Consider the following 72,089-nt stretch of genomic DNA (forward strand, 5'->3'; position numbering starts at 1 on the left):
TAATATCACATGGTGAAAATCCCCCAGAGATCTCCATCTCAACACCAACACCCAGCTTCATTCAACAAACAGCAAGCTACAGTGCTGGACACCCTACGCCAAACAACTAGCAAGACAGGAACACAACCCCACCCATTTGCAGAGGCTGCCTAAAATCATAATAAGGCCATAGACACCCCAAAACACACCACCAGACGTGGACCTGCCCACAAGAAAGACAAGATCCAGCCTCATCCACAAGAACACAGGCACTAGTTCCCTCCACCAGGAAGCCTACACAACCCACTGAACCAAATTTAACCACTGGGGACAGACACCAAAAACAAGCGGAAATACGAACCTGCAGCCTGCAAAAAGGAGACCCCAAACACAGTAAGTTAAGCAAAATGAGAAGACAGAAAAACACACAGCAGATGAAGGAGCAAGATAAAAAACCACCAGACCTACCAAATGAAAAGGAAATAGGCAGTCTACATGAAAAAGAATTCAGAATAATGATAGTAAAGAGAATCCAAATTCTTGGAAATAGAATGGAGAAAATACAAGAAACGTTTAACAAGGACCTAGAAGAACTAAAGAGCAAACAAACAATGATGAACAACACAATAAATGAAACTAAAAATACTCTAGAAGGTATCAATAGCAGAATAACTGAGAGAGAAGAACGGAAAAGTGACATGGAAGATAAAATAGTAGAAATAACTACTGCAGAGCAGAATAAAGAAAAAAGAATGAAAAGAACTGAGGACAGTCTCAGAGACCTCTGGGACAACATGAAACACACCAACATTCAAATTATAGGGTTCCCAGAGAAGAAGAGAAAAAGAAAGGGACTGAGAAAATATTTGAAGAGATTATAGTTGAAAACTTCCCTAATATGGGAAAGGAAATAGTTAATCAATTCCAGGAAACACAGAGAGTCCCATACAGGATAACTCCAAGGAGAAACACGCCAAGACACATATTAATCAAACTATCAAAAATTAAATACAAAGAAAACGTATTAAAACCAGCAAGGGAAAAACAACAAATAACACACAAGGGAATCCCCATAAGGTTAACAGCTGATCTCTCAACAGAAACTCTGCAAGCCAGAAGGGATTGGCAAGACATATTTAAAGTGATGAAGGAGAACAACCTACGACCAAGGTTACTCTACCCAGCAAGGATCTCATTCAGATTTGATGGAGAAATTAAAACCTTTACAGACAAGCAAAAGTTGAGCAAGTGCAGCACCACCAAACCAGCTTTACAACAAATGCTAAAGGAACTTCTCTAGGCAGGAAACACAAGAGAAGGAAAAGACCTATAATAACAAACCCAAAACAATTAAGATAATGGGAATAGGAACATACATATCGATAATTACCTTAAATGTAAATGGATTAAATGCTCCCACCAAAAGACACAGACTGGCTGAATGGATACAGAAACAAGACCCATATATATGCTTCTACAAGAGACCCACTTCAGACCTAGGGACACGTGAAGACTGAAAGTGAGGGGATGGAAAAAGATATTCCATGCAAATGGAAATCAGAAGAAAGCTGGAGTAGCAATTCTCATTTCAGACAAAATAGACTTTGAAATAAAGCCTATTACAGGAGACAAAGAAGAACACTACATAATGATCAAGGGATCAATCAAAGAAGAAGATATAACAATTGTGAATATTTATAAACCCAACATAGTAGCACCTCAATACATAAGGCAAATACTAACAGCCATAAAGGGGAAATTGACAGTAACATATTCATAGTAGGGGACTTAACACCCCACTTTCACCAATGGACAGGTCATCAAAAATGAAAATAAATAAGGAAACAGAAGCTTTAAATGATACATTAAACAAGATGGACTTAATTGATATTTATAGGACATTCCATCCAAAAACAACAGAATACACATTTTTCTCAAGTGCTCATGGAACATTCTCCAGGATAGATCATATCTTGGGACACAAGTCAAGCCTTGGTAAATTTAAGAAAATTGAAATTGTATCAACTATCTTTTCTGACCACAACACTTTGAGACTAGATATCAATTACAGGAAAAGATCTGTAAAAAATACAAAGACATGGACACTAAACAATACACTACTTAATAATGAAGTGATCACTGAAGAAGTCAAAGAGGAAATCAAAAAATACCTAGAAACAAATGACAGTGGAGACACGACGACCCAAAACCTATGAGATGCAGCAAAAGCAGTTCTAAAAGGGAAGTTTATAGCAATACAATCCTACCTTAAGAAACAGGAAACATCTCGTATAAACAACCTAACCTTGCGCCTAAAGCAATTAGAGAAAGAAGAACAAAATAAAATCAAAGTTAGCAGAAAGAAAGAAATCATAAAGATCAGATCAGAAATAAATGAAAAAGAAATGAAGGAAACGATAGTAAAGATCAGTAAAACTAAAAGCTGGTTCTTTGAGAAGATAAACAAAATTGATAAACCATTAGCCAGACTCATCAAGAAAAAAAGGGAGAAGACTCAAATCAATAGAATTAGAAATGAAAAAGGAGAAGTAACAACTGACACTGCAGAAATACAAAAATCATGAGACATTACTACAAGAAACTCTATGCAATAAATTGGACAACCTGGAAGAAATGTACAAATTCTTAGAAATGCACAACCTGCCAAGACTGAATCAGGAAGAAAAAGAAATATGAACAGACCAATCACAAGCACTGAAATTGAAACTGTGATTGAAAATCTTCCAACACACAAAAGCTCAGGACCAGTTTCCTTCACAGGCGAATTCTATCAAACATTTAGAGAAGAGCTAACACCTATCCTTCTCAAACTTTTCCAAAATATAGCAGAGGGAGGAACACTCCCAAATTCATTCTACGAGGCCACCATCACCCTGATACCAAAACCAGACAAGGATGTCACAAAGAAAGAAAACTAGAGACCAATATCACTGATGAACATAGATGCAAAAATCCTCAACAAAATACTATCAAACAGAATGCAACAGCACATTAAAAGGATCATACACCATGATCAAATGGGGTTTATTCCAGGAATGCAAGCATTCTTCAATATACACAAGTCAATCAATGTGATAAGCCATATTAACAAATCGAAGGAGAAAAAACCTATCATCATCTCAATAGATGCAGAGAAAGCTTTCGACAAAATTCAACACCCATTTATGATAAAAACCCTGCAGAAAGTAGGCATAGATGGAACTTTCCTCAACATAATAAAGGTCATATGTGAGAAACCCACAGCCAACATTATCCACAATGGTGAAAAACTGAAAGCATTTCCACTAAGATCAGGAACAAGACAAGGTTGCCCACTCTCACCGCTCTTATTCAACATAGTTTTGGAAGTGTTAACTACAGCAATCAGAGAAGAAAAGGAAATAAAAGGAATCCAAGTCAGAAAAGAAGAAGTAAAGCTGTCACTGTTTGCAGATGACATGATACTATACATAGAGAATCCTAAAGATGCTACCAGAAATATACTAGAGCTAATCAATGAATTTGGTAAAGTAGGATACAAAATTAATGCACAGAAATCTCTGGCATTCCTATACACTAATGATGAAAAATTTGAAAGTGAATTTAAGAAAATACTCCCTTTTACCATTGCAACAAAAAGAATAAAATACCTAGGAAAAAACCTACCTAAGGAGACAAAAGACCTGATGCAGAAAATTATGACACTGATGAAAGAAATTAAAGATGATACAAATAGATGGAGAGATATACCATGTTCTTGGATTGGAAGAATCAACATTGTGAAAGTGACTATACTTCCCAAAGCAATCTACAGATTCAGTGCTATCCCTATCCAATTATCAATTCCATTTTTCACAGAACTAGAACAAAAACTTTCACAATTTGTATGGAAGCACAAAAGACCCTGAATAGCCAAAGCAACCTTGAGAATGAAAAACGGAGCTGGAGGAATCAGGTTCCCTGACTTCAGACTATACTACAAACCTACAGTAATCAAGACAGTATGGTACTGGCACAAAAACAGAAAGATAGATCAATGGAACGGGATAGAAAGCCCAGAGATAAACCCATGCACATATGGTCATCTTATCTTTGAAAAGGGAGGCAAGAATATAGTGGAGAAAGGACAGCCTCTTCAATAAGTGGTGCTGGGAAAACTGGACAGGTACATTTCAAAGTATGAGATTAGATCACTCCCTAACACCATACACAAAAATAAGCTCAAAATGGATTAAAGACTTAAATGTAAGGCCAGAAACTATCAAACTCTTAGAGGAAAACATAGGCAGAACACTCTATGACATAAATCACAGCAAGTTCCTTTTTGATCCACCTCCTAGAGAAATGGAAACAAAAACAAAAATAAACAAATGGGACCTAATGAAACTTCAAAGTTTTTGCACAGCAAAGGAAACCATAAACAAGACCAAAAGACAACCCTCAGCATGGGAGAAAATATTTGCCAATGAAGCAACTGACAAAGGATTAATTTCCAAAATTTACAAGAAGCTCATGCAGCTCAATATCAAAAAAACAAACAACCCAATCCAAAATGGGCAGAAGACCTAAATAGACATTTTTCCAAAGAAGATATACAGTTTGCCAACAAACACATGAAAGAATGCTCAACATCATTAATCATTAGAGAAATGCAAATCAAAACTCCAATGAGATATCATCTCACACCGGTCAGAATGGCCATCTTCAAAAAATCTAGAAACAATAAATGCTGGAGAGGGTGTGGAGAAAATGGAATGCTCTTGTGCTGCTGGTGGGAATGTGAATTGGTACAGCCACTATGGAGAACAGTATGGAGGTTCCTTAAAAAACTACAAATAGAACTACCATATGACCCAGCAATCCTACTACTGGGCATATACCCTGAGAAAAACCATAATTCAAAAAGAGTCATGTACCAAAATGTTCATTGCAACTCTATTTACAGTGGCCTGGATATGGAAACAACCTAAGTGTCCATCATCAGATGAATGATTAAAGAAGATGTGGCACGTATATACAATGGAATGTTACTCAGCCATAAAAAGAAATGAAATTGAGGTATTTGTAGCGAGGTGGATGGACCTAGAGTCTGTCATGCAGAGTGAAGTGAGTCAGAAGGAGAAGGACAGGTGCCGTATGCTAACACATATATATGGAATTTAAGAAAAAAATATGTCATGGGGAGCCTGGGGTAAGACAGGAATGAAGACACAGACCTACTAGAGAATGGACTTGAGGATATGGGGAGGGAGAAGTGTGAGCTGTGACAAAGCGGGAGAGAGGCATGGACATATACACACTACCAAACGTGAGGTAGATAGCTAGTGGGAAGCAGCTGCATAGCACAGGGAGATCAGCTCGGTGCTTTATGACCGCCTGGAGGGGTGGGATAAGGAGGGTGCGAGGGAGGGAGACGCAAGAGGGAAGAGATATGGGAACATATGTATATGTATAACCGATTCACTTTGTTATAAAGCAGAAGCTAACACACCATTGTCAAGCAATTATACTCCAATAAAGATGTAAAAAACAAACAAACAAGTGGGACCTAATGAAACTTCAAAGCTTTTGCACAGAAAAGGAAACCATAAACAAGACCAAAAGACAACCCTCAGAATGGGAGAAAATATTTGCAAATGAAGCAACTGAGAAAGGATTAATCTCCAAAATTTACAAGCAGCTCATGCAGCTCAATAACAGAAAAACAAACAACCCAATCCAAAAATGGGCAGAAGACCTAAATAGACATTTTTCCAAAGAAGATATACGGTTTGCCAACAAACACATGAAAGAATGCTCAACATCATTAATCATTAGAGAAATGCAAATGAAAACTCCAATGAGATATCATCTCACACGGGTCAGAATGGCCATCTCAAAAAATCTAGAAACAATAAATGCTGGAAAGGGTGTGGAGAAAGTGGAATGCTCTTGCACTGCTGGTGGGAATGTGAATTGGTACAGCCACTATGGAGAACAGTATGGAGGTTCCTTAAAAAACTAAAAATAGAGCTACCATATGACCCAGCAATCCCACTACTGGGCATATACCCTGAGAAAAACCATAATTCAAGAAGGGTCATGTACCAAAATGTTCATTGCAGCACTATTTGCAATAGGTAGGACATGGAAACAACCTAAGTGTCCATCATTGGATTAATGGATAAAGAAGATGTGGCACATATATACAATGGAACATTACTCAGCCATAAAAAGAAATGAAACTGAGTTATTTGTAGTGAGTTGGATGGACCTAGAGTGTGTCATACAGAGTAAAGTAAGTCAGAAAGAGAAAAACAATACTGTATGCTAACACATATATATGGAACCTAAAAAAAAATGTTTCTGATGAACCTAGGGGCGGGACTGGAATAAAGATGCAGACGTAGAGAATGGACTTGAGAACACGGGGAGGGGGACTTGTAAGCTGACGTGAAGTGAGAGAGTAGCATTGACATACATACACTACCAAATGTAAAACCGATAGCTAGTGGGAATCTGCTCCATAGAACAGGGAGATCAGCTCGGTGCTTTGCGGCAACCTAGAGGAGTGGGATAAGGAGTGTAGGAGGGAGGCGCAAGAGGGAGTGTATATGGGGATATATGTAAACATATATGTAAAAAACAAAAAACAAACATATTCACTTTGTTATACAGCAGAAACTAACACAACAATATAGAGAAATTATATTCCAATAAAGATATTAAAAAAAAAGAAAGAAGAGTGATTGGAATTATGTGAGCCAACAAGATTCTCAAAGTCTGTCTACAGTGGGAACTTATCCTCAGCATTAATGACAAAGGTTAAAAAAGAGTGTTGCCAGAGCTTTGGCGATCTAGAGCCCTGGGTGATGAGGCATGCACAAGAGCTGTAATTGTAGGGAGATGAGCCAGTTGACGAAGTGTGGCAACAAAACAGGAAGGGAGCAAGGAAAGAGATGCTTTGACCTCTTTTTCTTCCCATCCTTCAGTCTTCCACTGATGACTCTCATAGGCCAGAAGAGAAGGGGCCCCAGGTGACAGACTTTGTAGAGGTCAGCCCTGCAAGCTACCGAGTAAAGAAAAGGAGAGAATGCATCTGAGGGGACAAATGAAGAAAGACCTACATGCGCCACTTATATCAAATACCACATTTTTCTCAACTCTCTAATCTGTTCCATTTGGATTTGTCTTTTTTGCACCAATACCACTCTGTGTTTTTTTTTTTTTTTCAGTACGCGGGCCTCTCACTGTTGGGGCCTCTCCCGTTGTGGAGCACAGGCTCCGGACGCGCAGGCTCAGCGGCCATGGCTCATGGGCCTAGCCACTCCGTGGCATGTGGGATCTTCCCGGACTGGGGCACGAACCCGTGTCCCCTGCATCAGCAGGCGGACTCTCAACCACCGCACTACCAGGGAAGCCCCTCTGTTTTTTGGTTTTTTTTTAACTGGCTTTATTATATATGTTAATATCTGGTACAGTGAATTTAAAACCTTTCTCTTTATTGTTTTATAATTATCTTAGTTATTAGTAAATGTTAATTCTTCCACACAATTTTGAGATTAAACTACCCTATTGCTCCTAATATTCTGCTAGCATTGTATGAGAATTTTATGGTCTATAGAGTAATATGAAGGCAAATTTTATCTTTAAAATGTTAATATTTTTCTCCTCCATGAACATGATATTGTTATCCAGTTGCTTAAGTTTAGAAAAATCTTCTTAAAATTCCAAATAGATCTCACATTTTTTTTTTTTTCGGTACGTGGGCCTCTCACTGCTGTGGCCTCTCCCGTTGTGGAGCACAGGCTCCGGATGCGCAGGCTCAGCGGCCATGGCTCACGGGCCCAGCTGCTCCACGACATGTGGGATCCTCCCGGACCGGGGCACGAACCCGTGTCCCCTGCATCGGCAGGCAGACTCTCAACCACTGCGCCACCAGGGAAGCCCCCTCACACATTTTTTAAGTTAACTTAATCTGGAGAAAAGGAGTACTATTTTTTCAAATTTATTTGTATTTTTCTATTTTCTTATTACTTTCCATGTAAATTATGTCATCCACATTTGTTCATTTTTCTCCTTCCTTTCTCATACTTGTGCTACACTGACAGCTTTATTTTCTTATTGTGTTAGATACAAAACCTTTAATTATTTAGATTTAAAGAGAAAAATTACAAAGATTTTTTTCTCATTAAAATGTTTATGGAGATTTTTATTGATAGCCTTTATCAAGATAAGGAAGATCCTTCCTATTTCCATTTTCAAAGACTATAATCACAATATTCCTTGATATAATATTCTTAAGGCATTACAGTGTAATTTCTCCTTCACAGATAGTTTAAATTGATCCAGATTATATGATACATAACAAACACTGTTTCATTCTTTACTTTCAAGGAGAGGCAAGTCAAGTTGAAACCTATTCTTGCTTGGAAATTGTTGATTCCTGATGGTAAAAATGAGTTTGAACAAGCAGTCCTACACACTGGGTGAAGTTGCCACCTTCACATTTCTCTTGTGAGGGGAAATCATATTAGGCTTGAAAAATAAGCAGTTGCTCGCAGGCATCCACTGGGGTTCTTACAGAAGGTCCTGCTGGTTGTGCTATGTGATGATAGCCCATCTGCTAGTGGTTTCTGTGGCAGTAGGAGCCCAGCTGATCCGTGCATAGATCTGCAAGGCATTTGGATGAGGTTCTTTCTGAAGGGCCTGGAGTCCTTCTTAGACCCGTGCTCTGTTCTCTGGGAACAAGTAAATGGGAAAATTTGAGATGCATTTATTCGTTCCATCTTTCATTACTCCTTTGCTTTGAGCTGCATAGAATGCTATCCAATGCTCTTGACCTTAGGTTCTTTTTATTCTGTCTGTGTTTTGTTTTGTTTTGTTTGTCTTTTTGGGGGGAGGAAGGGTGGTTTTTGCTCCTTTTTCACTTCTTTCCTTATAGAGCAGTTAGCTTTAGAAGTTAAGAAAAGTAATACGTAATATGTATGGTAGGCCTCTATTACTTTAAAGAGTAGACTTCCTTCAACATTCCTTTTGATTGATGATAATAGTAAAAAATATTGCCTATGTTCAAGATATCCCTAAAATAGAGTAAACTAATTGTTCCATTTCTAGATAGAGCAGAAGCCAAGATTATGCCTTAAGTAACTAAAATAACTCTGAGAATTTAAACAAAAATTTAATGAGTGGATTCATTTTATATATACATATGTGTATATATGTTTGTGTATACATATTAATATGTTTCATTACTTTATAAATCATGAATATAAATCTCCCACACATATAAGATATAATTTCAGTGATTTTTAGCCCATATGTGTATGTTTAAGGGTGGGTGATATACATTCAAATTACTGTATCTGGCAGGAACCTAGGTCTTTAAACAATTTTGGGAAGCTGGCTTACCAAAATTCTTGAGATGCTTGCCTTTGGCCTTTCATCTTGTTTAAGAAAACTTTAAAGATAAATATTGAATTAGTATAAATATTATGTATAATATATTTGTATTATAAAGAATAACAATAAACTGAACAACCATGTAACTGCAACCCATTTAAGAAAAAAAGACATGTAAATTAAACGAGGTAAAAGAAGACCAAAGTTGGTTTCCAAGGCTGGTGGGACAGCTTCATAAAGTTAAGGAACCAAGCTTCTACTTTACTTGCTGCTCCATCTTCAGCCTCTTCCACTTCAAGGTCCGAGTTCTATCTGAGGTATAGCCATAGGATGGCCTTCAGTCTGGCTCTAAGGAGGAAGGGAAGATGTGCCTCCTGAATTTAGGGATTGAAGAAAATTCTTTACAGTTCTGTTTATATCGCATTTACCAGAAGTCAGTCCTATAGTCTCACCTGGCTGCAAGGAATCTGAAAATTGTAATCTTTGAGTTGTCCAAGTTACTCCATAAACACTGGATGTTCTTTTGAAGTAAGGAAGAAAGACAGAATTGTCTCTGTTAAGAGACAACTAGCAATTTGTATGGCAAGGAGTAATTAATATATTTTAGATATTGAGCCTTTTGAGCTCTTGTTGTTGTAAATGTCTTCTTCTTTATCAGGGCTTATCATTTTACTTTATAATGTCTTTAGATATAAACACTATTAAATTTAATGGAGTTGAATTTAACATTTGCCATTGACATTTTATTCATAGGAATAAAAGGAATTTGTTCATATTTCAAGTTCATGAAAAGTTTGCTGTTATAAAATGGTCTAACATTTGCATAGCTTTGGCTTTCACAAAGGATTAATCTTTGTTAATTTGATCCATTCGGGACACATTTGTGTGTGGTGTGAAGTGGAGATTCTAAGGCTCTGCTTTTCCTGTGAAGTTGTTTCAGTACCATTCACAGAACAGTAATTCTTTCTTCATTGATTTGCAATCCTAGTCCTATCATGAATCAGGTTTCCATATGTTTGGGTATGATATTGGGATCTCCATTTTGTTGATTTATCTATTTGTCTATATCAACACTAACTTCACAATTCTTTCAATTAGAGTAGCTTTATAATTAAGTCTTGATATCATTTAATTTAGGTTTTCTTACATTATTTTTCTTCTTCAGAAGAATCTTTGCTCTTTTTGGCCCATTACTGTTCTATGTATGTTTTAGTCATCCTTTTAAGATTCATAATATAAAACAAAACAAAACAACAAAAAAATAAAGTCAAAATTTTGACTGAAAGAGCATTGACTCTATAGAATATTTTGAATAGACTTGACTTTTTAATTAAAAAAAAATTAAGTATATTCAGAAAATATGATATTTGTATTAAAAACTCAAAAGAACATATGGCTAAATTATTATGAATTATAAGCAATTTAAACAAATTGATTAATAAAATGTCAGTTATTAACATTATGTTTGTGAAATTGTTTGCTGGATGTTGATATTATTTGGGCTTGTATTTTTTTTGTTGTTGTTTGTTTGTTTTTTAAATAAAAGTTTTATTGGAGAAAAATAGAACCACCACGCACACAGGGAAAAGAGCACAAAAATTCAACTGATACAGAACTGAGAGTCACAATTATCCAATGTTGTTTGTGATTACTTTTCAATTTCTTAAACAGCTCCCCTCAATTTGTTTAATAGTCTCACCAATTTTTTCAGCTGAAATAGCATCAAGTTTTCAAAAACTTAAGAGCCTCAGGGAAGGGACCAGCTTTCAAGATAACAAAGGTGACACCAAGAGTCTCCTAATAGTACCAGTTCTACCTAAAAATTCCTTAAGAGTAATTATCGAGTCTGGTGGAACAGTCTACGTATCTCACAGACCATCAGGGATGAGTTAGAACATTGACTTAGATGGTCCAGTATGGAGAGAGGGCAAACAAAATGGCTGCATTTCCTTGTCAGATAAGTTCATGTAAGGAAACCAGGGAGGCGCTAAGAAAATACAGGCAATGGCTGCTCAAAAATAGTTAGGAAGGCATTCTAAATACCACATATTGTTGGACAATAGTGTGTAAGTTGATGCAATTATAAAGAAAACAGGCAACTTCTTAAAAAAATAGCTGGTTACAGTTCTTTGATAACTCAAGAAAACAATCAACAGCAAACACAAGAGCCAAAAGTCTCAGTTGAGGGTTAGGACCGAGGTATTCTTCCTAATGGTTCCAAATAGTCAAGGAATTACACTGTTGCAAAAAGCATTAAAGCAGTTCTGATTTTTTAAAAAATTAAAACAGGGCTTCCCTGGTGGCGCAGTGGTTGGGAGTCCGCCTGCCGATGCAGGGGATACGGGTTCATGCCCTGATCCGTGCATGCGCGGAGCGCCTGGGCCCGTGAGCCATGGCCGTCGGGCCTGCGCGTCCGGAGCCTGTGCTCCGCAACGGGAGAGGCCACAGCAGTGAGAGTGAGAGGCCCGCGTACCGCAAAAAATAAAAAATTAAAACAAAATTTCTGCTTCTCCTCCAAGATCAATTCCCTTCAAAGCTTCATGGAAAAACAAACAAGGAAGCAAAACAAAACCCAAAACCCAAAAACAAAAGACCACTGATGGTAAAAGAGAAAACTTCTACTCACATTATCAATTTGAAAAACAGTACTTTTGCTATTTTCTATGTATGAACAATCCCAGGACATTCCCCTGAAAAGTAGGTGTCCAGTGGCTATGAGAACTCTTTATCTTCAAGCAAGTTTGAAAGGAATAATATCAGCATAATACAGAATTTGAAATTCCCAACTAGAGGGTGTGTGGGGGAAATGAGGAAGGACCTAGTTCTATCTAGGGCTTTAGGAAGTTAAAATAAGGATGATAGGAAATGCTTATATGCCAACAAAAAGGAGAGTTGAGGTGCTTCCAAAAAAAATCTTTGGTAGGGAAAATAGGAATGCTAAATCCCAGGAAGCCTGTAAGAATCTACAATTGGTCCAAGTTAAAGACAAAACTGTCCAAACAACATTAACGTCTAAAGGAAGTTGAAAACTAGTTTATGAATTTTTGCTCTTGTAAAAAGTTACAAAACACGTGGGTTTTGTTCTCTTTTGTGATGTTCATATTATATTCATTTTTAATATGAAGAAAGAGTTGGATTTTTCTCTCCTACCATGTTCTTCTAGTACAACTAACCAGCAATTTTCTATTTCAGCTATTTTTATAAGTATCTGTTAATCAGCACAGTAAACTCAGGGCTGAATCATATACACACATCCCATGGGAACATTTTAGGTTGTGTATATACAAGACCACGTAAGCAACTGTCCCTCTGCTTGAAAACTTGTTTCCAAATAAAGTTTTTAAAAACATCCCTTTCAGTGTAACAGACATTACTTAGTAAAATATCAATAGCTATGACAACTTGTTTCTCTCTTCAAGGGAAATCACAAAACAGGTGAACAACCAAGTCCAGGGTGGTTTTTCTATTTATAAATACATCCAGTACTCTGTACAGTAAATAAAGTTTGCATGCAGTTTAAGTATCTTTAAATGACATTTTAAGCAAATAAACCTTTTGCTTCATAATTAATGGTACATAAGAACATCCCTCCTCTTTTTTTAAATAGCCATAGGGACCTCTTCCCCAGTTCCAAATAGTAATCATGAAGACCAGGTACTTTCTTAAGAGTTTTCTGCACATCATACTAAATAACATGCAAAGAGTTCAACAACATTCTTCTTAAAGGTAAGTATTACTCTTTAAATGGGCATGTTAACCACTGAAAAGTCACTCAACTATTTCCATTACACTGCTTCATTTGGTCATTGGTAGTATAAAAGAAGTCAAATAACAACAGGTTACTTTATCCACTGGCTACTGCTTATGACACCAAATGCTCCAAGGCCAACATTTTATGCAACATAATTGTACTGGTTTGGATTTTCTTTATCTCTTTCCATGTAGTCCCAGTCAATTAAGGATTCTATTCTCTTCTTAAGATCAGCAGGCTTTACTGGAAATTTCAACTGGTTGTACACTTCTGAAACAAGAAGATTGTGGCTGTCTTTCTTATCTTCATAATTTGAACAATTGAAGCATCAATTTGATACTGTCTGTCTTGAAATACTCTTTCTGTAGTGCTTGCTTGTTCCTCAACCGTTTCTTTCATCTGAATTTGATTGATCTTTATCCTGAAATGTTTGTGCTTGAAATCATCATTACAAATGAACTTGTCACCATCTCCTATAGCTTTACCCTTTGGATTTTTCATCAGAACTCTAGGTTTGCCACAGGCCAATGACTGCAGTGTTCTCCTTAACTCTCCAGCCTCTATTCCCGTAGCCTGCTTGATCTCTTCTAAACTTAACTCCTCTCCCTCATTAAACATTAGCAGCACCAGTGTTTGAAAAAGAGAGAACTGGAGTTCCTTTTTACCCTCTTTAAATCCTGCCTTTAGCACACAGTGTCCTAGGGTTGACGGCCACTGAAGTTTCCCGCCACTATGTTTGCCTAGGTGAAAGGTCTTGAAAATCTCCTGAAATTTTACCATCTCTGGTGGTAAATGAACTTCCATAGGCACATACGTTGGCCAATAACCCACCGTCAGGATATTCACAGTTAATTCGATATTCCCAGGTACATTCTGGTTCTGCATGTACTGTTTGAATTGAATCACGATGTCTTTAGAAAGTTCCATGTCTTTAAACGTTCCTTCAAGTTTGCTGGTGAAAGAAGCTCCACATTCGTGTTTGCGTTTGGACAGCATTGATTTTTCAGCATCAACAGATGCACTCTTCCCAGCAGGCGCTTGGCTCAATCTTTCTTATAGAAGGGCCTTAAAAACGTCCTTGCCATAGATGAATCTAAATATAATCATAGGCGCTGCCCTGGTGGCGCAGTGGTTGAGAGTCCGCCTGCCGATGCAGGGGACACGGGTTCGTGCCCCGGTCTGGGAAGATCCCACACACCGCGGAGCGGCTGGGCCCGTGAGCCATGGCCGCTGAGCCTGCGCGTCCGGAGCCTGTGCTCCGCAGCGGGAGAGGCCACAACAGTGAGAGGCCCGCGTACCGCAAAATAAATAAATAAATAAATATAATCATAATCTTATCCAACATTTTCTCAAGTTCTTCATCTGTAGCTTCTTTGTTGCCTGCGAGAAGCTTTGAATCTGCATACTTAGATATAAGTTCAGCAGGTTTGTTTGGTCTTTTGTTAATGAATGTTTCAAATGCTTCTTTCATGGCATTGAAACGTTTTTTATTCTTCAGGAAACAGATATCAATTATATGGTCAACCTTATCTTTAAAAGCCAGCAATTCTTGAACCGTGGTTTTATCCTTTTCAGGATTAATTACAACAGTGCTACCAAATGCCTTAATGTATTCAATCCATTGCTGCAAGAGAACCTGAACGCCACCTCGAACTTTACTGAAGAGCTGATACAGGTGAGATAAATCTTGAATTCGGTTTTCATCAAGGAGTTTATTTAAATCTTTCTGAAGAATCGCTGTTAAGTGTTCACCTAGAAGTTGTTTTTCCACAGTAGCAATTAATGACTTTTGGGTGGTCTGATCTAAGTAAGTAATAAGTCTGTCTGCTTCTTTTTCTAGACGTTTGTTAACATGATGAAGATATTCAGGAACCTCTCTTTCCTGCATTAATTTTTGGCCTTCAACTGTGTAGAGTCGGTTAGTTTCTTCCAAAAATCATTGTTCAAAAGAATCCTGATAAATTTGCAAATCAGAGAGCATGCTTAAAAGGCTTTGGAGTAAACTTCTATCAATTGCTTCACTATTCCTTTCCCAAATGGAGGGTCATTGAATTCTTTTTTTTTTTTTTTTGCGGTACATGGGCCTCCCACTGCTGTGGCCTCTCCCATTGCGGAGCACAGGCTCCAGACGCGCAGGCTCAGCGGCCATGGCTCACGGGCCCAGCCGCTCCGCGGCATGTGGGATCCTCCCGGACCGGGCACGAACCCAGGTCCCCTGCATCGGCAGGCGGACTCTCAACCACTGCACCAGCAGGGAAGCCCGGTAGCATTGAATTTTGAAGAACGTAAGTCCTATCCAGAAACAAAAAACTGCTACTGATCATGATCATTTGTCTGCAATGGTTTTGCCAACATCTATCGATCTTCTTTAGAAAAAGAACTCTATCCAGTGAATCCTCTCTGAACTGATGAATTTGTGCTTTCATGTGATCTTCACAAATCTGTCTCAGCTGTTTGCACAAGTTTGCAGAAATCTTGTAAGAACAGAGATTTTCCACAGCCTGATAGAGTTCTTCTAAATTGTTCTTAATTGAAGTACTATCCTGGATTAGCTTCCACTGCTCTTTTCAGTTTCTGCCATGTTTCATCCGTGTAGCTTTCTGGTAATGTAGGCTTATCTTTAAAGTTCTTGATCACTGACTTCTTAGCAGAGCCAGGCTTGCTGTTAGCAAAGCTAGAGACAGTGGTAGAAGATTGGGCTAGGTCGTTTGAGTGATACACCGAAGCCACAGAGGAGATTAATATACCTTATTTTTAAGTTGCTGCTGCTGAGATGTTGCAGCAGTTGGTGAAGGTGAAGAGGAGGAGGAGGATTCCTCAGCCATCTTCACATCAAACCCTACACACCCCAGCGTGTCTTCAAAACGCAGCTTCTTCTGTATCCCTACGTGGCTGGGAGCGGCCACTGAAACCCCCAGGCAGGAGAAGGACGGGGTTAAAGGGGATGCCGAATCCCTGGGTTGTAAAGGAGTGGAAGAGAAGGGAGAGGTGGAATCAAAGTCTTCTCTGTCGTTACTACTGTTACTGCCGCTACTGCTGCCCTTTAACTTTCTCTTCTTGGCAGTGGTGAGTGGTGGTGCTGGTGTTACACCAGGGCGGGGTGGTGCTGGTATTACCATCAGTGGCAGATCTGACCTCCTGAGCAGCAGCGGCAGCAGCTGAGGGACTGGGGGAAGAAAAACCTGTTGGAAACATGCAAATAGCGGGGTCAACAGGCAGACAGCATCAAAAACCTACGTTTATATGCCTGCGTGCGTGTAGGAGAGAAGGTGGCAATGCTAGAGGGGGGAAGGGAAGAAAGAGAGGAGAAACACAGAGGACGAGAAGGAAAGTGAAGGGGGCGCTCCACCGGGGGAATGGAGGGTTTGGGAAGGAGGATAGGCTGACACCAGGAGTGAGCAGAGCAAGGGGGAGAGCGGATGAGGAGACAGACAGATAAACGGCCGTGCCATCCCCCTCCCCTGCTCTTCCCTCTCTCTCCCCACTTTCTGCAGGAGTAACTCAGTAAGTCTGTGAGGCTGCAGCTCCTCCTCCTTTTCTCCCTCTTGGCTTGTATGTTTAGGCTTATTGTATTGTTCCAGTTTAGTTATTACCAATAATGTTATCTGGAAATTTATTCTATATGGCTTTTGTGCATTTGTGCATACATTTCTATTGATTATGTTCCTAAAGTAGAATTGCTGGATCATAGGCTGTGTTTATTTTCAACTCTAGTAGAAGATGCTAAAGTGCCTTCAAATATCATCCCACCACTGTACTCTCACCAGCCATGAACATGAGAAATGCCCTGTACACTGCATTACACCACATTACACCACAGCCTCATCAAAACTTGGTATTGTCAGCCTTTTTTATGGTACCCATTCTAGTGAGTGTGATATTGCATTGTGGTTTTAATACGCATTTTCCTGATTCTTAACGAGGGTCTCTACCTTTTCTTATCTTTACTGCTATTTGGGTATTTTCTATGCTGAGATTGTTCAGGTCCTTTAACTATTTTTCTTTCAGCATATCTACCTTAAAAATAATTTTTATAATTAAAATTTTGATATGAGCCCTTAATCAGTTGATGTTTTGCAGATATCTACCCCTACTCTTTGACACTGCTTTCATCTATCACACTCTTTCCAATTCCACTTATTTTTTAAATGGATATATTAAATCACTGCAAGAGACACCTTACCTGTAACTTTTCTCTCCTTTAATACATTATTTTATATTCTTGTATTGTAAAACACGCATCTCAGAACAGATTTACACAGCTTGTATTTTGCATTTATGCACTCCGTTTTCCAGCAGGTAAAATCTAGCATTTTATTTATTGACATATTTGAGATTCTTCATGAACCAGATGTTGCTTAACTGTTGAGTATATGAAACCAAATACATGTTCCTAATTCCAGCATGCTAATATGTAACTCCACACTTAAGCAGTGTTTTTTTTGTTTTGTTTTGTTTGTTTTCTCTCTTTAGGATCCCTAGAAAAAAGAGCCCATGTCCAAATTATTACTAAATGTTTATTGGAGTAGGGTGGCAATTTAGGCAGCAAGAGTGAGGGGGGAAATTAGGAAATAAAGCAAGAAAGGACAGGCATTTATCTTCTTACTCATTCTAATTTCTTGTATCTGACTGATCCAAGTGTATCTGGCAGGCAGTTAACACACCATTCTGTTTGATACTTTTTACACACCGTTCTACCTGATTTTTTTTACACAGGCCCTCTGGGCGGCTGCCGGGGAATCTAGATCCCACCTCCCTGATGTGGCATTTCCTTTGAATGTAGAAGTAATGGGTGGAGCCAGAAGGTCCATGGATCCAGGCAGGTCAGACCCTGCCAATAACAGTGGGATTATGAATGTTTTGCTAGAGCTGGCTTGTCGCCCAGAGGAGAGGGCACACAAGTGTTCCCATTAAGAAATGAGGTCACCTCAGAGGCAGTAGCCAGGTCTCTGAACTGAGCAAGAGGCTTAAGCCAGGATGCAGATGAGGCCAAGTGCGTGTGGCATATGCATACCTGGTTCTGTACACCTTTTATGCTCTCGTCTACCACAGATGCCCTTCACAATAGTAATCTAACGAAGACAATGAGCCGCAGTAAAGGCACAGGAAGGAAAGAGGAAAAGACGTAATATCAGTGTGTCCGACACCTGTGGTTTGACTAAATCATTTAGTTGCACATCAAAGGGAATTCTCTCAAAAGACAGGATTTCAAAATTCTCTGTTTTTTTTTCTGAGTTACCATGATTCTTGCTGCCTGATCCCACAATTGCTATTTCATTTTCCAGGTGTGGTGGAGCCGGCATTTTCTTACGTATGTGGATACTCAGTGGACATTCTCCTCTTACGGATGATAGTAATCACCTCAGGTAGGGATATCTGCTTCTTTTTCATAGTGTGTCACATCTATAAAGAAAAATAGTGAAGGTAAATGACAGTGAAGAAAATGAGGAGGCTTTTCCACTGCTGTTCCTCAGAGTCTACCCTTTCTGTTCTAGTTCTGAGGATAGAAATTAGTGTTAAAACCACCTATGATTATAAAATGTTATTTCAGTTTCTGTGTCTTTCTGAGCCCCAGCTCCGTGCTGCAACGCTGTGCCAAGGAGCAGAGACAGGTACCTGGCTAACATCTACTCTCGGGAGACTCAAGTTCTCACTGACAAGTCACAACGAATAGATCCCTTATATTTAAGAACAAACCACGATCATTTATGTGATGATATGAATTATGAGTTTAGTAGGACCTCAGATAAAGGAGACGTTGGCGTGAGCTGGAGCTGTCCACAAATTTCTCTTAGAGCAATAGGCCTTAAGTCTAATAGTTTGGATACCTTACAGTGAAAAGGATAAACACTCTTGACAGAGACAGGAATGAATCTGGCATGATCAAAAAGAGGAAAAACTAAGATTATGGGAGGAGCTTGTTATAGTTACCTATAGCTTCACAGAAAATTATCCCCCAAATTAGTGATTTAAAGCAACCATTTTATTATATCTCACATCTCGTTGGGCAGGAATTCTGGCCAGTGCTCAGCTGCGTGACTCTTCTGTTCCACGTGACGTAGACTGAGGTCTCTTGGTATATTCAGCTAGTGGGTGGAGTGTTCCAAAGGGCTCAAGGTGGCTTCATTCACATGTCTAGCCCTTTGGTGGAGCAGGCTGGAAGGTTGGGATCCCCTGGGATTGTCAAGTGACATGTTAACCCATGGCCTTTCTGTCATGATGGTCTCAGGGTTGTGAGACTTTGTATATGGCTGCCGACAGCTTCCAGAAAGAATGGTACAAGAACAACAACAGCAACAAATGAGACCAGCTCATTTCTTAAGACAGACCCAGAAACTATTGCAGGTTGTCTTCTGCCATATTCTATTGAGCAAAGCAACATCAGAGCACAGTTTTAAGAGGAGGGGACATAGGCACTTTCTCTTCATGGATGGAGCATCAAAATATTTGTGGCCATTTTTAACTCGCCAGAAACTGATACTGAAAAAAGCAGCTGGTGTATCTGATAAGGAAAGGCTGTTGTTCAGCAATAGCGGTCCACCTCCCACCTCTCAATATTGGGGACTATCCACATTCCTTTGTTAAATATTTACAGAGTGCCTACCACGTTCAGGCAATGCTTTATGCACTGGGGATAATAAAGAGAATTTTAAAAAAAGATAGAGACTCTGTTGTTGTGTGACTTACATATTAGCTGGTTATGAGAGAAAATAAAGACAGGAATTAAAAATATCAGGTAATGATATGTGCACTGAAGATATGATTAGGGGAAATGGGAAGTGGATGGTGATAAAATTTTTCTCTAAGGAGTTGACATTTAAGCTGGGACCTGAGAGGTAAGAAGGAGACAGTGATGGGAGGGTCTGAGAGAAGAGCACTGCTGTCAGAGCGAAGATATCTCTGAGAGCAAAGTTCTGAAGTCAGAAAGGACTTGGCATCAAGAATCAGGAAGAAGGCCAATGTGTCCAGGGCAGAGGGACCTAGGTGAAGCATTCTCCTGTGGCCTTCGGAATAAATCCGGTCTCGGGCTTCTTCCGCAGAGCACTTCACTGTGAGCAGCTCCAGGAGCCACCAGGTGGTCCTGGTGGGCGAAAGTGCTGAGCTCAGCTGCCAGCTGTCCCTGCCACAGTGTGGTTTCATGAGCACTCTTCCCATCTGGTTTACCTGTACAAGGATGGGGAAGAACTCTGGAAAAAGCACTACAGCTATATGAATCGCACAGTGCTTCTGAAGGACACCCTGGGAGAGGGCAAAGTGACCCTCAGGATCCACCATCAGTGTTCTTGATGGGGGGCAGTATCACTCTTTCTTTAAAGACGGTGACACCTATGAGGAGGCCATCATGGATCTGAGGGTAGCAGGGAAGGACAGAAAAGAGTCATCTCCACATTTCCTTGGCAATGCTACCCTGGACCACTTCCTGATATAGTTTGCATGTTTATATATGTGCATAATATACATAAACATACACATGTAGGGACCTCCCTTGTGGTCCAGTGGCTAAGACTCCATGCTCCCAATGCATGGGCCCCAAGTTCGATCCCTGGTCAGGCAACTAGCTCCCACACGCTGCAACTAAGAGTTCACATGCCGCAACTAAGAGAGCTCGCATGCCACGACTAAGACTCGGTGCAGCCAAATAAATAAATAAATATTTTAAAAGATACACATGTACATATATAAAAGTATTATATACATCAATATATAAATATTTATATATCCATATCTTCTTTTTAAATGCTAATATGGTATATACTTTGCTTTGCAACTTACTTTTTTTTTAACATAATTGTGTAAACAGGAAGAAACTTCATATCAGTGTATGAATTTTTCCTATTCCTTCTATGGTTGCAAAGTTTTCCATTGTTTGGATGATGCAGAATTATTTTACACATATCCTACTTTTTTTTTTTTCAGGTCATCACCACTTTATTTTATTATTTATTTTTTAACACCTTTATTGGAGTATAATTGCTTTACAATGGTGTGTTAGTTTCTGCTTTATAACAAAGTGAATCAGCTATACATATACATATGTCCCCATAACGCTTCCCTCTTGCATCACACTCCCTCCCACCCTCCTTATCCCACCCCTCTAGGTGGTCACAAAGCACCGAGATGATTTCCCTTTGCTATGTGGCTGCTTCCCACTAGCTCTCGATTTTATATTTGGTAGTGTATATATGTCCATGCCACTCTCTCACTTTGTCCCAGCTTACCTTTCCCCGTCCCCGTGTCCTCAAGGCCATTCTCTAGTAGGTCTGTGTCTTTATTCCCGTCCTGCCTCTAGGTTCTTCAGAACCATGTCTTTTTTTTTTTAGATTCCATATATATGTGTTAGCATACAGTATTTGTTTTTCTCTTTCTGACTTACTTCACTCTGTATGACAGACTCTAGGTCCATCCACCTCACTACAAATAACTCAATTTCGTTTCTTTTTATGGCTGAGTAATATTCCATTGTATGTATGTGCCACATCTTCTTTATCCATTCATCTGTCGATGGACACTTAGGTTGCTTCCATGATCTGGCTATTGGAAATAGAGCTGCAATGAACATTGTGGTACATGACTCTTTTTGAATTAGGATTTCTCAGGGTATATGCCCAGTAGTGGGATTGCTGGGTCGTATGGTAGTTCTATTCTTAGTTTTTTAAGGAAACTCCATACTGCTCTCCATAGTGCTGTATCAGTTTACATTCCCACCAACAGTGCAAGAGGGTTCCCTTTTCTCCACACCCTCTCCAGCATTTATTGTTTGTAGAATTTTTGATGATGGCCATTCTGACTGGTGTGAGATGATATCTCATTGTAGTTTTGATTTACATTTCTCTAACGATGAGTGATGTTGAGCATTCTTTCATGTGTTTGTTGGCAATCTGTATATCTTCTTTGGAGAAATGTCGATTTTTTTTGGATTGTGTTTTTTGTTTTTTTGATATTGAGCTGCATGAGCTGCTTGTAAATTTTGGAAATTAATCCTTTGTCAGTTGCTTCATTTACAAATATTTTCTCCCCTTCTGAGGTTGTCTTTTCGTCTTGTTTATGGTTTCCTTTGCTATGCAAAAGTTTTTAAGTTTCATTAGGTCCCATTTGTTTATTTTTGTTTTTATTTCCATTTCTCTAGGAGGTGGGTCAAAAGGGATCTTGCTGTGATTTATGTCATAGAGTGTTCTGCCTATGTTTTCCTCTAAGAGTTTTATAGTGTCTGGCCTTACATTTAGGTCTTTAATCCATTTTGAGTTTATTTTTGTGTATGGTGTTAGGGAGTGTTCTAATTTCTTTCTTTTATACGTAGCTGTCCAGTTTTCCCAGCACCACTTATTGAAGAGGCTGTCTTTTCTTTTTTGTCTTTTGCTTGTGGTATGCGGGCCTCTCACTGTTGTGGCCTCTCCTGTTGTGGAGCACAGGCTCTGGATGCACAGGCTCAGTGGCCATGGCTCACAGGCCCAGGTGCTCCGTGGCATGTGGGATCTTCCTGGACCAGGGCACAAACCCGTGTCCCATGCATCAGCAGGCAGACTCTCAACCACTGTGCCACCAGGGAAGCCTCCTGTCTTTTCTCCACTGTATATTCTTGCCTCCTGTATCAAAGATAAGGTGACCATATGTGCGTGGGTTTATCTCTGGGCTTTCTATCCCGTTCCATTGACCTACATTTCTGTTTTTGTGCCAGTATCATACTGTCTTGATTACTGTAGCTTTGTAGTATAGTCTGAAGTCAGGGAGACTGATTCCGCCATCTCCATTTTTCTTTCTGAAGATTGCTTTTGCTATTCGGGGACTTTTGTGTTTCCATACAAATTGTGAAATTTTTTGTTCTAGTTCTGTGAAAAATGGAATTGATAGTTGGATAGGGATAGCACTGAATCTGTAGATTGTTTTGGGAAGTACAGTCACTTTCACAATGTTGATTCTTCCAATCCAAGAACATGGTATATCTCTCCATCTATTTGTATCATCTTTAATTTCTTTCATCAGTGTCTTATAGTTTTCTGCATCAAGGCCTTTTGTCTCCATAGGTAGGTTTATTCCTAGGTATTTTATTCTTTTTGTTGTAATGGTAAATGGGAGTGTTTCCTTAATTTCTCTTTCAGATTTTTTATCATTAGTGTATAGGAATGCAAGAGATTTCTGTGCATTAATTTTGTATCCTGCAACTTTACCAAATTCATTGATTAGCTCTAGTAGTTTTCTGGTAGCATCTTTAGGATTCTCTATGTATAGTATCATGTCATCTGCAAACAGTGACAGCTTTACTTCTTCTTATCTGATTTGGATTAAAATTAACTTCTAGCTCATCCAAGTAGAGGATCAGAAGGATCTTTACTATCAGGAAACTTATTAGCATAATATAATGCATCAATTATTCCGATGAGAAATATGATAATGTTAATACAGTTGATGCCATTAGAGTTATTACGTGTCAAATGAGTTCCTAACTCAAGAATTACCAAAAGTAAAATGTCTATTTAACATTACATATATTAGCTTTCAAAAAGAGAGTATTGGAAATATCAAGTATTATTATTATTAAGTAGCTAGAGAGAATGTTCCTTATTCCTGGCATTAACTCATTTAAGAAGGTAGGTAGGTATGCCTGTAGGAGATGGGCTAAGATGGACTAAGAATTTTAAAATGAGCCCAAGATCAAAGAGTTAAAACTCCCTGTATTTTTGAGATGTTGTTTATATTGGATACCATTGGTAAAAACTTTGGAAGAAGATCTGAGTATCCTGTGGCTTGACTGATACTACACTTCTAGGTGAAGATCTCTGACTCTATATACACCAGAAAGGGGTCATGTTTCATTTGGGAGTATACCCTTACCAAATCAAGAAGCTAGATACAAACCAAGAAACTAGAAAATGAATTTCAGAAAGTAAAATGTAGAATCAATTACTATAAAAACAGAAATCAAATAAAAAATGTTCAGATTCCCAACAAAAAGAACTGACTTTTCCTCTAGTAAAACAGACACACACCATTGTTAAGATTTGTTATGAAAAAAAGGGACAGGTCATATATAAAAATATAACAGTAAGGAGTAGACAGTTCTGCCTCAAGCCATGACAGAACAAGTGGTTCCTGAACTCTTCTTTGAGAACTACTGAAAAACATGAATAAAACACGTATTTGTAAAATGTTTGAGTAAATCATTGAAAATGGTAAAGTAAGAAACTTCAAAAATCCTTCCCTGGTACAGACTGAATGTTTGTGGTCCACGCCCTTGCCCAAAATTCATATGTTGACACCCTAACCCCTAATGTAACTTATTTGGAGATAGGGCCTTTACAGAAGTAATTAAGGTTAAATTAGGTGATAAAGATAGGGCCATGATCCAGTAGGATTGGTGTCTGTATAAGAAGAGACATGAGAACTCATGCACTCTCTCTCTCCCCTTGCTTGCACAAAAAGAAGGGGTCATGTGAGCACACAACAAGATGGTGGCCACCTATAAGCCAGAAAGAGAAGCCTCACCAGAAACTAACCATGCAGGCACCCTGATGTGGGACTTCCCGCCTCCAGGACTGTGAGAAAATAAATGCCTGTTGTTTAAGCCACCCACCTAGTTTATGGTATTTTATTAGGGCAGCCTGAACTGATTGATACTTTCCCTTTATAAAACGGTAAGTAAACTAGGAAAAAATGCACCAGAAATCAACTTTTTTCAGAAATCTGGAAACTAACCACAAGCTTGCAACCAGGGGAACACTTAATCAGAAAAAAATAGCTGAATTTCAGTAAGAACAGTGAGCTTTGTGGCATTCTAACTTAACCTGTTCTTATCCCCTGCTTTCCAGCTCAGTGGTAACCTTGAAAAGAACAGCCTGAATTCCCCTATTAGTACTGGGAGAGGGACTAGAATGGACTTCAATAACAAAGGTACAAGCAGGATGGAACCCACATGCATGAACTAGACCCTCACTAGGATGGACTGAAACCCATATGTATTCTAATTGCTTTTGACCTTGTTGAAGAGAGTATGTTGCAGAAACCAGAGCCCTTCATCACAATTGACATACACACATTTGGCTTAGGACTCAGAGAAGTTGAAGGAGGATTCATGGGAAAGTAGAACAATTGCAGGTCTAGCTTCTACATCATTCCAATGAAAGGAATCAGCATATCAGCAGCAACATATACAAGCTACAAAAATGGCTGCTGCTTCCTTGCCACCCTCTGTCTCCCAGGAATTTTCCTTATGGCCTACACTAACTGGAAACATAAATGAAAGGGCATTCTGGAAAGTGTAGTCAAGTTGACACACATTTAAGGACATGATCACAATGTCCTTAGATAAATTTTTTATTTTTACATATGAGAAAGGACAGAAACCTCTGAATTTAAACTAAGGGAAAAAACAGACAATAGAAACAGACCTAACAGACTGAAGTTGACTAAGATAGTGAAATTAGCTGATAAGTTTAAAATAACTTTAATTGATTTGTTCAAGCATGCAGAGGAAGAGATAGATAACACTACCATAGAAGTGGAATCTATGGTAGGAAAATATTGGGGATTCCCAGGAGGAGAAAATATAACTTCTGAAATAAAAAAAAATCATTAAAAAGAGTTTAGCAGCATATTCAGCAGAAAGAACATGGGATTAGGGTATTGGGAGACTATTTAATTGTAAATATCCAAACTGAAGAACAGAGAGGAAAAAGAATATAAAATAAAGAAAAATGCATAGGGATATAAGAGAAACAGTGAAAGGATCTAACAGATATGTAACTAGACACCCAACAGCAGAAGATGTATTTGAAGAAATAATGACTGGAATGCTATTTTTAAACCCATGTATTCATGGAGGTATGTGAACCTCAAGCAGGATAAACCATATCAAACACATCATAGTCAGACTATGGAAATCAAATTGAAGCAAATCTGTTTAAAGCAGTCTGAGAATAAAAGGCATATTGTCTTCAAAGAAGCAACAATAGGACAGATAGCTGACTTTTCAACAGATAATACAAAAGGAAGAAAATAATGGAATTATCTATTGGACACATTGGAAGGAATTAAGTTCCAACCAGGATTTTGGTCCAGATGACACTATCATTTAAAAATGTAGGTTAGGGCTTCCCTGGTGGCACGGTGGTTGAGAGTCTGCCTGCTGATGCAGGGGACGCAGGTTCATGCCCCAGTCCAGGAAGATCCCATATGCTGTGGAGTGGCTGGGCCCGTGAGCCATGGCCACTGAGCCTGTCTGTGTGTCCGGAGCCTGTGCTCTGCAGCGGGAGAGGCCACAACAGTGAGAGGCCGTGTACCGCAAAAAAAAAAAAAAAAAATGTAGGTTAAATAAAGATGATTCCATAGTGGCCTTAGAGAAGTAATTCTACTTTAGTTTAAGGAGAAATTTACAGACAACCAAATCTCCTGGTTCTTGAATCAAATTAAACAACGTTATATGCCTTTATCCTGGCATAAAAAGCTCAGTCAATCACTGTATTTCTGTAAGTCAGTATTTTTGCTTCAAGACTTCTAGCTTTTTAGGAAGACTACCTCCCTGATATCTACCATGTGGATCTCCCTCTGAATGTAAACTTCTTCCAAGTTTCTTCTAGATTATAGTTGGAACTTGTTTCTGCCCTTGGCCTTTGTTACAACTCCAGTCATGAAAGCCAACCCTGAAATAAATTTATATACTAAAATTTTCCCTTGTGTCACTTATCAGAGTAAGTACTCTGGCTTCATTTGGAAACTTTATGCCTCCTACACTTATTTTACAAAATCATTCTTTTAATTCAATGCACAAAAGACCTGTTATCTGTTTATTTAATTTTTAACTGTGGACTTCCATGCTAATAGCCCTCTGATGCATTTCCCTGATTGATGTCAGATTTCCTCTGATAGATATGTAATTTATGAGCTCCAAAACTACCAATAAACCATAATTGAAGGATGTAGAGAATTGTCTTTGAGTTCTCTCCTTAGAAATTTTTGTCTGATTTTCTTCTCCAAAATGATTAGTTACTGTAATTTGTCTTAAAGTTTACTCTCCTTACCCCTTTACATGGATGTAGATTTTAACACATCCTAGAAAGAAAATTCTAACATTCAGAATTCTCCAGCCAGGGAGAAGTCTGTCTCAAGATAATCATGAGTTCACCATACTTGGAAGTATTCAAGCAAATAATTGACAGCCTAATTAAAAGATAAAAGAAATTAATGGAATTTCTTCCTTATGCTAGGTAACTTGATGTTTGAAGTCCTTTGTCTATGTGTTATTATGGGACTCCAATTACTTTGTTTTCTTAGCATCCTCAGAAATCCTTAAGCCACAGCTGTCATTTTCCCATATCTTTCAGTACATCTGTATGCAGGGAGTGATGTCTAATTACAGCCATATGCTGGCTCTACTCAAAATCATTTGAAACTCTAAGCTCTGCCACATCTCTGGGTCTTGCTCTTCTTCCTTACTGATCCTAATTTCTAAATAGCTCCATATAGAACTAAAAATAAACAAGAACTTAGAGACGAGGGTTAATACTGCTTTTTCAACATGTTCCTATTAGAAAATCCTGGTTTCCTAATTTTTACATTTCCTTTCTCTTTCTTCCATATTTCCAATTCCCACCAAATGCGTATTGGATGAAAAGTGTGCTATAAAGCATATTTATACTCACGATTAGCATAGCCATGCTAATTTTATTACTGTATTATTTTGGACCGATAAATGTGCATGGCAGATAGTGTGGGTGCTCTGAGGTATTCTTTCTCTGCCTCATTTTAAAGTCCTCTGAGATTTGTTTGGCATTGATATATGATTCCCTGTCTCAGATAAGTTCCGATAGGAAGAACATTGATCTGGGTTACATTTCCAAGATCTTCTACTTCAGTAGTCTTGGTTGAGTTCTAGGTATCCAGGTTCTCATGCTATTTGGGGTTGCTTTCAGTAACAATTTTATTGCTTCAACACCCTTATCAGCAGTAAGCAGGAATTAAGGTTCATCTTTACTGTGAATTTATAAGTGTGTGTGTATATTTTATAACATTGTGTGCATATGTCTATTTAAAATTTCATTTTAAGGCACTTTTCTCAGCATTCTTTTGCATTGGCATGTAACACTTTATGTGTCATTCTCCTATTTCCAATTTTTGGTACTAAATGCAATGCTGCTAAGAAAATTATTCAATGTGTCTCCTTGTATAGGAGCTTCAATGAGATGTATACCAATATGTGGAATTTCAGAATTAAAGGCTATTTGAATTTTCAGCTTTACTTGACATAGCTGCCATTTATAAAACATACCTGCCAAGTATCTTGATGAATGGGTCAAATAGTGAAGGAAAATGACAGGAGGCACAATACATGCAAACTCAGAGTAAAAGGGAACATTGAAAATTCACTTGTATTAAGCATTTATAATCCTGAAATATTTTCAAATGACTATTTAGATTGATGATATTTATGTAAAGATAAAAATATATCTGTGAGATCCAATTTAAGAAATATTTTATAAGCCACTAATATCTCTTCTCATTGGTTAAACCTGACAGATGGAAACTAATGTAGGGGAAAAAAGCATAAAAATTGCTAGAATATGGACAAAGTTAAAATGCTCAGGAAACTTTTTGTTATTGAGAAAAATAATTAATAGACTGATAAATTGTATAACTTTTTTTTTTTTTTTTTTTTTTTTGTGGTACGTGGGCCTCCCTGTTGTGGCCTCTCCTGTTGCGGAGCACAGGCTCCGGATGCGCAAGCTCAGCGGCCATGGCTCACGGGCCCAGCCACTCCATGGCATGTGGGACCTTCCCGGACCGGGGCACGAACCTGTGTCCCCTGCATTGGCAGGAGGACTCTCAACCACTGCGCCACCAGGGAAGCCCAATTGTATACCTTTTAAACTTAATTTTAAATTCCCAAATCTCTAATGGGGTCTCTAATATTGCACAAGTAGAATTAAAATATTTGAACAAAGAGAAGAAAAATATATACTGAGAAAAATCCAATCTATCCCAAACAGAACATTAAGGAAAATGAATAACAAAGCATAGAAAAGATGAGGCAAATAGTAAACACAAAATAAGATAGTGGAAGTAAATTTAACTAACTATCTTCATAATTACAATAAGTTTAAATGGACTAGGAACTCTAGTAAAACTTAAAAAATGAGTTTAAAAAATCCGGCAGTATGCTATTTAAATTAAATCTAAAACTTAAGACTACAGAAAGTTTAATTATAAAAAGCTAGGGAAAAAATAATCCCTAAGTAATAATCAAAAGAAATCTGATATAGTTGGATAATATACAAAATAAGATGAAAGAAGTACAGAGTTTCAATATCTAACGATAAAAATTTCATTCTTTCCAACCATAAATAAAACACTAACAAACAGTAATCACATATTATAATTACAGAAGTCCAAAAACTTTAATAATAAGTACCATACAGGCCACATTCTCTGATGACACTGAAATTTAGTTGGATGTCAATTTAAAAAAAATATTTAAGCAATTTAAAGTCTTTTAGAAATTCAAAACTGTTTTAAATAATTATAGGTATAAAGAAAATTATATGTAAAAATTCACACACAAAGGAAATTCTGGAAAGACAGAAAATGTGACCTAGAACATAAATCTTCCTCTTTCCCCACATAATAATAAACAGAGAAACTTTTGGGCCAACCCAATGGATAGCTAAAACACAATCCACTGGGAAACATTACCAAAAAAAACTAAGTGCCAATGTATATTCATGAATAAAGATATACAAAAGATTGGAGAAAATGTGAAAAATAAGTGAATACAGGCAAAGAAGATTCAAAATATGTATAATAGCAGACATTGGAATGCAAAGCCAAATCAAAAGAACAAAACAAATACTAAAAGCTATAATTCAAGAAAAACTTCTGGGAAAAAAACAAAAAAAAAAACACCCAGATTTGATGCTACATATTAACTAAGCACATCACATGCAGAAGAATTCAGACTCAAAACAATCAATAGCAAGACATGTTCTATTAAAATTCCTGGACATTTAAAGTAAAAGAAAAATATCCCTCTGGTCACCTAGCCAAACAACAAGTAACATGAAAGGAAAATAAAATCAGACTAGGATCAGATATTTCAATAGTAATACTTCAGGCTAGAAGACAGTAGTGTAACAGATTTGAGATATTCAGGAAAGTAAATAAAAACCAAAGATTTATAAACAGAAGAAATGACTTTGGAAAATAAAAGTTACTGCCAAAAGTTACTGCTATTAGATGTAGTAGTTACTTTTAGAACTAAAATGAAATGAAGGTTAATAACATGAAAAATGTTTAATATCGTAGTTTTTAAGTAAAGACAAATTAAAACCACAGTGAGTTACCATTATGCACACGTTAGAATGGCTAAAAATGCAAAGACTGGCCTTACTGTTGACTAGAATGTGGAGCAATTGAAACTCTCATTCACTGCTGGTATGACTTTCAAATGGTATAACCACTTTTAAAATAATTGGCAGTTCTGTAAACAGTGAAGCTTAGACATATAATACGACCTAGCCATTCCACTACTAAATATTTAACCAAAGAAAATGAAGACATATACAATCATGCAAAAACTTACATGCAAATGTTCATAGCAGCTCTATTTGTCAGAGCAAAAAAATGAAAACAATCCAAAAGTCCATCAACAGTTGAATGATTAAACAAAGAGTTGCATGTCCATACAATAGAACACTATTCAGCTGTACATTTAACAACCAGGACAAATCTGAAAATAAGTAATCTGGATAAAAGAAGTGTAATAAAAATGAATATGCCCTTTATGACTCCATTTAAATGAAATTCTAAAAGATACATACTAGGGACTTCCCTGGTGGTGCAATGGTTAAGAATCCGCCTGACAACGCAGGGGACATGGGTTAGAGCCCTAGTCCGGGAAGATCCCACATGCCGCAGAGCAACTAAACCCATGCACCACAGCTACTGAGCCTGCACTCTAGAGCCTGCGAGCCACAAATACTGAGCCCACATGCCACAACTACTGAAGCCTGCACACCTAGAGCCCATGCTCTGCAACAAGAGAAGCCACAACAATGAGAAGCCCACACACCGCAACAGAGTAGCCCTCGCTCACCGCAACTAGAGAAAGACTGTGCACAGCAATGAAGAGGCAACGCAGCCAAAAATAAATAAATAAATGTATTTTAAAAAAAGATACATACTAATATCTGTTGACAGAAAACGTATCAATTTTTGCCTGAGGATAGTAGTGGAGAGAGAGTAAAGAATGGATTATCAAGAAGTACAAAGAAAATTTTGGAATTAATGGATATTAATTATATAGTTTAAAGGGTGTATGGATATGTCAAAATTCGTCATATTGTACACTTTAAATGTGTGCGATATAATGTGCATCATTATACCTGGATAAAGTTTTAAAAAAGAGAATAAATGGGCTGACTCTCTCAATATAAAAACAGGGAGAATTAAAGGAGCATATGCAAATTCTTTGAAATTTTAACAGCACTTTGAATATGTCCTCTCATTACCTTACATCCTCCACTGATTTTGATAAGTCAACTATGAATGGTGTGGTTCCCTTGTACATGATGAGTCTTATGCAGATATATATACCATAACTTCTTTAACCATTCATCTGTTGATGGACACTTAGGTTGTTTCCATGTCTTAGCTATTGTAGATAGTGGTGCTATGAACATTGGGGTGAATGTATCTTTCCAAACTAGAGTTTTTGTCTTTTCTGGATATTTTCCCAGCAGTGGGATTGCTGGATCATATGATAATTCTATTTTTAGTTTTTAAAGGTGCCTCCATACTGTTCTCCATAGTGGTTGCACCAGTTTACATTCCCACCAACAGTGTAGGAAGGTTAAGAGTGCATTATTAGTGTTTATGTACTATGCACTAATTTTTAGAAAGTTTTGGTTCATGGTTCTTATCTTTATTTTGTGGATGACCATTTTATTCCTGCTTATTTCTTTTTAATTATTTTTTAAAGAATATTAATATATCTTTCAACATATATTTTGGTAAAAGTTGCATAGTTTTGGTCTTTGCATCCCTGTATTTTCAACTTTTCTGTCATTGAGCATTAGTTAAGTCTCTTGGAAACATCATAGATTTGAAAATAGTTTTCTTTCAATGGACATGTTTAATTATGGATAGATATGACATTTAATTACTGATGGGTATAGATTTATTTCTATTTTCAGAGTTACTTCCATTTTGCCCTGTAGATTACTTGTTTTTCTTCCAGTCATTCCCCTAATTTGCTGTCTTCTGATTACTTTCTATCTGTCTTCTGATTACTTTCTATCCTTTTTTTTTTAAGTTAACATAGTTTGCACAAGAGCTACAAGCGAAATGCAAACTTGAGTGTACAAATATATTTTACTTGCCCTCCACCTGACAATTATTTGGCTTTATATAAAATTGTAAAGCCACAGTTACTTTATTTGGAAATCTTAGCATATTGTTCCTCTGTTGTCTCTTTATCCACTCTCCCAGATGAAACATTTGATGCTTGTTTAATCCCTTAATTTTGCAGGAAACCTGTCAAGGAAATAAAATGTACTTGAGGTATTGTAAATTCAAATTTTACTAAAGGCAAGTAGCTGAAATAAAAACATGTTTGAGAACAAATTGATTTCCTCTGAGATGCCAAAAACATCTTTGGAAAAGCCATGAGAAAAAACTTTTATGTAGAAGTCATTAACTTGAATTCCCTGGCTTAAATCAATGAGAGGGAAACCCCTGCTGGGAGAAAGTGTACAAGGAATAAAGGCATTCTAGAAAGGAGTCTGATTTAATTTGCACAGTATCTCTTTGCAACTGAAGTAAATGAATACCCCGGTGAAAATATAATCAATAATATATATTCACTCTCTCTCTCTTTCTTTCTCTCTGTCTTCTTACTCTCTTCCTGCACCCTCATAACTCAGATAACAGTAAATCACTATATGTTGTGTTTGTTTGCTTAGAAAAGGCTATTGCACAATAATAGTGATGCTTACATCATAAGACACATCAGAAACTGCAGTGGATTTGTGGATTTGTTTTTACAACTTTTCTAAACATTCTTATGCATCCCCTTACCCTTCTGGAATTTGAAAAATTGTGAAACATAAGAGACATCAAAATGGAATAATCAACTTATCAATACAGGAGAAGAGCTAAACTCATTCAATGAAAGGGTGCAGAGAAAGTAGTTATTGAAAAAACAATGAGATTCATACCAAAACACTAACACAAACTTGGTAGAACCAGAGAAAACATTAAGAAAAATTGTAGAAAATGAATTTGGGGAAATTATTTTTTCTTTGTAAAACAAAATTGACTTGATTATGGGAAGTGGTTGATTTTTTTAAAGTTAAAAATCTCATAGCTAATTTAGAGCATTTCAATTTATGGTCAAGTTTGACCATTTTCAATTTTGGCCTGTCATGAGGTTGCTGCTATAAACTCTATAATATTAGCAATGTGAGACATATTAATAGAGTGTAAATGGTGACAAGTAGAGTAAACTGGGTCTTTTCAGTTGACTACATTGTATAATCTCTCTTTCAAATCAATTAATGTATTGTCTTAATTTTTTTTAAGTAGAAATCTGGGAAAACCGAAAAGATAATTGGCAAAATCTTTGAGTGGCTAACGCAACTCTTTCGTTGGTCTCCATAGGATACAGAGGAGCAGTGCTGAGAAATGGCCTTAGGGAACCAAGTGGATGAAAACAGGATTCGTTTTTAACAATTCTGGTCCCCTCCACTGTGAATGACAGTAAAATTTCTCCTCGATTCTAACTCTTTTTTTAATCCCACTGGGTCAGCAGATAAACCTGACTCTTTTTTTTTAATATCTTTATTGGAGTATAATTGCTTTACAATGGTGTGTTAGTTTCTGCTTTACAACAAAGTGAATCAGCTATACATATACATATATCCCCATATCTCCTCCCTCTTTCTTTTTTTTTTTTGCGGTACGTGGGCCTCTCACTGCTGTGGCCTCTCCCATTGTGAGGCCCTCTGCCCCGGACGCGCAGGCCCAGCGGCCATGGCCCATGGGCCCAGCCGCTCTGCGGCACGTGGGATCCTCCCGGACCGGGGCACGAACCCGCGTCCCCTGCATCAGCAGGTGGACTCCCACCCACTGCGCCACCAGGGAAGCCCTCTCCTCCCTCTTGCGTCTCCCTCCCACCCCTCTATGTGGACACAAAGCACCGAGCTGATCTCCCTGTGCCATGCAACTGCTTCCCACTAGCTAAATATTTTACATTTGGTAGTGTATATATGTCCATGACACTCTCTCACTTCGTCCCAGCTTACCCTTCCCCCTCCCTGTGTCCTCAAGTCCATTCTCTATGTCTGCATCTTTATTCCTGTCCTGCCCCTAGGTTCTTCAGAACCTTTTTTCTTTTTTTGGTTCCATATATATGTGTTAGCATACAGTATTTGTTTTTCTCTTTCTGACTTACTTCACTCTGTATGACAGTCTCTAGGTGCACCCACCTCACTACAAATAACTCAATTTCGTTTCTTTTTATGGCTGAGTAATATTCCATTGTATGTATGTGCCACATCTTCTTTATCCATTCATCTGTCGATGGACACTTAGGTTGCTTCCATGATCTGGCTATTGGAAATAGAGCTGCAATGAACATTGTGGTACATGACTCTTTTTGAATTAGGATTTCTCAGGGTATATGCCCAGTAGTGGGATTGCTGGGTCGTATGGTAGTTCTATTCTTAGTTTTTTAAGGAAACTCCATACTGCTCTCCATAGTGCTGTATCAGTTTACATTCCCACCAACAGTGCAAGAGGGTTCCCTTTTCTCCACACCCTCTCCAGCATTTATTGTTTGTAGAATTTTTGATGATGGCCATTCTGACCTGTGTGAGGTGATACCTCACTTTAGTTTTGATCTGCATTTCTCTAATAATTAGTGATGTCGAGCATCTTTTCAAGTGCCTCTTGGCCATCTGTATGTCTTCTATGGAAATATGTCTATTTAGTTCTTCTGCCCATTTTTTGATTGGGTTTTTTTATCTTTTTGTTATTGAGCTGCATGAGCTGTTTGTATATTCAGGAGATTAATCCCTTGTCAGTTGCTTCATTTGCAAATATTTTCTCCCATTCTGAGGGTTGTCTTTTGGTCTTGTTTATGGTTTCCTTTGCTGTGCAAAAGCCTTTAAGTTTCATTAAGTCCCATTTGTTTATTTTTGTTTTTACTTCCCTTCCTCTAGGAGGTGGGTCGAAAGGATCTTGGTGTGATTTATGTCATAGAGTGTTCTTCCTATGTTTTCCTCTAAGAGTTTTATAGTGTCTGGCCTTACATTTAGGTCTTTAATCCATTTTGAGTTTATCTTTGTGTATGGTGCTAATGCACAGAGATCTCTTGCATTCCTATACACCAATGATGAAAAATCTGAAAGAGAAATTAAGGAAACACTCCCATTTACCATTGCAATCAAAAGAATAAAATAACTAGGAATAAACATACCGAAGGAGACAAAAGACCTATATGCAGAAAACTATAAGACACTGATGAAAGAAATTAAAGATGATACAAACAGATAGAGAGATATACCATGTTCTTGGATTGGAAGAATCAACATTGTGAAAATGACTATACTACCCAAAGCAATCTACCAATTCAATGCAATCCCTATCAAACTACCAATGGCATTTTTCACAGAATTAGAGGAAAATATTGCACAATTTGTATGGAAATACAAAAGACCCCGAATAGCCAAAGCAATCTTGAGAATGAAAAACAGAGGTGGCAGAATCAGGCTCTTGGACTTCAGACTATACTACAAATCTACAGTAATCAAGAAAGTATGGTACTGACACAAAAACAGAAATATAGATCAATGGAACAGTATAGAAAGTACAGAGATAAACCCATGCACATATGGTCACCTTATCTTTGATAAAGGAGGCAAGAATATACAATGGAGAAAAGACAGCCTCTTCAATAAGTGGTACTGGGAAAACTGGACAGCTACATGTAAAAGAATGAAATTAAAACCTTACTTTTGAGTGGATGAATACTGGGTACAGGCTCCTTTCTGCTTCCCTGTATCATTAACCTGTGCCTTTGGATGCAAAGATATTGATTGGGTTGTTTTCCTTAATGGCAGAAACTAGGCATGAGAAGCATAAATCTGTACTGTAGCAATCATGGACTTGTCCTTGCCTTTGTTTAATCTCAAAGGGTGGAATGTTTCTCCACATTGGAGAGGTAATGAGGGTCTGACTCCAGGCCAGATTCCCATGTGTAATTCCTTATGTCCGATCATAGGAAATTACAAAGGCTTTGCGTAGCAGGCCCCATGCGGGAAAGCTGTCCTCCCCACACCAGACTTGGTGCACAGTCAACTCCTTGCACTCTCTGGAGGAAGCTGCAGTCAAGGACTAGGTCTCTGGCCCCCAGCAGCCATGCTCATATGCATACCTGCATTCCCAGCCCAGGTACCTCCTTTTGGAGGCCTCGTTATTGGGGTCCTCAGCTGAGATGCTTTTTAGTTGCCTCTTCTGAGACCTTCTTTTATTGGGAGACGGTGTCTTGACTAAAAGCTTCTTCTCTGCTCTATTTTTCCATTCTAGCCCTTCTCTGTCTCTCCTCCCCATCCGCTCTCCCCTGCGTCCATAAAATGGCAGGAGCCTTTTGTTCAGTGTTCTTTATAGTGAGACACAATTTCCCCCACCTGTGCTGCATGTCACCTGACCCTTACCCAGTGCTGTTCTGTGGGGGAAATGGAACTGTAAGGAGCCACCACAGCTTTCCTTTTTTGGCCTCTTATATGCCCACAATAAGGGGATAAAAGCTTGACTGTTACTGTTTTGCTCGTTGTCCTAATTGGCCACGTCAACATCTAGCAGCTCTCAACAGGTAGTACAGAGAAAGCCAAGAGTCAGTGGATGTAAAGATGAAAAAACAAATACCCATTTTTGTGGTTATAGGTTATAGGTCTTTTTTTTGGTTTAAGTAAAAATAATTTCTCTGTATTGTCCATAATAACTTATCATGGATTTGCATTGTATTCGGGGGAAAAAGGCTGCTAGTAATTAAGAGTACATGTTTTTGTAACCTTGCATACATTTTTTAATGGAACGTTTTAGGATTGTAGATTGCTGGTGGAACACGAGAATTAAAATTTTTCTTCCCGTGTGACTAATTCTACATTTCCTTCCATTTTCATAAGAAGATTATATCTGCACAACAAAGCCAGGACTTTCATCATTGGGCATTAGTTAGGGGATTTCAAATTAGTTAGGGGATTTCATTAGTTCACATGCCTTACTGTGAACATAGGCTCATAAATGTTCCTGTCCAGCCTTTGTGGACATCTACAAGTTTCTATAATATTAAATTGTTATTATTAACTATGATATTAAATTTTTAATTCTGCATTTGAGATCAAAATAGAAGAAAACATCTAAACTTCACAAAGAGCTCAGTATTGAATGTTTCTGGATGAAACACTTGGGCCTTCCAATTTTACTTGAGAGAACTATCAAAGTGTGAAGTCAGAAATGAGACTGTCACTGGAGTTTGAGGCACTAATACTGCACTTGTAGAAACCCCGGAGCCTCAAGGCAGCTACAATCAGAAAGCCCGTATAAGGCATAAGTCTTCCTCCTTTCCCTCCCTTCTCCCTCCCTCCCTTCCTCCCTCCCTCCTCCCTCCCTCCCTTCCTCCCTTCCTCCCTCCCTTCCTTCCTTCCTTCCTTGTTTCCTTCCTTCCTTCCCTCCTTCCTTTCTTTCCTTCTCTCTTTCTCTCTTCCTTTCCTTTTTTAGGAAGGGACTATATTGTGTACATTTCTTTCATTGATATCAGCTGATACCTCTGTGAGATTTTTGAGAGAACAGGTAGAGGCAATGAGAGGCAGTAGAGGTAGATGTTTCAAGAGATATAGAAGCAGAGAGGAAGAGATAGACAGATTTCACTGGGGTAGAATCTGATCACTTCTGGTCTTCTCCCCCTCTGATTGCCTCCCTGATGTGTGTGTATGTGCAGGTATATGCATGCATGTGTGTGCATGTGATATTTGTTGTTTATCAGGCACAATGTTAGACGTTTTACATCAAAATTTCTAATCTTCACAATCTCATAATTATATTCCGCATTTCGTGGAGGAAATAAAAGTAGATCAGAAGGGATAAGCCATTAACCCAAGGTCACTCAGCATGGTTAAGTCAGGATAAAAACCCAACTCTCTGGATTCAAAAACTATGTTCTTTTCATTAAGCAACCTTTCTTCTCTAGCCTGAGTAAAATCTGGTCTCAAAATCACCTTATTTTTTCTCTTTTTTTTTAATAAACAGGGTACTCCCCTCACTTCTTTTTTCTTTCCTCCATAATCATATTTAGTTGAATTTAGAGTTATCCTGAGAATATTATCATCCTGGCTTGGGCAGCTTCATTACATGTGTAGTTTCATTACATGTGCCAAAGATATCGTTAGAAAAGTACACGTTCTGGCAGGAAAATCTCTAGTGTATTATTATCACATCAAATCCGCCAAGAGCTTTGCACATTAACAGATCAAGAGAAAATCTACAAGTCTTTGTTACTTTCCCCAGTTATTAAGGCACAAAGACTGGAAAGGTCACTTTTGTAGAAACCCCAGGAGCCTCAAGAAGGCTACAATCTGAGATTGTATCTGGAGACCAGTTGGAAGAAAGATGCCGTCTGAGTTACCACCCTTCCCATTCCATTTACCTCTGAATATAAAGTAAATAAAGGAAATGACCACGGTGATAAAGACCATCAGAACACACAGGATCAGAGTCATATCTTCCAACTACATGACATCCAACTGGAAATGTGGATCTGAAATGGGGACTGGAAAGAGATGCAAGAATTAAAAGGGTCACAGAGGGAAAGGAGAACTGAATTACAGACCAATAAATTTACTTTTAACATTCCTATTACTCCATACTTCTGGGCTTATGTGTGGGTGAAGGAGAAGTAGGCTGGGTTATGTGGATGACCCTGGAGATGAGTACATTTGGCCTAAATCTGGAAGAAGGCTGCAAAGGGGCAGATACCCATTCTTCCACCCAAGCATCATGACACTTGCTCTGGTCGGCCAGAGTCTGAAGGACAGATAGACACATTATACCTTTATCTTCTTTATGTGGTGCTGTAGCCCCTCAAGAATTCTAGACCTCTTGAGGAGTATGGTGAAATAGAATAGTCTAAGATGAACAGAATCTCTGAGATGAAAGAGATCTTACAATTCTCAAAAGTCATCCTCTTATCTGGAGCAGAAGTCTTCTGTAAAGTATGTTTTCTGGGTGATTATAAAGGTGGAAAACACCCCTAACTCATAATATTGATTAATATGTCTTGTGATGGGAACACCATTGCCAACAGTTAGGGTATCTGTTTCATTACTGGACAGCTATGTCTATTAAAAATTACTTTCTTATATCAACCCTAGTTTGTTTCACTGACATGATTGTTCACTGATTCATACTACCTTGTAGAGAAAGACAACCAAGATGGTGAGGATGAGGAAGCTGAAGTCAGGAGTCTTAAATCCACGTCCTTGAAATAACAGTTGAAATAATTGACAATATTCTTGTTGGAGAAGTGAAAACTCTGAAGTCACCAAGGTTGTTGCCCACATGATATATTCCGTACGGTCTTAGACTGTACAAATGGAGGGTAAAGCGTTCACCTAATTAATATCTACTTTCTCCTATAATTTGATATAAATTCTCTGCCCTTAACTAGATCAGAGATCCCTTTTATAAGGGTAATAGCATAAATTTTTTAAAAATAGCAAAATTGCCCTGGGAGTGTGTGCATAAGGATCAGAGAGTGGAGAGTCTGTAAGTCTCTCTCTTGGTCACATACCTCTATTTTTCTCACATTAACATTTAGGAGAACTTCAAACCTCTTCTCATAAAGGATAGAAAATAATTTAAAACAAAATTGAAAGAAAAACTTGGAAGATAGTACAAAGATGCTAAGAGTATTTATTCAGAGGATTGTGTGTGTGTGTGTGTGTGTGTGTGTTTAAATCTAAGCTGAGTTTTTAATTTTCTTTCCTTCCTACATGGCTAGGAAGCATAGCTTCTAAGCATGGCTAGAGCTGTCCATGCTTAGAAGGAAAGTTAAGATGATGGTGGGGTGCGAGTGAAGAAAGACATGCCATAAGCTTAGGAGAAAAGGGGAGAAGGATGATGGCAAACACATGTAGCAGATAAGACACCACAGAGGGAATTGAGACAGAATCCCTAGATTATGCTAATAGTAATGATAGTAACAATAATATCATACATTAGTGTTTGTACTATGTGCGAAGCCAGGCCAAATGACTTTGATATATTGACTAATTTAACCTAAAATAACCTTATGAAGTAGGCATCATCATCAATATTTTAAAGATGAGGAAACTGCAGTTCAGAGACTTAAAATAACTTTCCCAAGTTCACACAGGTAACAGTATTGCCAAGAAGTCTGACTCTAGCCTGGCACTGGTTCTTGGAAATAAACGGTATACATCTCTTGCAGATTGAGTGTCTTCCGCATCTCCTGCAGAATTAAAATGTACAATGCTTGTGGAATTTCCTGGCAATTAATATTTGTTAAATGAATTGGTAAGAGATTTCTGAATTGATAAGCCTCAAGAAGGAAAATCAGTCCAGAAAGGCACAGCAAACAGCAAGCTGCCTAAATAGGGAAGAAGGTTGCTAAATGAGATAGTTGTAGAGGAAGCAGTACCTTCAGGGGAAAGTCCATTTTAGGTAAAGAGAAGAAAGTTCAGTAGCAATTATAAAAGAGGTTAGTGGATGTGTGTTACCTGCGTAATTACCAGGAGTCGTGAGCAGTGTGGGTGGAGGCTTCTGTGATCAATGACTCAACTTTAGGTCCTCAAGGTAGAGCAAGCAAAAATAAAATTTTAATTCGCAGATTCATTTTTTTTTTTTTTTGGTACGCGGGCCTCTCACTGTTGTGGCCTCTCCCGTTGCGGAGCACAGGCTCCGGCCGCACAGGCTCAGCGGCCATGGCTCACGGGCCCAGCCGTTCCACGGCATGTGGGATCTTCCCGGACCGGGGCACGGGGTCTCAATCACTGCGCCACCAGGGAAGCCCCCCAGATTCTTAAGGATTCCGGGTCTGCTTCAACAATGACAGTGACCTGCAGCCTATTCTTGGGGCTTTCAGTTATATCTAATGGAAGCCTCATAAATCGCTAAATGCCCAGGCTATATTTCCCTGTAATGATAAATTCTCTTTCACAAGGCTGCTATGACTAAATATCTCTTTCTTTTTTACTTTATTTTTAGTCTTTTCATAGAGGAACAGTACACTACAGCTGTTGAAACAGAGGGCTAAGGAGTCTAAGTGCCTGGTTGGGGTCCTGGCACCACCATCATTTAACGGTGTGAATAGCTATTCAACTTCTTTGTGTACCAGATTTTATCACAGATAAAATCTAATTCACTGAAAATTAAATATATTAATCTTATAAAATGCATACTGCACATAATAAATATTTAATATATACTAGCTATTATCATAGCATCTTGCTTCTTTCCTCCAGCACTGATGGATACGGCATTTAGTCTGCTAACATGGTTAATAAGCAAGACTCAGGTATGGACTTTCTTAGAGTAAACTACAAAAACACTTTCAGTCTGGTCTGGTTTAGGGTATTTTGTCTTTATTTCATAGGAGAAAATTAATAAATGAAATCCTCTGAATTGTTCAGCGCTACTTTGTGACTTCTGCATTGTGATTTTTGGCTATAGCTACAGCTCCAGCTATAATAAAAAAAATTACCTTACCTTGCTGATCATTGACATGTATACATAATTTCCATGGGGACCTCAAAGATAGAGCTGATGACACATTTTACAATATGTTGGGTTCAGCTATCCTCAAACTTTCACAATTGCCTTTTCAATTTCACCCTTAAAGAGAGTCAGAGAGTCCGCCTGCCGATGCAGAGGACACGGGTTCGTGACCCGGTCCGGGAAGATCCCACATGCCGCGGAGCGGCTGGGCCCGTGAGCCATGGCCGCTGAGCCTGCGCTTCCGGAGCCTGTGCTCCGCAACGGGAGAGACCACAACAGTGAGAGGCCCGCGTACCGCAAAAAAAAAAAAAAAAAAAAAAAAAAATACAGACCATAAACTTAAGCGAAATATCTGTGGACGTATGAATTATTTTGAGAAGAGGACTTTTTTACTTTGCATCAGTCTCTAAAATAGTCTATGACCCCAAAAGTTTAAGATATACTGAATTATTATCTCCTCTAAGATTAAAGTACAGGAAGAATTGGCATATTTTATTAAGTGAAATGATGTCTGGATTTTTGGCAAAAATAGAGCTATTACACTGAAAGAAATATGTTCTTTTGCTATGGAGGAGAAGCATCATCAGTTTGTATCATTAAGCCCATAAATTTGGAGGCTGGAATCCAAACTCAATGACATGAGATCCAAAAGTTTATTGTTCATGCAATTCAAACAAATATTTGAGGTACAAGAAGCCCAGGCTTTCTGATAAATAGCCTGTTACTCTTCTTCAGCTAAATGTTTTGCCAGCTACTAAACACTTGGGAAAGGAGATACTTTCATGAAGTTCTCATCTTTCTGGTCCCACATGCCTCTTTTTTTGTGATGCAAATAGATAATGAGGAAGACACTCACACGTATTGAAGTCAAGACTACCGGTGTGCCCACTGACCAAGGAGGTATCACATTGCAGGAGCAATCTGAAGGAAGAAAGAGATAATCATCAGTTATTGGTGTGGAGACACTTTGCACTGGGGGAAATGCACCAAGAAAGCAAGAGATATATTTTAATGCCATCCCTTTGTATTTATTTAGAATAGGACCAAGGGAAAAAACTATGGCTAAGGCTTAGGACTAGAGGATCCCAAGGATCTAAAGGCTTAGGTCTAAAGCTGTGTGTCACTGGGACGATAAGCAGAGCTGTTTCTAGGATGGGACCAGTTTGGGGCTGAGCCTAAACAGACCCAGAGAAAAGCAACTTATCTTTCTTTTTCTCTATCTAGTCCATCAATCAACGTGTCTCATTTGGAGGATGAGACAAAGTTATGCACTAGTCCTTGTGTTGTCTGGGTTCAAAATAGGCTGGAGTAGGATAGGTCTGGAGACATCTCAACTGCCTAAGAGATCATAAGAGCTCTGAAAGTAAGAATTTCATCAATGGAAGGCTGGTTACACAGCATTTTGTTTAAAATCTTATTTAGCACATGTCGTGGTGTCCCTTGGCTATATAGTCTTTCCATGAAAATAGTCTATGACGGGGGTGCTTACTACCACAGGTCGTGCCCAGTCCTCTGCTGGGGAGTACTATACACAGTCTAACTTAGTGTTTAAAATATGGGATACAAAGGCTCATGAGCATCATGGTGGCATAAGATAACCCTCATTTTTATCTCCCCATCAACAACAAAAATGTGGCATCCATGCATAAACAGAAGTACCTCTATAGGATTTGTGGGACACAGCACCATACACCAAGGGACCCGGGAGGGGTCTTGCTCACCTGTGTGTCAGGTAATAAGCAGATAGTATTTGGTACCTGCTCTGGAACATACAAGAGACTGTGAACTGTGGCTCCTGTCAGCTGTGCTCCTGGAGAACATGCAGAACATTGACCTACTAAAGAGAGAGTCTTTGTGGAAGTCCAGGTTTTCAGGCAGAAAGAGACCTCAGAAGAATGTAGTCTTGAAAGATAGAGCTATACCAGAAAGGATCCGTGCATTTGAAGCTTTTAAAAGTGAGCACACCCTCAAATCAAACAGTTATTTTGTGTCTTAAAATTTTCCCCCAAATCCTCCAAGTCCATTTCCCCCAATACAACATAGTTGAGATGGATGAAAACTTTCTCCCTAGGAAGGGTAGGCCACCTGGTGTAACTCTCCCTGCATGTTCTATTTTCCTGATGCTGTGGACTATTAAGTGACCTCTGCTCGCTGTTTCTGCCCTGTATAATTAGCACTTTATTTCCTGCCCCTGGACCATTTAAGGAGTCAAGTAAGAAATATGTGTAAACTGTGTTACATGTTAAATGCTAAATGTTAAAAAGCTCTCCCAGTTTGTTGGGAAAGCTATCACCATACGGGAAAAAAAAGGATTTCAATTTGACTGAGGTACAAGAAAGCCCAGGCTTTCAGATAAACAGCATTGTCAGAAGCTCCATGGCTAAAGAATATCTAGGACCAAGGAATGATGAAGGGCGTATGTCTAACATTTGTCCCGAGAGTTTAGAACTTCCTGAGGTAGATGGGCTTGGGAATCAAGGGTCAGGCAGCTTTAGCTCTCCCACCCCCACTTTATATCTCCTGCCCTTCAAACCCACTTACCTTGTAATCTGTAATATAAATCGACACTGGGCACCATGATAAATGTCAGCAGCAGAACCAGAATTATGACCAGAATCTGTATCCAAATTGTATTCCATGGAATACAATGTATACATTGTAGCAGAATACAATGTTTCCGATAAATACAGTTTATCGGAAATAGATTCATCTAAAGCATTCAAGACCTCATGACAGTGGGATATTAGACCTAAGCCAGTTTGGGGAGGTAGTTATAATTGGGTGAGTGAAAAGTGACAAAGGGTCCAGAGTGGGACTGAGCCCAGTGTGATTAGTTTGAGACTGGAGCAAAGGTGAATGAAGGCTTCTCACCCCAATTCTTCCCATCCATTCTGTCTCATGTTCTCCCTAAGGCAGAGCTGGGTTCTTCCTACTAAGCCTCAGACCAACTCAGTCCTTCAGTCCTTTTGTCTAAGCAACCAATATATGCGCAGTTCTGAATTCTCCAATGTATTCACTGGGTCTGGCATTATTCTTCTTGAATACATTGAGACATACGTTTACATAAGCTTTCCTCCTTTCCTATTCGTGCGAACAAGCACCTGCTTTAGTTTGCTGGTTTGCGCATACTGGGCATAGACACCTATCATTTTGTTTGGGAATCTGATGTCTTTCTGCCCAGAGAAATAAACACAAAAATGTTCTAAAAGTAGTAAACTGCTAAACCTGTTGGGAACTTATTCCTATTATAATAATCTTGAATTGGGATACCCCTCTCAGCATCTGTCCAACATGAATTTCACAGACATATACAAATACTAATACATGTACATTTACTCAGCAGTTTCCAAGGCACTCATTTTATTTTATTTCAATCATTCAAGTATTGATTATTTATTGCTTACCTACTATGTGCCATGCAATATTTGAAGAAACTGGGGTATATTACAACAAAGATCTCTATCTTCATGTTTTAGAAAGGGAGATAGATAAGTGACAATAAACATAATAAATAAGTTACATAGCAGGTTAAAAGGTGATACTACGGGCTTCCCTGGTGGCGCAGTGGTTGAGAGTCCGCCTGCCGATGCAGGAGACATGGGTTCGTGCCCCGGTCCGGGAAGATCCCACATGCCGCAGAGCAGCTGGGCCCATGAGCCATGGCCGCTGAGCCTACTCGTCCGGAGCCTGTTCTCCGCAACGGGAGAGGCCACAACAGTGAGAGGCCCGCGTACTGCAAAAAAAAAAAAAAAAAAAAAAAAAAAGGTGATACTACTATATAAAAAAGAAAAATTAAAAGAGGGTAAGGTGATAGAAAATGCCAGGTGGAGGGGGTGGTAAAGGTTGCATTTTTCCAAGTTGGTTTGTCAAAGTGGTCCTTACTTACAAGGTGAGACTTGAGTATAGATTTGAAGGAGATAGGTAATTTATTGGAATTATAACATTCTGGGAAGAGGGAACAACTGGAGCAAAGACCCCAGGCAGGAGCAGTTCTGTCACGGTTGGGGAACAGCAAGGAGTTCTGTGTGACTAGACTAGAGGAGACATAGAGAACATTAGGGGATGAGGTCAGATAGGTAACACAGGCAGAGATAGTGCAGGACATTGGTGGGGCATTTTACTTTGAATAAAATGGGGAACAATTGCAGGGTCTTGAACAGAGGGTGACATATATCTCATGTTTTAAATGGATCCTCCTATCCATGTGTTGAGAATATACCATAGTGGACAAGAGAAGTAGTAGGGAGAACTTTTCAGTTGCTATTGCCAATGTTCAGACCATGGGTGATGGTGTCTCAGACTTGGAGGGCAGCAAAGGTGGTAAGAAGTGGTGAGACTCTGGGTATATTTTAAAGGTAAAGCTAGTATTATCTCTCGACACGTGTGATGTAGAATATAAGAGAAAGATGGCAGTCAAGGATGACTTCAAGGATTTTTTTCTGAGAAAATAAAAGTAAGAAGTGTGACTGGGAAGGCAGTACATCACACAAGTTGACAGCTGATTAAGAGTTTAGTTTTTCATCTGTGTGATTGAGGATATTTACTAGACTTCCACACTGAGATGCTGAGTTTAGAGATGAGACTAGAGTTTGGGAGAGAGGTCTGGGTAGAAGATATCATTCGAGAAATGCTTATCATAGTGGTTTTATGTAAAGCCTTGAGATAGAATTAAGTCACAATAGAGAAAAAAAGACTCAAAGACTATGCCCTGGGAAACTCATATATCAAGAAGGCGGAGCGAAAAAGATGAAGTAGCAGAAGAGAATAAGAAAGAAGACAAGCAAGATGGTGAACAAAGCCAAGAGAACATAATATCCTGAAAACCAAGTGAAGAAAGTGTATTAATTTTTCTCTTTAGTTTATAAATTTGATGACAATGGCCATCATCTGAAGAACAAACACACAGATCTCACCTGATAGGACAATGCTTGTTCCTTCCTCTTGACCAGTTACAGGTTTCGAAGGTAGCAAGTGACATTCCCATAGGAGCTCCATCTTAGAAGAAGGGTCATCTTCAGATTGAACGATTTGTCAGTATGCTGTGAGTGAAATTTTGATGAAGGTAGAATGATCTCTCCTCTGCTGTCTCTCCATTCCATTTGAGGTTGCAGGAACCAACCTCTTGAATTACACTCCACTAAAAGACCTTTGGTATTAGGAGGATGCACAAGAATCTGCGTTTCCAGGCTTGTAGCTGGTTGGAAAGAAAGGGGAAAACAATATTTAGGTGAAGGGATGGGGAAACATAAGAGAGAAAGAAAAGCCCCCTTCTTCTACTTTAAACCTTATGCCCTTAGATACACTGATAGTCAAGCGCTGTGGGGCTCTGATTGCTTCTACAAGCTAATCAAAAGGGAAAAAGGCTAAGCCAGACTGAAGGGGTATGATATCCAAATTAACAACCTGGTCCTAAAAAGTCAGGAGAGGAAATGCCTTTTTGTTTCATTTATTCACTTAGTCAAAAATATTTATTGATTATTTACTAAATCTAGGAGACTGGGCTAGGTCCATGGACGTAATGATGAACAAAAACAATCAAGATCTCAGTCCTCATAGAATTTATAGTGTAACATTTTTTCTTGTATCTTCATCGTTAGTCACATATGAGCTACCATAATTTATTAATAAGCAGTAAATAGCATAAAGGCAAGTTTGCAACTTTAATTGAAACTTTAATTTATGTGCTCTTTGAATAAAACAGGTAACACACTACTATTATCAAAATAAAGCAGTAGATATCAGTTTAGAGAAAATAAACAAGTTTTTGAAAATTTTTAGGACATTGCTGGGGATGTTAAGAATTGCCTAATGCGTGGGCAAAGAAAGAATGAGTAGAGATTTAAAGAGTTCCTCTAGAGCAGCTCTGTCTGATAAAAGTTTCTGCAGTGATGGAAATATTCCATATCTGTGCTGTCCATTCAGTAGCTTTTTGCAATGTGAGACTTTAGCACCTAAGATGTGGTCAGTGATCCCTTATTGGCTTTTTGGCTAAGATCAAGATGTGGTCAGTGAGAGTAAAGAACTAAATTTTCAATTTATTTAATTTTTTACTTTAAATTTTGCCTAATTTTAATTTTATTTAATTTAAATATAAATGTAAGTAGCCACATGTGGCTAGTGGCTATCATATTGAATAGCTTAGCTCTAGGTAATACAGATGAACGTCACAATAACTAATGAAAATGTTAAATGTGAATGGGCCTAGGTCCCTACCCTTGTGCCCTCACATTTGGAAGCCTTTCAGTTTACTTCAAGTCCTCCATCTTGCCACCATTTCTTTGTTATTCAGAAAACCATGACTGAGGTGATATTGGAGGACACAGAAGATTACAGATGAAGGCTTTCTGAACTATATTTAAGAACTACGTAGTCAGCAAATTGAGTCAGGGAGAAATGGGAACAAGAATGATCATTAAGGAGACAGTTGTAAAGATTTAGGTGGTTTATAGAGTCAAGTTTTACTAAAGTGTTGTCAAAAATAATTGAAAAATATAGTACCAAATCCTGAAAGGATTCTGTTGATACTTTAAAGATCTAACAGTGCACATGGACCTGGGAAAACAGACAGTTCTTGCCGATAAAGGTAATATGTGCACAGACACAATTTGCATTCTTAATCCAACACTCTTCCCCATTTAAAGACTAAATGCATGAATTTGAACTTGCTAAGCAAACGCTGTAATATGAAATGGTCAGGAACACTAAGAATATTCCTAATACTCAGCCTCAGATGGATTGAGAATTGTGGATGCATAGAAGCCTCAGAGGGATCCATCCTTACCTGTGACCTTCACTTCTCTGATGGCCTCATCACAGAAATCACCATCTTTGAAGAAATAGTGGTACCACCCATCAGCAGCAGCATTCACATTAAGGAACCTGAGGGTCACCTTACCCTCTCCAGTGACTTCTTTCAGGAGCTCTGTCCACTCCACATACTTGGAGATGGTTTCTCCATACAAGTCTTTACCATTTCAGTACAGGTGAACAGGTTTTGTGTAGTGGTTCTAGAACCAGTGTATTTCCATGTGTTCTGCACTCTGTGGTGGGGACAGCTGGCTACTGAACTCAGCTTTTCCACCTAATGGAGCCAAGATTGGCCCCTGAATGCCATTCACTGTGAACTGCTCTGTGACGGAAGACAGTAACCAAAAGGTGAGAGTATGAACCAGGAGTCACTGTGTATTGGATTCATATATGTACATGATGAGTTCCTAGCTTTCTAGGTATCAATGGGTTCTTAACATTCCTTCCAAATACTACCTATAGGACTGCCTTACCTTTTTAGTATCTTTCCAGAGACTCCCAAAATTTCCCTTTTATTTGATTCTCTTTAAATAGGATTAAGATAGAAATTTCAAGAAAATAAAGAAGAGACCAATTAAAAAAGGGATATTCCATCAGGCTCAGTCCTTAATAAAGATCTCTGCACTCACTAAGTGCCTAATCAAATAATGTAGACTGATTGATTTGCACAGGCAAATAAAGTCTTCTCTAAAAAATATGTGTGATCATTACTCTTGCCTTTTCTCTTAACCTCAGGCCAACCACCAACCATTTTTATTTCGACTGAAAAAATCCACACTGACCCTGACATCTGATATATTTCTCTTTTCATCCCTTTAAAACTCAAAAATTTATTTCTGGGTAGAGCTTTTTTATTTTTATTTTTTAAAATTTTATTGGAGTATAGCTGATTTATGATTTTGTATTAGTTTCAGGTGTACAACAAAGTGAATCAGTTATACATATAATTGTATCCACTCTTTTTTAGATTCTTTTCTCGTATAGGTCATTATAGAGTATTGAGTAGAATTCCCTGTGCTATACAGTAGGTCCTTATTAGTTATCTATTTTATATATAGCAGTGTGTATATGTCAATCCCAATCTCCCAATGTACACCTAACCCCTCTTTCCCCCAGTAACCATAAGTTTGTTTTCTACATCTGTGACTCTATTTCTGTTTTGTAAATAAGTTCATTTGTACCATTTTTTTAGATTCCATATATAAGCGACATCATAGGATATTTGTCTTTCTGTCTGACTTACTTCACTCAGTATGACAATCTCCAGGTCCATCCAAGTTGCTGATAAAGGCATTATTTCATTATTTTTTATGGCTGAGTAATATTCCATTGTATATTTGTACCACTTCTTCTTTATCCACTCTTCCGTCGATAGACATTTAGGTTGCTTCCATGTCTTGGCTATTATAAATAGTGCTGCCATGACCTTTGGGTGCATGTAGTTTTTCAAATTATGGTTTTCTCTGGATATAATCCCAGGAGTGGGACTACTGGATCATATGGTAGTTCTATATTTAGTTTTTTAAGGAATCTCCATACTGTTCTCCATAATGGTTTTACCAATTTACCTTCCCACCAACAGTGTAGGAGGGTCCCGTTTTCTCCACACCCTCTCCAGCATTAATTGTTTGTAGATTTTTTGATGACGCCCATTCTGACTTGTGTGAGGTGATACTCCATTATAATTTTGATTTACATTTCTCTAATGATTAGTGACGTTAAGCATTTTTTCATGTGTCTTTTGGCCGTCTGTATGGGTAGGGCTTTTTTAAAAAAAGATGTTTTCTCTGTATCCCTTAAAGGATTATATGTCACTTTAACAGATTATGTAGGATCTCATTGTGGGGAATTCTGCTCCATCTAGACTATGCCCTCTCACACTTTTGGTGGGGGATTGTAATCTATGGACTCAGAGAAAAATAAAAGTTTACTAAGTTATTAATTTATTTCTTCCAAATGAGTTTCTTAGATTTTTTCCCCCAGAGTAGAAAGCCACATACCATACAACTCATTGAAGGAGAAAATATGACTTGGATGTATGGTAAACCTTTATGTGTTAAGGAACAAAATATATTTCTTTATTCATGTAAACATTTTAAATTTATTTCTTTGTAATTATGCAGTATTACAGATTCATACTGAAATACTTTAAAATACAGAATTATTTAAATGAGGAAAGTAAAAGTGTCCAAAATTTGCATGATAGAGGAATAGTGCTCACATTTGGACACACGTCATCCAATAACAGAGTAGGGAGGAAAGTAAAGACAAGTTCAGATACCGCTAAGATTGCAATAATTGCTAAAACACAAGGAGCACTTACAATGTGCATGGCAATATTCTAAGCGTGCAAATTTTAAGTAAATGAAAAATGATATACCATGTTCGTAAATGGGAAGAATCATTTCTTTAAAAGTTTCAAATCTTTCTCCCCCGATAAATTATAATTTCAGGATAGTTCCAATATCCCAATAGTTTTTTTTTCCATAAATTGACAGATTGACACAAATCAATGTCGATGTGCAAAGGCTGAAGAATTGCCAAGACACAACTGAGGGAGAGGGAGAGAAGGAGGATGCATAAGAATAAGGAATATGGAAGAGGAATGAACAAGGGGAAGAAGAAGAGAAAATATAATGGAGGCTGAATATATAAAAAATCTTTAATATAAATTGAAGCTTTTAGGGTCTTCCCTGGTGCCGCAGTGGTTGAGAGTCCGCCTGCTGATGCAGGGGACACGGATTCATGCCCCGGTCCGGGAAGATCCCACATGCCGCAGAGAGGCTGGGCCCATGAGCCATGGCCGCTGAGCCTGCGCGTCCGGAGCCTGTGCTCTGCAACGGGAGAGGCCACAACAGGGAGAGGCCCGCGTACTGCAAAAAAAAAAAAAAAAAATTGAACCTTTTTTTTCTAATTAGGATTGTTAATATAAGGTATTAAATCAATTTTTTTAGCAATGAAGTTTAGCAATTTAAAGATTAGTGTAATGTAGTAATTGTTAAATATTACTTTAAACAAGTTTTTGAATTTGGTTTAATAATATTTTATTTAATAGCTTTAATTTTACACCCATAGAGAAATTTATCTTTTTTAAGAATTCATTTGTCAGATTGTGATATCAGAATTATATAGTCAATGTCATATCATCTAAAATCCTTCCTACTTTTATTTATACTCTTGAGTTCCTCACAAAGCGTGAAAACTGTAAAATTTTGAAAAGTGCAACAATAAATCTAGATTCTGAGTTGTTTTGGGATAGTTATTCAACAAGTATTTTTCCCTTTTACAAACTCAATTGGACATTGACATTAAATGGTTTTCTATATTTTCTTGAGCAAAATTTGGTAAATATCCTTTTTTGTTTTTACATAAAACTGTCCAATTTACTAACATTACCTCATTTAATAAAACACTTTTTTACTGATCAGTCATGATTAATTTTTTGAGAATATATCAATTTTAAGCTTCCTTTGTTCCTATATCAATTTTAAGTTTCCTTTAAGCTTCCTTTGTTTAAGGGTGAATTCTCTTATTTTTCCTGAAGACACCTTAATTTTGTACTTTACCAGAATTGTAGTTCATCAGTCTGTTTCCCTTAAGAAATATGATATACGGTTTCCATTGCTGCTGTTAAGAAAACTGCTACCACTCTGATAGCTGTTCCTTCATTGATAAACATCCTTTCTCTCAGACAGCTTTTAAGATTTATTGCACTTTAGTTGTAATGAATCTATGTAAGAATTTATGTTTCTTTTTCTAGCTTAAGCTTGATAGTGCTTTTTGAATTGGATAATTATCATCTGTCTTCAAGTATAGAAAGTTCTCACCAAATAAATGTTTAATTTTATTACTTCTCTTATTCACTATATGCTCTTATAAAATTTTTATGTCCCACACAACACCTCTCAACTCTCTTGGGTATTACCAGCAGATGTCTTAAACCACCACCGCCTGCTCCTACGGGTGTCCCCATGTTAAAATAATTCATTTATTGTTTTGCCTTTCTGATACAACTGGGCTACCACAGATGTTCTTTCAGTTTAGAGAGTCAGAAATTCTCAAAGTAGACATTTAGTTCCTGACTAGAATAAGGTGTGGGAATAGGACACATGCCAGACCTTCACATTTTTGTCCCCGCCTCACTCATTGAGGGGAGGATGCAGATATAGTTGAAACTCTAGGACTCTCTGTTTCCCCCACATTAAGGCCTTCTTGTCTCTCCCAATGCCTCCTGTTATATCGCCACTTGAAAAACACCACCAAATAAATTTCGGTTTTCTCATCCTTGAGGCCAGGAGAGTCTTAGTACCAATGTGTCAACTAATTAATTGATTGATTAATCAATTAACATATAAAATATTAAAACTTATTTTGTATGTGGAAAGGAATACTATTTTAGGTGTATACTGTTTGATCCCCATTTTATGATATGTTTGTATAATAATATTTGAAAATAATTTGAGCTATTTGAACACTGCCAATGAAGTTACTTTTATTTCCTTAAACAATTAAACTTTAATATGGATCCAAAACACTGATTATTTTGAATGTGTTTTAAGTGCATTAGGTAACAAATAAAATAGAATGATTACAAGCTAATTACCACAGTTACCTTTATATCTATTATAAAATAATAACGATAATTTCATTATTTTCTACTCATTTTTATATCTAGCTGGATATATAATTTGATACATTTTAAGGTTACATAATACATATTTTCATAAATTTTCAGGTTTATAACAATCTTACAGGAAACAAAGAAAAAAAATGAAAAATTATTCTCAAAGATATAATGGAAACTATTAGAGCATTTTCTATTAAGAACAACTGTAAAGCAAGGGTAACTCAGTGTGGAAATTTGAGGTCATCAAATAAAAATATCTTTGAACTATTTCATAAAACAAAACATGTTTTGTTTGTTTTGTTTTCTATAGACTTTTAAAGAAAAAATATTTTTTTAAAAAAGGTACTGAGCATGGAATAGTTCTACAAGACAGAAAAATGTATAAATATTATCATTTTTGAAAAATCTGAATTTGGCTCATGAGAAGAGAGCTCAATGAAACAGTTTATAATTTTAAATACATAGAGGAATTTAATTTATGATAAAGATGCAATTTGGTATCAGTACAGAAAGATAGATTATTTAATAAATGGAAGGACAACTGGGTATTTTTTGGAAAAAAAATTTAGATTTCTGTCTAAATCCTTATAATAGAAATCATTTTGCATAGATTAATTTGCAAATATAAAATAAATAGAAAAAGCAGCTGTATAACTTGGAACATGGCCTAGAAAACTCTTTCTAAGCAAACACACCAGCTGGAAACCATGAATAGAAGAAATATTGAATTATGCAACAGAAAAATAAGTAAATAAATTGAATTATAAAGGTCAATAAAAGGTATAACAGATCAAGCATTAATTCATTAAATTAAATTTTTAATTCATTAAAATAAAAATAGTCTGGTCTGGAAAAGCTTTTTTTTTTTAATCTGCAAAAGCTTTTGTTATGAGAAAGGAAAGATAAGTTACAGGCTGAGAAAAAATATTTACAAAAGATATATCAGATAAAGGGTTTGTATCCAAAATACAGTAGTCCCCCCTTATCTGGAAGGGATACATTCCAGGAACCCAGTGGATTCCTGAATCCACAGATAGTACTGAACCCTATATATACTATGTTTTCTCCTATACATACATACCTATGACAGAGTTTAATTTATAAATTAGCCACAGTAAGGGAACGTCCAAATTGCCAACATTTCTACTTTTGTGCATTGGGGTCATTATTAAGTAAAATAAGGGTTACTTGAACACAAGCAGTGAGATACTGTGACAGTCGTTCTGATAACCAAGATGTCTACTAAGTAACTAAGGAGTGGGATACCCTGGATGAAGGAATGATTCACATCCTGGGTGGGACAGAGCAGGACAGCATGAGAGTTCATCAACCTACTCAGAATGGCTCCCAATTTAAAAATTATGAATTATTTCTGGAATTTTCCATTTAATTTTTTCAGACAATGGTTGATCTTGGGTAACTGACACTGCAGAAAGCAAAACCACGGTTGGGGATGGGGACTACTAAATACAAAGCTTCTCAGAACTTAACGATAAAAAAACCCCAATATAAAAATGGATAGAACATCTGAGCAGACACTTCACCACAGAAGATATATGGATGGCAAACAAACACAGGAAACGGAGCTCAACATCATGTGTCATTAGGAATTGCAAACTAACGCAATGAGATATTACCAGAAGCCTATTAGAATGGCTGAAATTCAAAACACTGACAACATCAAATGCTGACAAAGATGTGGAGCAAAAGAAACTCTCATTCATTGCTGGTGAGAATGCGAAATGCTAAGCCACGTAGGAAACCAGTTCGGCAGTTTCTTACAAAGCTAAATATGTGCTTACTATATGTTCTAGCGATCAGGCTTCTAGGTATAACACAAATGAGTTGAAAACTACATCCACACAAAAACCTGAACATAAACGTTCCCAGCATCTTTATTCATAATTGCTCCCGAATTGGAAGCAACCAATATGTCCTGTGGTTCATTTAGACAATGGAATATTATACAGTGATAAAAAGAAATGAGCCATCAAGCCATGAAGAGACATGCAGGAACGTTAAATGCATATTGCTAAGTAAAGAGGCCAGTCTGAAGAGGTTATGTGCTATATGATCCCAATTATATGACATTCTGGAAAAGGCAAAATTATGGAAACAGTGAAGAGCGCAGTGGTTGCTAGAGGTTTAGGAAGAGGGAGGGAGGAATACGTGGAGCATAGGGTATTGTTAAAGTGGTAAAGTGGTTCTGTATGATTCAGAAATGGTAGAAACATGGCATTATGCATGTATTAATGTAGTAAATTTGAGGATTTCAGGGCTGATCAAGGAAAAAGATATGACCACGAGGTGGTGGTAGCACACAAGAAGCCTTTATTTGAGCAGCACTTTGACAGGGTTTCGCGGGTGGCAGTCCCCACAGTATGAGACCATTTGGAGGCAGAGGGAACACCATGCAGAAGGGGAGGAGGGCAAGGGAACTCCCAGGGGAGAGATGGGTTGGAGAGAGGGCTTACGTGTCTAGTAATGTCACTTCACAGAACAGTGCAGAGTTGAGGGCTCTGCAGGGCAGCCGTGGCTTGGGGTCTCTGTAGCTACAGAGTTTATCTTACCTATGGCTAGCAGATGTTGGGTGCAGTTTCACAGGACACACAAAGCAGACAGGCATTACATAGCTAAAAGTATGCTTATCAGGGATATATTTAAAACAATTGGATGTGTAAAAGTTTGAGTTTGGCAAAGCTCAGGCTTTTGAGCTAATGGGTCTCAGCCTGATTTAAAGAAGTAAGTAACACAGGGACAATATACAGAGGCTACTTGTGCTCATTTATATAACAATTTGTTAAAACCCAGAGAACTTTACAACACGAAGCGTGAACCCTAATGTAAACTTTATTCAATAATAATCTATCAATATTGGTTCATCAGTTGTAATAAATATACCACACTATGGAAGATGTTAGTAGTAGGGGAACCTTTGGAGGGGCTGGGTGAGGAAGGGAGAATGGGGTTGGTTATATGGAAACTCTATGTACTTTCTGCACATTTTTTCTGTAAATCTAAAACTGCTCTAGAAAATAAAGTAGTAAAATTTAAAAAGTCAATGAGGATAAAAAGGAGGAAAAAATAAAGGGGGACTTGGGAAATTTTATAATTTATAAAATAAAAAGTCAAAAAAAACCCTCTGGATGTTCAAAATATAATTAATATGTCAACAGACTGAATTATAAACTAGTCAGAAACATGTGGAATAGGTATAAGAGATAAAAATTCCTAAAAATTTAAGAGTTCTTAAAAAGCAATGAGGGAGGGACTTGTCTGGCCGTCCACTGGTTAAGACTCTGCACTTCAAATGCAGGAGCAGTGGGTTCAATCCCTGGTCAGGGGACTAAGATACCATGTGCTGCATGGTGTGGCCAAAAAAAATTAAAAAAATAAAAGGTGATTCTTTCATAATTAAAAAAAAAAAAGCAATGAGGGAAAAACCAACAATGCAAAGGAGACATGGAGTAAAGACCTACACAGGCAGTTCAGAGAAAAGAAATACAAAATTTCTCTGAAAGATACTCAGTCTTGTTAATAAAAAGGGTAAAATACAATCACTATGAAAATTTATTTTTCATCTGTAAGTTTGGAAAAGATAAAAAACTGTGATACCTGTAATATCTGAGATAGTGATACCATCTGTTGGTGGAAATGTAGATTAGTAACTATTTCAGAATGATATTTTCAATATATAATAAAATGGTACATAGTCTTTGAGCAGCAGTTCTACTCACTGGAATGTTTCCTACCTATATACTGACAGGCATGCTCAAAACATGTGTGCAAGGATTGGTGGCAGCATTATTTTATTAGCCAAAGGCTGCGTACCACCTAAATGTGCATCACTGAGATTTCTGTCATTTAATAAGCAGCTTTTGTTAGAAACATTAAAATCTTATATTCCATTTGTTGTCTCAGGCTTTCTTTTACCTATCTCTAAATACGTTATCTTTATTTCTTCTCTGCATAGATCCCTTTACAAATGCGAATTTTCCTCACCTGTCAAGCTTCCATTAGCCCATCCCATCCTTCCTCGTCTGACACCTTACTTTACTGATAACTCACATGGATTCCAGTATGGGTCTGCAGCTTAGACCACTTCCTCACAGTATAAGTGGTACGTAAATCATGTCTCCTAAATATGAATATCGGTTCTCAAGGGAAAGTATTAGGTTTTCTTTATTTGTTTATTCTCCCTGGAACCTAACACAAATCTGGGTACATGATAAAGAAGACTTGCTGATTAGAGATAATTAATTTTTCCTAACCATTAACTGGATCTGATACCACAATGAGGTATCACCTCACATCAGTCAGAATGACCATCATCAAAAAATCTACAAACAGGGCTTCCCTGGTGGCGCAGTGGTTGAGAGTCCGCCTGCCGATGCAGGAGTTACGGGTTCGTGCCCCGGTCCGGGAAGATCCCACATGCCGCGGAGCGGCTGGGCCCGTGAGCCAGGGCCGCTGAGCCTGAGCATCCGGAGCCTGTGCTCCGCAATGGGAGAGGCCACAACAGTGAGAGGCCTGTGTACCGCAAAGAAAAAAAAAAGCATCAAACTATAATTTAAATGGGCATATTTTACTGTATGTAAATAATATTTCAATAAAGGTTTTTTAAATTGAGAAATAAAGTAGCAAGTGAAGTCCTAATGGATCCTCTTGGTGCCAACCTATGTAAATTATACACTAAGAACTTTAAGTATTTGTTGAAATGACTCACTAAGAACTTTAAGTATTTGTTGAAATGACTCAGAAGACTTAGTTTACACTCAAAAACCAGCTTTATTACAAAGGAAATAATACAATAACAACAGACGAAGGATGTGCATTGAAAGGGCTTTGGGGTTCCCAGAAGCAGGCTTCTAGGTCTACCCATGGGGTAACATCACACAGGATATGCATCGTCTCCAGATCTCAGCCCATCTCTGTGTTTTGTGGAGCCCTCCAGTGCTAGGAAGCCCCAAATCTGCCTGTGGTAGGGGTCTCATGTTGAATTGTTCACATAAATCTATTCCAGCTATGTGACCAGGCTTAGCCTTTGAACCCTGACATCCCCTACTCCCTGCCCCCACCAAAATCTGGTGCTAATCTTAAATAAAATTAACATTCCTAAGCAATGAAGACAGGCTGCTGCTTCTTGCTCTGTAACAACTCACAGATCCCTGGTTTCAGGACATCATATATCTTTAGTTGATAGATTTTACATTATTTACCAAGAGTCAATAGCTCTGGAGATAAACACTCAGTCAATCTAGACCAGCTGAGATTAACTGATGCTGTAAACAAATATATTCTTCCCTACCTCCTTTGTGTGACATTAGCTCTACATCTTCCTGGTGATAAGCATAAATTACCCCTGCCAAGATAGTGGCAACTTTCCTCACCTGTTATTTTCTAGGTAAGAGAAACCCAAACATTGGACAGAACTTCTGATTCTAGCTAGGATGAAGTAACAAAGATAGGACCTAACATTAATAAACAATGAAAAACAAGAAAAATATGTGAAATAACATTGTTTTAAATTTTAGGAAACAGACACAATAAAATCAATGAGGCAAGTTCTACAATCACCTAGGCTTCTGGTAGGCAAATTTTTGATTGTAGGCAGAGGAAAAGAGAATGCAAACAAAACCCCAAAAGGCCTGGCTGAGTTGAGAAGACATAATAGATTTCAGGAGGGTAAGGTGAAAAAGTAAGGCTGAGGTCCAGAAAGAAAGGAGCTATGAAGAAAAAGAGCTACAGAAATCTTCAAATAAAAAACCCTGAAAATTTTCTATTAAATAGTGCATGTGCAAAGTGAAACTCTGCAAAACTGAGGAAAGAATGATTAATATTGTTTTAATACCAACACCAGATAAAGATACTGCAAGAAAAAAAATAACAACAACTTATGAAGATTGATGCAAAAATCCTCAATGCAATACTAGTAAACAGAATTCAGTAGCATATTAATAGGGTTATATAATATGATCAACTGGGATTTATTCCTGGATTAAAAGGATGGTTCAATACAAAAAAATTAGTCAAAATAGTATATCATATTGACAAAATGAAAGGAGAAAAACCAAATGATCACCTCAACTGATGCAAAAAATTATACAACAAAATTCAAAATACTTGCATGACAAAAACACTCAACAACTAGGAATAGAGGAAAACTGCCTCAACGTAAAATATATGAAAACCCACGGTGAACATCATACTCAGTGGTGAAAGATGGAAAACCTTTCCTCTAACATCAGGAACAAGGTAAGGATGTCCACTTTTGGAACTTCTATTAAATATAGAACTGAAGGTTTTAACCAGAGGAATTAGGCAAGAAAAATAAATAAAAAGCATCAGTATTGGAAAGGAAGAAATAAAATTTTCTCTGTTTACAGATTATATAATCTTATGTTATAGAAAACCCTAAAGATTCTACCAAAAAAAAAAAAACCTGTTTGAACTAATAAATAAATTCAGCAAAGTAGCAGAAGGCAAAATCAACACAAAAATAAGTTACATTTCTATGCACTAACAATGAACAATCTGAAAAGGAATTTTTAAAAATATTCCATTTACAATAACATCAAAAAATATAAAATATCAAGAATTAACCAATGAAATGAGTGACTTGTTCATTGAAAACCATAAAACATTTCTGAAAGAAATTAAAGAAGACATAGATAATTGGAAACATACCTTGTGTTCATGGACTGGAAGACTTCATATTGTTAAGATGTCAATACTACCCAAGGTAAGCTACAGATTCAATGAAATTCCTATCAAAATCCCAATGATATTTAAAAAAACCATTAAAATTCAAATGAGACCTCAAGGTATTTTGAATAGCCAAAAAAAAAAAAAATTGAAAAAGAAGAATAAAATTGGAAGGCTAATACTTCATAATTTCAAAACTTACTACAAAACTATAATAATCAAAACAGTGTGATACTGGCATAAAGATAGACCAATGGAATAGAATAGAAAGCCCAGAAATAAACCCTCATATAATATGGTAAAATGATCTTAGAAAGGACTGCCAAGACCACTCAATGGAAAAAGAGTCCTTTGAACAATATTGCTGGGAAAACTGGATACCCACAAACAGAAGGATGAAGTTGGACCCTTACTTTATATCACATACAAAAGTTAACTTAAAATGGATCAAAGACCTAAATATGAGAGCTGAAAATAGAAAACTCTTAGAGGCAAAAATGGGGAAAGTTTTCATGATATTGGACTTGGCAATGATTTCTTGGATATGAAATGAAAATCAAAGGCAAAAAAAGAAAAATAGATAAATTTGACTACATCAAAATTAAACTTCTTTGCATCAAAGGACACAATTAACAGAATGAAAAGGTAACCCATAGAATGGGAGAAAATATTTGCAAATCATATACTGATAAGGATTAATATCCAGATTATGTAAAGAACTCTTAAAACTCAGTAACAAAAATAACAAGTACACTATTCAAAAATGGGCAAAAGTTGAACAGGCATTTCTTCACAGAAGTTATACAAATAGCCAGTAAGCTCATGAAATGATGCTCACCATCACTAATCATTAAGATGCAAATCAAAAAACAATGACATACCACCTCATACCCATTAAGATAGCTACCGTAAAAATTTCAGAAAATAATTTTTTAAAAAAGGAAATGAATGTTGGCAAGGAAGTGGAGATACTGAAACGCTTGGGCACTGTTGGTAAGAATGTAAAATGGTACAGCTTCTGTGGAAAGCAGTATGGTGGCTCCCCCCAAAATTAAAAATAGAATTACCATAAAATCCAGCAATTTCACTTCTGGGAATATATCTGAATGAATTGAAAGCAGAATCTTGAAGAAATGTTTGAACACCTGTGTTCAAAACTGTATTATTCATAGTAGCTAAAGTATAGAAGCCACCCAAATGTCCACTGATGGAACAGTTAAACAGAATATGGCATAGACATACAAAGCAATATTTTTCAGCCTTAAAAAAGAAGAAAATTCTGATATATGCTACAACATGGAGGAATCTTGAGGATTCTATGCTAAATGAAATAAGCCAGTGGTAAAAAGATAAGTACTATATGATTCCACTTATATGAGGTACCTAGAGTAGTCAAATTGAAGGACATATAACATGGAATGGTGATTGCCAGGGGCTGGTGGGAGGAGGAAATGGGATTTATTGCTTAATGGGTATAAAGTTTCAGTTTCACAAGATGAAAGGAGTTCTGGAGATGGATAATGTTGATGGCTGCACAATAACATGAATGTACTGTAACTTAGAAATGATTAAGGTAATAAATTTTATGTTACAGTATTTTATCACAATTTTAAAAATTAGAGAAAAAGACTAAAGACTTTAGTCTAGCCTAAGTTAATTCAGTGTGTGGAATGATATGACAATTTCAAAGTTCACCTAACAAAAAGTTACTTTGTTTTTCATGGTAAAATTAAAATTCTAGTTGAATAAATAAAACTGTATAATGGAGAGGTCTCAAATTACAAAACTTATGCTCAGATAAATGTAATTCTCCCATTCATTTTATGCTTTCATCTTGTTATCAACCTCATTAGTCCCTTATTTGCAATTTATCCCATAAATTCTGGTACGATTATTAATAGTCTTTTAATAGTTTGTATTTCTATTTTTTTTAATTGATTGATTTTCTCTTGGACTAAGATTGGAATAGGAAAGGCTTTGAGGTATTTTTTGTTTTCCAATTTTCCAAGTTTTTACAATTTGTATATTTGTGTAGTAGTTTCTTTTTTATGGCTTTTTATCAGCCAATTTGTTCTCCCTTTCTTCTTCAGAGAATTTAGCAAGACTTTTATTTCAGGATTTACACAGAATCAAAAATGTAGCCAATACTCAATAAATGGTAGCTATAATCATTATGAATTTTAGACAAGCTCACTTGTCACTCTGTAGGTATTGGATTAGATGATGAGGTTGGCAAATATTTAGCTAGAGAGAGTATTTACTATATAAATAGTAGGTGACTGTTACTGTAATATAGTTGAGAAGTTGTGGTACACTCAAATGCATACATGACTCCATGGTATACTCATTTTGTAAGTATTCCACAAGGTCTTTAAAAGAATAAAAATAAAAACATCCAAAAATACTCAGTGCCTCCTGTTTGCCAGGTATTGTGTCCAAGGTCAAACAGCCAGGACACAGTAGAACTAGGATTAAAATTCAAGATATGTATGCCTCAGTTCTGTGCTCTTTCCATAGTACCTGGCTCCCTCTTTTTAAAAAATCATACTTGAAAAAATCTCTCCCCCATTTCCCCATAAATTTTTCCACAAGGTATACATACCTTTTTATCTTCTGTCCACCAACAATTAGTAAGTAACCATGGATAACACACACACACACACACATGCATGCACACATACCATTCAACACACATTTTCCCACAATATGTACAACTTCTGTGTAGAAGTTTTCTTTGAAATCAAGACCTCAGACAATTTATTTACTAAGGAGAAGGGGAATTTACCCAGAACTGAAAAACTGTATCCTACTAAACAGGCTATAAAACCACACTTGCACAAAACTATAGAAATTGTCATTCACAATGAAAGCATTAACAAACAGATGTTAGGGTAAATCCAAGGTCTATAACAGAATAAGAGACAGTACAGAGCTTAGAGTCTGAGAATCTGTTTTTGGAATCTCATCATGTGATCAGGGATAACATATTCTATCTTTGAGTCTGTTTCCTTATTTTTGTAGTAGGGATATAGATATCTACCTTACAGCCAAGTCTCTGTGTGCATGAAAGTACAGATCCTCAGGTCCTTTTCCAGACTTACTGAACTGGACCTCCTGAAATGGAGATGAAGGAAAGTCAAATATTTTCTTAGGAAACTAGATTCCTTAGGACAATGGATAAAGATACAACAATCCCTGGTAATATAAAAACATGGCAAGAGGAGTGGAGGAGTAAGACATGGAGGAGTAAGACATGGAGATGGTGGAGGAGTAAGACGTGGAGATCACCTTCCTCCCCACAAGTACATCAGAAATACATCTACATGTGGAACTACTCCTACAGAACACTTACTGAACACTGGCAGAAGACATCAGACTTCCCAAAAGGCAAGAAACTCCCAACATACCTGGGTAGGGCAAAAGAAAAAAAGGAAAAACAGAGACAAAAGAATAGGGACGGGACTTGCACCTCTGGGAGGGAGCTGTGAGGGAGGAAAATTTCCACACACTAGGAAGCCCTTTCACTGGTGGAGAGAGGGGTGGGCAGGGGGAAATCTTCGAGCCATGGAGGAGAGGGCAGCAACAGGGGTGCAGAGGGCGAAGTAGAGAGATTCCTGCACAGAGGATCGGTGCAGACCAGCATTCACCAGACAGAGAGGCTTGTCTGCTCACCCACCGGGATGGATGGGGGCTGAGAGCTGAGGCTCGGGCTTCAGAGGTCAGACCCCAGGGAGAGGACTGGGGTTGGCTGCATGAACACAGCCTGAAGAGGGCTAGTGCGCCACAGCTAGCTGGGAGGGAGTCTGGGAAAAAGTCTGGAAACTGCCTAAGAGTCAAGAGACCATTGCTTAGGGGTGCGGGAGGAGAAGAAATTCAGGGCACTGCCTAAATGAGCTCCAGAAAAGGGCGTGAGCCACAGCTATCAGTGTGGACACCAGAGACGGGCATGAAACGCTAAGGCTGCTGCTGCAGCCACCACAAATCTTGTGTGCAAGCACAGGTCATTATCCACACCTCCCCTCCCGGGAGCCTGTGCAGCCCAACACTGAGAAGGTACCATGATCCAGGGACAACTTCCCCGGGGGGAACACACGGCGCACCTCAGGTTGTTGCAACCTCACACTGGCCTCTGCTGCTGCAGGCGCGCCCCGCATTCCATACCCCTCCCTCCGCACAGGCCTGAGTGAGCCAGAGCCCCATAATCAGCTGCTCCTTTAACCCCCTCCTGTCTGGGTGAAGAACAGACGCCAGAGGGCGACCTACATGCCCAGGCAGGGCCAAATCCAAAGCTGGACCCCAGGAGCCATGTGAACAAAGAAGAGAAAGGGAAAGTTCTTTGTGCAGACTCAGAAGCAGTGGATTAAATCTCCACAAAAAACTTGATGTACCCTGCATTTGTGGAATACTTGAATAGACAATGAATCATCCCAAAATAGAGATGGTGGACATCGGGAGCAACTAGACTTGGGGTTTGCTTTCTGTGTCTTATTTGTTTCTGGTTTTACGTTTATCTTAATTTAGTATTTAGAGTTATTAACCATGGTAGATTTGTTTATTGATTTGGTTGCTCTCTTCCTTTTTTTTAATATACGTATTTTTTTTTCTTTTTCTCTTTTTGTGAGTGTGTAGGTGTATGCTTCTTTGTGTGATTTTGTCTGTATATGTTTACTTTTACCATTTGTCCTAGTGTTCTGTCTGTTCGGGTTTTTTTTAGTATAATTTTTAGCACTTGTTATCATTGGTGGGTTTGTTTATTTGTTTGGTTGTTGTCTTTTTTTTTAAATTACTGTTTTATTTTTTTACTTTAATAATATATATTTTTATTTTAATAAGTTTATTTTATTGTATTATTTTTTGCTCTCTTTCTATTTTTTCTCCCTCCTCTTCTGAGCTGTGTGGCTGACAGGGACTTGGTGCTCCAGCCGGGTGTCAGGCCAGTGCCTCTGAGGTGGGAGAGCCGAGTTCAGGACTGACCCATCATGGACCTCCTAGCCCCATGTAAAATCAATCAGCAAGAGCTCTCCCAGAGATCTCCATCTCAATGCTAAGACCCAACTCTACTAAACGACCAGCAAGTTACAGGGCTGTACAACCCAAGCCAAACAACTAGCAAGACAGGAACACAACCCCACACATTAGCAGAGAGGCTGCCTAAAATCATAATAAGGTCACAGACACTCAAAAACACACCACTGGACACGGTCCTGCCTACCAGAAAGACAAGATCCAGCATCAGAGGCACAAGTCTCCTCCACCAGGAAGCCTACACAATCAACTTTACCCACTGGGAGCAGACACCAAAAGCAACAGGAACTACGAACATGCAGCCTGTGAAAAGAAAACCCCAAACACAGTAAGTTAAGCAAAATGAGAAGACAGAGAAATACACAGCAGGTGAAGGAGTAAGGAAAAGACCACCAGACCAAACAATTAAGAGGAAATAGGCAGTCTACCTGAAAAAGAATTCAGAATAATGATAGTAAAGATGATGCAAAATGTTGGAAACAGAATGGAGAAAATACAAGAAACATTTTAAAAGGACCTAGAAGAACTAAAGAGCAAACAAACAATGAAGAACAACACAATAAATGAAATTTAAAATGTTCTTGAAGGAAAAAATACCAGAATAACTGAGGCAGAAGAACGGATAAGTGACCTGGAAGATAAAATAGTGGAAAAAACTACTGCAGAGCAGAATAAAGAAAAAAGAATGAAAAGAATTCAGGACAGCCTCAGAGACCTCTGGGACAACATTAAATGCACCAACATTCGAATTATAGGGGTCACAGAAAAAGAAGAGTAAAAGAGAGGGACATTGAAAATATTTGAAGAGATAATAGTTGAAAACTTCCATAGTATGGGAAAGGAAATAGTTAATCAAGTCCAGGAAGCACAGAGAGTCCCATACGGGATAAATCCAAGGACAAACACGCCAAGACACAAATTAATCAAACTATCAAAAAATAAATACAAGGAAAATATATTAAAAGCAGCAAGGGAAAAGCAACAAATAACATACAAGGGAAACACCATAAGGTTAAAAGCTGATCTTTCAGAAGAAACTCTGCAAGCCAGAGGATGTGGCAGGACACATTTAAAGTTATGAAAGGGAAAAACCTACAATCATGATTACTCTATGCAGCAAGGATCTCATTCAGGTTTGATGGAGACATTAAAACCTTTACAGAAAAGCAAAAGCTAAGAGAATTCAGCACCATGAAACCAGCTTTACAACAACCATTAAAGGAACTTCTCTAAGAGGAATCACAAGAGAAGGAAAATACCTACAATAACAAACACAAAACAATTAAGAAAATGGTAATAGGAACATACAAATCGATAATTACCTTAAATATAAATGGATTAAATGCTCCAACCAAAAGACATAGACTGCCTGAATGGATACAAAAACAAGACCCATATATATGCTGTCTACAAGGGACCGACTTCAGACCTAGGGACACATACAGACTGAAAATGATGGGACAGAAAAAGATATTCCATGCAAATGGAAATCAAAAGAAAGCTGGAGTAGCAATTCTCATATCAGACAAAATCACTTTAAAATAAAGCCTATTACAGGAGACAAAGAAGGACACTACATAATGATCAAGGGATCAATCCAAGAAGAAGATATAACAATTGTAAGTATTTATGCACCCAACATAGGAGTACCTCAGTACATAAGGCATATGCTAACAGCCATTAAAGGGGAAATTGAGAGTAACACAATCATAGTAGGGGACGTTAACACCCCACTTTCATCAATGGACAGATCATCCAAAATGAACATTAAGGAAACACAAGTTTAAATGACACAATAAACAAGATGGACTTAAAAGATAATTATAGGACATACCAACCAAAAACAACAGAATACACTTTCTTCTCAAGTGCTCATGGAACATTCTCCAGAATACCTCATATCTTGGGACACATATCAAGCATTGCTAAATTTAAGAAAATTGAAATCATATCAAGTATCTTTTCCAACCACCACACTATGAGACAAGATATCAAATACAGGAAAAAATCTGTAAAAAATACAAACACATAGAGACTAAACAATACACTACTAAATAAACAGAGATCACTGAAGAAACCAAAGAGGAAATCAAAAAATACCTAGAAACAAATGACAATGAAAATACGAAGACCCAAAACCTATGGGATGCAGCAAAAGCAGTTCTAAGAGGGAAGTTTATAGCAATACAATCGTAACACAAGAAACAAGAAACATCTCAAATAAACAACCTAACCTTACACCTAAACCAATTAGAGAAAGAAGAAAAAAAAAAGCCCGCCAAAGATAGCAGAAGGAAAGAAATCATAAAGATGGGATCAGAAATAAATGAAAAGGAAATGAAGGAAACAATAGCAAAGTTCAATAAAACTAAAAACTGATTCTTTGAGAAGATAAACAAAATTGATAAACCATTAGCCAGACTCATCAAGAAAAAAAGGGATAAGACTCAAATCAACAGAATTAGAAATGAAAAATGAGAAGTAACAACTGACACTGCAGAAATACAGAGGATCATGAGAGATTACTACAAGCATTATGTACCAATAAAATTGATAACCTGGAAGAAATGGACAAATTCTTAGAAAAGCACACCCTTATGAGACTGAAAAAGGAAGAAATAAAAAAATAACCAGACCAATCACAAACACTGAAATTGAAACTGTGATTAAAAATCTTCCAACAAACAAAAGCCCAGAGCAGATGGCTTTACAGGCAAATTCAATCAAACATTTAGAGAAAAGCAAACACCTATCATTCTCAAACTCTTCCAAAATATAGCAGAGGGAGAAACACTCCAAAACTCATTCTATGAGGTCACCATCAACCTGACACCAAAACCAGACAAATATGTCTCAAAAAGAGAAAACTATAGGCCAATATCACTGATGAACATAGATGCAAACATCCTCAACCAAACACTAGCAAACAGAATCCAATAGCACATTAAAAGTATCATACACCATGATCAAGTGGGGTTTATCCCAGGAATGCAGGGACTCTTCAATATACACAAATCAGTCAATGTGATACACTATGTTAACAAATTGAAGGAGAAAAAAACATATGATAATCTCAATAGAGGCAGAAAAAGCTTTTGACAAAATTCAACATACATTTATGATAAAACCCCCCAGAAAGTAGGAATAGAGGGAACTTACCTCAACATAATAAAGGTGACATATGGCAAACATGGTTCTCAATGGCGAAAAAGTGAAAACCTTTCCACTAAGATCAGGAGCAAGACAAGATTTCCCACTCAGGAATAAGAAAAGATTGCCCACTCTCACCACTATTATTCAATATAATTTTGGAAGTTTTAGCCACAGCAATCAGAAAAGAAAAAGAAATAAAAGGAATCTAAATCAGAAAAGAAGTAAAACTGTCACTGTTTGCAGATGACATGATACTATACATAGAGAATCCTAAAGACTCTACCAGAAAACTACTAGAGCTAATCAGTGAATTTGGTAAAGTAGCAGGATACAAAATTAATGCACAGAAATCTCTTGCATTCCTATACACTAATCATGAAAAATCTGAAAGTGAAATTAAGGAAACACTTCCATTTACCATTGCAACAAAAAGAATAGAATACCTAGGAATAAACCTGCCTAAGGAAACAAACGACATGTATGCAGAAAACTGTAAGAAACTGATGAAAGAAATTAAAGATGCTACAAAGAGATGGAGAGATATACCATGTTCTGGGATTGGAGAATCAACATTGTGAAAATGACTATACTACCCAAAGCAACCTACAGATTCAATGCAATCCCTATCAAAGCACCAATGGCAGTTTTCACAGAACTAGGACAAAAAATTGTACGGTTTGTACAGAAACACAAAAGACCCCGAATAGCCAAAGCAATCTTGAGAAAGAAAAACAGAGTTGGAGCAATCGGGGTCCCTAACTTTAGATTATACTACAAAGCTACAATAACAAAGAGAATATTTTACTGGCACAAAAACAGAAATATAGATCAATGGAACAGGATAGAAAGCCCAGAGAAAAATCCATGCACATATGGTCACCTTATCTTTGATAAAGGAGGCAAGAATATACAATGGAGAAAAGACAGCCTCTTCAATAAGTGGTGCTAGGAAAACTGGACAGCTACATATACAAGAATGTGATTAGAACACCTAACACCATGCACAAAAATAAACTCAAAATGGTTAAAGCCCTAAATTTAAGACCAGACACTATAAATCTCTTAGAGGAAAACATAGGCAGAACACTCTGTGACATAGATCACAGAAAGATCCTTTTTGACCCACCTCCTAGAGAAAGAGAAATAAAAATAAACGAATGGTACCTAATGAAACTTAAAAGCTTTTGCACAGCAAAGAAAACCATAAATAAGATGAAAAGACAACCTCAGAATGGGAGAAAATATTTGCAAATGAAGCGACTGACAATGGATTAATCTCCAGAATATACAAACAGCTCATGCAGCTCAATATCAAAAAGACAAAAAACCCAATCAAAAAATGGGCTGAAGACCTAAATAGACATTTCTCCAAAGAAGATATACAGATTGCCAACAAACGCATGAAAGGATGCTCAACATCAGTAATCATTAGAGAAATGCAAATCAAAACTACAATGAGGTATCTCCTCACACTGGTCAGAATGGCCATCATCAAAAGTTCTACAAACAATAAATGCTGGAGAGGGTGTGGAGAAAACGGAACCCTCTTGCACTGTTGGTAGGAATATAAATTGATACAGCCACTATAAAGAACAGTATGGAGGTTCCTTAAAAAATGAACTACCATATGACCCAGCAATCCCACTACTGGGCATATACCCTAAGAAAACCATAATTCAAGAAGAGTCATGTACCACAATGTTCATTGCAGCACTATTTACAATAGCCAGGACATGGAAGCAACCTAAGTGTCCATTGACAGACGAATGGATATAGAAGATGTAGCACATATATACAATGGAATATTAGCCATAATAAGAAACGAAATTGAATTATTTGTAGTGAGGCGGATGGACCTCGAATCTGTCATGCAGAGTGAAGTAAGTCAGAAAGAGAAAAACAAATACTGTCTGCTAACACATATATATGGAATATATATATATATATATATATATATATATATATATATATATAAAGGTTCTGAAGGACCTAGGGGCAGAGAGAAATAAAGATGCAGACATAGAGAATCAACTTGAAGACACAGGGAGGGGGAAGGTAAGCTGGGACAAAGTGAGAGAGTGACATTGATATATATATATACTATATATATATATATATACTATATACTATACTATATATATATACACTATATACTATACTATATATATATATATATATACTATATACTATACTATATATATATATATATATATATATATATATATATACTACCAAATGTAAAATAGCTAGCTAGTGGGAAACAGCCGCATAGCACAGGAAAATCCTCTTAGTGCTTTTTGACCACCTAGAGGGATGGGATAGGGAGGGTGGGAGGCAGATGCAAGAGGGAGGGTATATGGGCATACATGTGTACGTATAGCTGATTCACTTTGTTATACAGCAGAAACTAACACAAATTGTAAAGCAATTTTACTCCAATAAAGAGGTTAAAAAAAAAAGAAATGAAATTGAGTTACTTGTAGTGAGGTGGCTGCACCTATAGGCTGTCATATAGAGTGAAGTAAGTCAGAGAAAGACAAATACTGTATGCTAACACATATATATGGAACCTTAAAAAATAATTGGTTCTGAAGAACCTAGGGGCAGCACAGGAATAAAGATGCAGATGTAGAGAATGGACTTGAGGACACAGGGATGGGGAAGGGTAAGCTGGGATGAAGTGAGATAGTGGCATGGACATATATACACTACCAAATGTAAAATAGATAGCTAGTGGGAAACAGCCGCCTCACACAGGGAGATCAACTCGGTGTTTGTGACCACCTAGAGGGGCGGGATAGGGAGGGTGGGAGGGAGGGAGATGCAAGAGGGGAGAGATATGGGAACATATGTATATGTATAACTGATTCACTTTGTTATAAAGCAGAAACTAACACACCATTGTAAAGCAATTATACTCCAATAAAGATGTTAAAAAAATAATAAAAAAAGAGTTAATAGTTAAGTACAAGTGCTCTTTCTCCTAAGCTTTTGACAGAAATGTTGCCTCTTGGTACTGACAAAGATTCTTTGCTTGATCAAACTTTAGTCAGGATCTTGAGCCCTTTCTAGGCCCATTTGTGCACATCCTTGTAAAATCCAGTTTTAGCAAGAACCCTGCTAAATCAGTTAACCAGAAACCCTCATCCTTGATATGTGATATCCTCAATATCTGATGAGGTTTCTCATTCTCCACCATCCCCAATATGATGTCTGATCACCCTGACCTGTCTTCATTCAGCAAAAATCCTGTTAGTTGGTTCAGCCAGAATCCCCCTTACTCCTGATGTTTCCTCTTAGAGATTTTCTATTCACTGACTTCCATCCTGCTCCTTGGTTATAAATTCCCACTTGCCCTTGTTATATTTGGAGTTGAGCCCAGTCTTTCTCCTTCCCTTTAAAATTCCATTCCATCCTACTGGATGGCCCTGAATAAACTCTGTCTCACCATCCTTAAGAATTGTCACTGAATATTTTTTCTCTAACAGTACCATGGTGGTTTCCTTGGAGAGAGAGTTTGGAACTTAATCCCAGCGGTCTTCAATATTTTGCTTACATATCCTCTAAAAGGATTTGAGTAACTCTATAATCCCTTAATCATCTATATTAATATCTAAAATTTTATACAAGTTAAAATACTTGCAAGAGGTATACTTTTTAGACTTTTATAAGTATTGATATTTTAAAATAAGGCTTCCCCAGAAGATTTTATATCAATATGAATATGTTAGTTTTGAAAATTTTTTATTTATAACCCTATTATAACTTTCTGCAACAAAATTATAAATTAGTTTTATACTTATGACCATAAGATTAAAAATTCTCCTGTATTAATTTATTATAATTTTTATCAGAACACAGTTGATAAAACATTGCAAATAT

At 37.6% G+C, this 72,089-nt stretch overlaps 1 protein-coding gene and 1 pseudogene across 1 annotated transcript; both read right to left on the reverse strand.

Moving 5' to 3' along the window:
• Positions 1 to 13,018: 13,018 nt before the first annotated feature.
• Positions 13,019 to 16,306, reverse strand: LOC132420487 (cullin-4B-like; annotated as a pseudogene).
• A 3,742-nt stretch (positions 16,307 to 20,048) lies between these two features.
• On the reverse strand, positions 20,049 to 49,038 carry LOC132425303 (putative selection and upkeep of intraepithelial T-cells protein 1 homolog; the record flags this gene model as incomplete). The annotated part of the gene is given in 7 exon segments (XM_060011629.1): positions 20,049 to 20,275; positions 38,802 to 38,924; positions 42,704 to 42,811; positions 44,432 to 44,533; positions 46,795 to 46,848; positions 46,851 to 47,084; positions 48,672 to 49,038. Coding segments are annotated over 7 exon segments (1,215 nt in total), but the record flags the coding sequence as incomplete, so codon positions are not given.
• Between the last annotated feature and the right edge of the window lie 23,051 nt (positions 49,039 to 72,089).

The sequence above is a fragment of the Delphinus delphis genome, chromosome 1, assembly GCF_949987515.2.
Source record: "Delphinus delphis chromosome 1, mDelDel1.2, whole genome shotgun sequence".
NCBI classification, from domain to species: Eukaryota; Metazoa; Chordata; class Mammalia; order Artiodactyla; family Delphinidae; genus Delphinus; species Delphinus delphis.